The 72,089-nt window shown below is 33.5% G+C and overlaps 4 protein-coding genes across 4 annotated transcripts; 2 read left to right on the top strand and 2 right to left on the bottom strand.

The window, feature by feature from the left end:
- Positions 1-626: 626 nt before the first annotated feature.
- Positions 627-2,924, top strand: LOC133294416 (flavin-containing monooxygenase FMO GS-OX5-like). The gene is made up of 5 exons (XM_061493063.1): positions 627-746; positions 958-1,040; positions 1,202-1,337; positions 1,526-1,699; positions 2,751-2,924. Exons 1-5 carry the CDS (start codon positions 699-701, stop codon positions 2,922-2,924), a joined length of 615 nt encoding a protein of 204 aa, XP_061349047.1. The 5' UTR covers positions 627-698.
- Positions 2,925-2,929: 5 nt separating this feature from the next.
- Positions 2,930-4,752, top strand: LOC133294411 (uncharacterized). The gene is made up of 3 exons (XM_061493059.1): positions 2,930-3,027; positions 3,849-3,937; positions 4,382-4,752. Exons 1-3 carry the CDS (start codon positions 2,930-2,932, stop codon positions 4,750-4,752), a joined length of 558 nt encoding a protein of 185 aa, XP_061349043.1.
- A 19,689-nt stretch (positions 4,753-24,441) lies between these two features.
- LOC133294413 (transcription factor bHLH130-like) lies at positions 24,442-27,674 on the bottom strand. The gene is made up of 8 exons (XM_061493061.1): positions 27,560-27,674; positions 27,293-27,384; positions 26,552-27,181; positions 25,629-25,966; positions 25,370-25,540; positions 25,190-25,255; positions 25,037-25,105; positions 24,442-24,750 (listed from the first exon to the last, which is right to left on the bottom strand). Exons 3-8 carry the CDS (start codon positions 27,162-27,164, stop codon positions 24,679-24,681), a joined length of 1,329 nt encoding a protein of 442 aa, XP_061349045.1. The 5' UTR covers positions 27,165-27,181; positions 27,293-27,384; positions 27,560-27,674; the 3' UTR covers positions 24,442-24,678.
- Positions 27,675-62,031: 34,357 nt separating this feature from the next.
- On the bottom strand, positions 62,032-67,790 carry LOC133294410 (SURP and G-patch domain-containing protein 1-like protein). The gene is made up of 9 exons (XM_061493058.1): positions 67,663-67,790; positions 65,890-67,009; positions 64,354-64,480; positions 64,145-64,251; positions 63,555-63,713; positions 63,174-63,308; positions 62,907-63,086; positions 62,451-62,629; positions 62,032-62,351 (listed from the first exon to the last, which is right to left on the bottom strand). The coding sequence occupies exons 2-9, from the start codon at positions 66,272-66,274 to the stop codon at positions 62,325-62,327; spliced, it is 1,299 nt and encodes a 432-aa protein (XP_061349042.1). The 5' UTR covers positions 66,275-67,009; positions 67,663-67,790; the 3' UTR covers positions 62,032-62,324.
- Positions 67,791-72,089: the final 4,299 nt, after the last annotated feature.

Genomic DNA, 72,089 nt, shown 5'->3' on the forward strand with positions numbered 1-72,089 from the left:
AACGTGCTAGAAGCGGTGAGTTAGTGAGGTGTCACTTACGTGGCTTATTCACAAGCTCCTCCTATAAATAGAGTTTTGATGTAAAGAAACCGATATCAGAAATAATAACCCTTTTTTACTCTTGTTTTAATTCTCAGAGCAACTCTGCTCTATCAATGTGCATGAGTCATGGCCACATATAACAGCTCTTGATTGATCCTGGTGAATGCTTGTTAGATTGTTGGTATGCCATGCCAGCATGTTGGCTAAGAAGAGCAATATTAGAGAAAATAAATATTAATGCAGGGGATTTCACCCCATTGGTGAAAACAACCTTTAATATACTGAGATTGACATATTATTCATATATCATGTTATGTCAAGGGATTTGTATTCTAACCTCTTTAAATTTGTGTCATGCATTCATATATGTATTGTGTCATAATGTGTGTTATCAACCCAAATTTTCAGTCCTAAATAATGGTATCCATGCAACTTGCAAGTAAACAAATACCCTTTCTGGTCACAAGCAAACAGACAACAGCTCAGTTGGTATTAAAAAAATAAGGTGAAAGTATATGTTTCATCCTTATTATTAAAGGAAAGAATTTAAAATCCTAGTCTCCACATCTGTATCGAATAGTTCGTTTGATATCTCAAGACATATTGCAACAGTAGCAAAGGAAGTTCATGTAGCAGCAAAACTGAATCCAGATTTAATGGGTATGAAGTTGAAAAATAATGGCAATATAAGCTTTCATACTATGGTATGTAAAATATTATTATGAACACAGCTTCTTAGTAACTTTTTAATTTATTTTGGTCATTTATTAAATGAATTTTTCAAACTCCAGGTTAAAACATTATTATTTAACCCACTTAATTAATTAAAATAATTTGAGTACTTTACATTATATTTATATACATTACTTTCTTAAGAATATGATATTGGTGATTCTCATTATATCTTTTTGCTAGATAAAATGTGTAGATAAAGATGGCTTGGTTGCCTTTGAAGATGGATTCTCTATACATGCAGATGCCATAATCCACTGCACAGGGTACAATCAGAAAGTTTCATACATTTTGTCACTTTCCACTTTCCAGATATCCTTCCTTGCCATATTTACATTTTTGATTGATATGAAAAATGATTATCTATCTATTAAAATAAAATAAAAATGATTATCTATGTAGTTAATGATTTCATGGAATATGACAGATACAAGTATCACCTTCCATTCCTTGAAACCAATGGAATAGTAACCGTTGATGATAATCGCGTTGGTCCAATATACAAACATGTCTTTCCTCCTGCATTGGCTCCATGGCTCTCTTTCATTGGTTTACCCTATAAGGTTATTATCAGAATTTATTATTTTTTTAATTTTTTTTGGGTGAAGAATTATTTTTTATTAATATAGAATTTTTCAAGCCAAATATTAACGATTTAGAGTGATATATATATATATATATATATATATATATATATATATATATATAATTTATTGAAATAATTAAGGTTAATTATAACTTGCTGGGCCAGGATGCTGTTTTTCATGTATCTGAGTTGCAATCCAAATGGGTTGCAAAGGTTTTATCTGGTAAGGTTCACTTACCTACGGAAGAAGAGATGACGGAATCTGTTAAAGACTACTACAAACTCATGGAGGAAAATGGGTTGCCCAAGCGTTACACTCATTCCCTTCGTCCATTTCAGGTATGTGATAGCAATGGAATAGTTATATCCAATGTTCTCAAAATAGAGTTTCTACCTAAAAATAGAAGGGAGTGATAGAAACGTAAATCGTAAAAATCTCACGAAACGTAAAGTTTTTACGTTTCAAGATACGAAGTTATATATATATATATATATATATATATATATATATATATATATATATATATATATATATAGGCAAGATCCTTTAACACCGGTGTCAAATTTGAAATTTGACATCTCATCTGCGAGCCGTTAGTTCAAAAAAGATCAATGGTGTCACATGCTTACAAATCAGAGTCGTTGATATTTTTTGATCTAACGGCTATTAGATAAGGTGTCAAACTTTAAATTTGACACCGGTGTCAAAAGATCCTACCCCACATATATATATATATATATATATATATATATATATATATACATGTAAAAAAAAAATCATATAAGTCACTACTCAAAATTCAATGAATAACTTCATATTTAAAATATACAAGTTACATAATTATATAAACTATATAAGACATAAGTCCAAAAACACAAAAAAAAGTTTAACAACTCCTATAACCAAGTTCCATAACATCAAAAGAATAAAGTTTAATAACTCTTAAATAGAAATACAACGGCCTCGCGTGAAGATTCTTTTTGCGAGGATTCTTTTTTTTTCAAATAGTTCGAAGAAGTTACTGTGCATTTGATTTGGAGAATGAAAATAGTGTTTATTTTATTTTATTTTATTAAAAATATAAAAATAAAACCAGTCATGGGTTAAAAGTTGATCTGGTTTGATTTTTTTGTTTAAGTTAAAACGTAAAAACTTGTGTTTCAATCGTTTTTACGTTTTTACACGTAGTTTTTACCACTTTTTACTAAGGAGAATTTTTACTTGTGTTTTAAGACGTATCACCTTAGTAAAAATGATAAGTTTATATTTTTACACTAGTTTTTAACAACATCAACAACCATGGTTATACCCAAGTATAAATGTGACATTTTTTAAGGTTAGGGTAGCTTTACTTTTCTGAATTTACTTATTTGAAAATGACTCTGGCAGGTTGACTACAAGTACTGGCTAGTTGAACAAATTGGGATGCCTCCGTTGGTAGATTGGAGTGAGAATATGTTTGCAGAGTGCTTTAAGAATTTTCTCGAAAATAACGAAAAATCCAGAGATGAATGGGATGATGTTTATTGGGATGCCATCATTCAAAGTGCATCAGCTTCCTAAAAGCAATGACATTGCATTTCCCCTGCGAGGTGATGTGTGTTACGTGTAGGAGTTCAAGGAGAACATCTGGGCCCCCTAGCTGGGCAGTGGACTACATTCAACAGTAGCTTAATAGATAAGTAGTGATATTGGATATTGTAATATAATTGAGAGCTGATGTAATTGTATAGCTGCATAAATAGAGTCAATAAGTTGTTAGGAACGTGCTAGAAGCGGTGAGTTAGTGAGGTGTCACTTACGTGGCTTATTCACAAGCTCCTCCTATAAATAGAGTTTTGATGTAAAGAAACCGATATCAGAAATAATAACCCATTTTTACTCTTCTTTTAATTCTCAGAGCAACTCTGCTCTATCAATGTGCATGAGTCATGGCCACATATAACAGCTATTAATTGATCCTGGTGAATGCTTGTTGATTGTTGGTATGCCAGCATGTTGGCAAAGAAGAGCAATATTAGAGAAAATAAATATTAATGCAGGGGATTTCACCCCATTCATAAGAATATAGATGGCTAGATCCCTTGTTCATTTTGGTTAAGCATATTGAGCATATTTATTGAATGATTAAAAAATAAAAGCATTAAGAACTTAGGTACTTTTATGTAAATTACCTCACAGATGTTAAGCATATAGGCAACTTGGATTTGCACAAATCACTTTAGTTATAGTTTTACGGTGAAGAGGTTGTATCAAAGTTGAGTTTGTATTCTAACAATAAACACTCCCAAACTACTCATAATGGTCCCTAACTAAATCTAAAATCTAGCTAGGACTATATTCACAAGGGTAATAGCAGATAGAGCACTTGTATTAAAAAAAAAAAAAATAGAGCACTTAATGCATAGTTAATCCCAAGAAAGCTAATATAAATAATGCATGTATGGGACAAGAGTAACTCATCCTTCAAGCATTTCCCTTTTTCAGATTTGGCCTATTTGTTTTCTTTGCTCCCCTGTTGCTTATTGCCAGCTTCTGTTATGCTCCTTCTGCTATAGCAACAACTGAAGTTTCAGGTTTGTGGCTCATGCTGACACTCAATGAAGAATGGAAAACTATTAATGAATTGTGTATATTTCTTGAGACTTGAGTTTTGAGGAAATAGAGACCATACCACTTAGACATAACACTTCATACACTAAATTCAGTCAGTGAAAATTATGGTTACTTGCTAGTTAGACTTTGACTGTTATTATTGTCATCCAAATTAATTCAAATCAATGATTTATTTTAGCATCAACATGCATGTAAATTGTGGTATATTCTGCTTCTTGACATCTAGTAGTATGGTCACCAAAGTGGTATAATTATTTTGCTATTTTGACTGGCACATAATTTTTTTTTTCTTTTTTGTATTTATATATTCACTCTATATCTATCTACATGAAAGAATTCAAATTTACTATCATAGAACTATATATTATGTATTTAAGTGATGTACTTTTGCATTTCTTACACAGGGAATGAAGTGAACACTGATGGGAAGCTTGTAAATGAGCAACTGACAAAGACAAGCCTAGGAGGACATAATGAAGAAGAAAAATTCAAAGGATTTTTTTTCCCAAAACCAATTCCAATTGTTAAGCCTTTCCCTAAGCCTATTCCAAAGCCAACTCCCATTGTTAAGCCTATTCCAAAACCATTTGCAGTGAAAAAGCCAATTCTTGATGTTGAGCCAGAGTTAATTTTCAAGATTAAGCCTATCAGGATAAAGCCTTTTCCTAAACCGCTACCGCCTTTACCTAAAAGGCCTTTTCCTAAAGTGAAGAAATCAAAATTTCCAAAACATTCACAAGCCAATTCACAAGCCAATTCCAACTCCATAATATGATAAGATCTTCCTCCGCATTCTATTAAACTTACCATGCTTAAAAAGTTTACCTTTCCATTTCTATAGTCTCTATATATATAGCTACGCCTGTATCTCAGACATCAATTGGGTTAGCATAATCCAATTGTATACCAATCTTGTGTATTTTATTGGAATATATGTAATTAATGCCTTCGCTTTAATAAAGTTCTAAGGATTGCTCTTGTAACTCGATTCTATTAATCCATGAGTGGTACTGATTTTTTTTTTTTTGTTTCAATTTAATTTTTAAGGGAAATATTACTCTCACGTTATATCAGAGAATTTTTAAATGAAATATTACTCTCACGTTATATGAGTGGTACTGATTTTTTTTTTGTTTGTTTTAATTGTATTTTTAAGGAAAATATTACTCTCACGTTATATCAGAGAAAAATTCTTTGATGCAGTCACAACCTCTGAAGCACGGACTCGTGCATTTTTTAAAAATGTGCGTGTCGGACACGCTCCGACACACGTCTGACACGCAGTCAATATTTTAGGACACACGATCAACTCTTCGACACTTTCCGACATATTTTTTTGACACGCAGTCAACTTTTTTCGACACGTGGTCAACACTCTGACATGTTTTTTTTATTCTTAATTTTATTTTATTAACTAAAAATTAAAAAATTATTTATAAATCAATTTTTTTCTGTTATGAAATTTGACATAAAAGATTAACAAGGTACAAAAAATTATTTTTGTTTATATTTATGTTATGAAATTTGAATATTTGATTGGTTATATAACTTATTATGGACTGTTATATCTGTTAAATATAAATTATATTATATATATTGAAAATATTATTTAATATTAAAACGTGTCCCAACGTGTCAAAATATGCCATTTTTTAGAATTAACGTGTCGGCGAGTCGTGTCGTGTCCCGTGTCAGTATCCGTGCATCATAGGTCACAACTTAGAGGAGAGAGGAGAGAGATTTTTTTTTTTTTTTTATCTCTTATAACATAAGAATAATATTCCCCTATTTTTAATGGAAAAAATATTTGTCTTTTTAAAAAAACATTAATTTCAGTTCAGATTATTTTATATTTCGTTAAAAAAATTCTCACTTTCTCCGATTATAATATGTTTTTATTACCATAAAATAGTAATTTTGACAAAATGACACAATTTTGAATCATTTCAAAAGGACAAACACCATCCTGTAATTCTTTTTATTATTTGTGTGATTTACATTTTGAGCAAAGCTACTCGTACAACATTAACCATACAAAAAATTATAACACAATGCATATATATATATATGCTAATCTTACACTCAATCTTAAACGTTGATTTTCGTCCATCAAACGATTGTAATTAATTGGATTATTCTCATTAAATAATTATTAATTTTCAATAAATTATAACCGTCAGATATCAAAAATTAACGGTTAAGATTGAGTGTAAGAATTATTATTTTTACATCATCGATGTACGAAGATCTTGCCCCATATATATATATATGCTAAAATTATTTCTGCAGCCGTACAATAACGACAGGTGTATGGTTATGATTCCCCACATTTAATGCTTTCATCATTTGTATGGTCATGATTTCCCGCATTTAATACTTTAAAGTATATATATGGCAAGTATTTGATTGCTGCACGTACAGCAGCTGCAGAAATGTAAACCCCTATATATATATATGTGGTTTAAATTATTTAATATGAGAAATCATAACCATACAAAAAGTAAAAGCATAAAATGTGGAAAATCCTGCTCATACACTTGTCATTGCTGCACGTACAACGTTAGATATTATTTTACCAGTATATATATATATATATATATATATATATATATATTTGACTCCAGAGTAAGACTTAAAAGTCTTACTCCTCATCGCAGCCGTTGATTTACTTTCATCTAATGGTTATCATTTAATAAATTATAACAATTAATTATAAGCGTTAGATGAACGGAAATCAACGGCTGCGATGAAGAGTAAGATTTTTAAGTCTTACTCTTGAGTCAAATGATCCCTCCCCACATATATATATATATAGATATATATGGGCTTATCATTTTTCAAGCTGCTTGAGATAATGTTATCTCCTGCTACTAAATCATAATCGTACAAAGATGGATCAATGGTGATAAAGGAAGAGAGAGAAAATGAGAATCATAACTATTCAAAGGTGAATCAATTAATATAAGGAAATAAATAAACAAAACGACGTAGTTTTAAGGTGGCCGGAGATAAACTTATATCAAGCAACTTGAGAAATATTTTTCCCTATATATATAGTGGCGGACCCAGAAAACTTTATTTATGTATGCATATTAAGTCCGAATATTTAGTGGAGGGGGTTTAAGGGCAGTGGCTCCAAAAAAAAATTTAAACAAAGTTTTAAATGCATTAAAGATAAAAGAATATAAACAAAAAAGGGATTTATATCCCTCATATTAGATGAACCAAATTTTCTGTCATGTTAAGAAAAAGACATGATCAATTCATTGAATAATATGTCATCTCACTTTCTTTAACAGTATATAACTTTTCTTTTTAGTACATGTGCTTGTTTTCCTGGCAAAGCAGCCATTTAAATTTCTCCTTCAGTGACATTGCTAATTAATTAAAAAATGTATGACGAAATGTATGTGTGTACTTGCACACATTGGCAACCAAATAGGTCCGCCAATGTATATATGTGTGTGTGTGTGATAACGCATATTTTGTTACACTTATTTATTACTTTTGGTTAGTATTTTTAGGATTTATTTGAGTTAAATAAAGGTCTTTCAGGTCAAATTAGAAATCTAGATTTTAATTGGGTTTAATTGATTTTTGGCCATATCTCACTATACAGATGTCTGCTTGACTCCGTTCTTGTTGCGTTTTGCAGCTAATAGAAAGGGCTACAATTTCTATTTCAGCCACTGAAGCCCAAGTCAGATGAGAAGATGGTCGAAATCTGAGCCCAAGATGACGTGTTTTGCTGGAATTTTATTTTAACGTTTAGACTTGTAAATTAAATTAGAACCCAATGTGTTTAGGGCCCAAGGCCATGTTTTAATGTTTTATTTTATCTTATTAAGTTTTTATTTTATGTATGGGCCGAAATGGTGGATCCCTAACCCGTTCTGAATGTGGATTATTTAAGGGAAACTTTAGGAAATCCTTCGGCAGTTAGATTTTGGATTAAACGATTGTTTGAAGTTTTTCTTTGAAATTCAAAATTCTGCACTCTTTTCTTTTCATCATCTTCTTCTCTTTTTGTTTTATTTTGAATGATGTTTAACCTCGCGATGCTAGGCTAAACACGTTTAATCAATCTAAGGATTAAGGGTTCGTTAGTTTATTTAAGAATATATGCTTTTACTTTTTAATCAATTTCATTTTTTTCCAATTCAGGTTGAATATCATGCGAGTGTAGGTATTCAAACTGAATAATGCGAATGCATTCTATAAAGGAAAATTGATTATTAGATTTAATGGTCAGATTAATTAACCCGATGAACGTAAGTTGAAAAGGTTAAAACTACTGCGATTGCATAGTTGAAATACTATATTCAACCAAATGCTAGGCGATAGTCTAGAGAGGGTTTCCAATTGAATTTGAGGATTCCGAATTCAATTGGGGTTAATCACAAATTGATAATTTTATTTTTATCCAATGACGAAATAAATTAATGAAACCAAATTCCTTAGGTTGATTGCTTTTAATTTTGATTTTTAAATCCCAATTTCAATTTTGTTTTTATTTAAATTTCAAATCAACAAAATCCCCCTTTCCCTTTTATATTCTATTTTTATAGAGTATTTTTTTATTTTTAGCAGGTTTTTTGGGAGACGATCCAAATTGCCCTATCACTACAAACCTAAAGCTCGGTAATTTGCGTGGGTTCGACAGTCTACGTCAAATTTGGCGTTGTTGCCGGGGAATCTGCACGTCAATAACGTTCTTCCTCTCTCCCTTTTTCTTTCTCTAATTTTTATGTTTTCTGTTTCAGCTTCTTCTTCTTATTTTTTCTTTTAATTTTCATTTTTGTGTTTATGTTAATATATATATATATATATATATTCGTTTTCTGCAGTTTTCATTTTGGGTTATCTGTTTGTTGTTTCTATTTTCTGTTTACTGTTTTGTTTTCGATTTAGAATTTCTGTCTGCATATTGTTTTTGCATCTATTTCGTTTTTCTGTATCTATCTCATCTGTCTGCATTCTGTTTCGTCTTGCTTCCTGTTTCAGGCTTTGCATTCGTGTGCATTTCTGCATGTGTGTTCTGCATATTGTTTTGTGCCCTATTTATTGCTTTTTGATCTACATCTATTATTGCATTCCGATTTGCACCTATTACTGCATCTGTTATTGTATCTTCTCTATCAGTTATTGCATTCTCTGCATTACAGCGTGCGTTTTTGGGCATTTTTGAGCGATTGGTCAGACTTCTGTCTAAGAGATTAGTTTCAGGAGCTCTATTTCCAAAGGAATTCGACCTTCAGAGCATAACTCACTCCCTAAAAGGGAGTGCGATCACCCTTATTTTATCAAATTCTGCCATTTACTAACCCGTTTTGATGTTTCTTTGTCGTTTCATGACGTATAGGGTATTTCTGCACTTGATCGACTTGCTCTGATCGCTTTGAAAATTGGTGACCTGAAGGAGGTGATCATCCCGATCAAAAGTCATAAATGATGAAGGCCCAATTTTAGCCAAATTCCTTTGTTTACTATTTTATTTTATTTTTTGAAAAAAAATTTATTTGACTTTTGAGTTCGTATGGTCAATTAAACTTTAAGAGAGTTGGTCCCATAGTGTTTTGAGGTCGTTTGATATTTTCGTAGATTTATTTTTGCTTCTGTTTGTTGTTTTCAGTAGTTTTTGTGTCATATCGTATGTTTTGTGATCTTACTGCCATATGCCTGTGCCTGTAATGCATGACTAGGAGTACTACCAGTGTTGATGATTTATATTCATATGACCCTGAGATAGAGAGATCAATGCATGCTGTTAGTAGAGTTCGTAGGTTGACTTACAGTAGTGCTATCCCTGAGCATACCTTAGAGTCTGAGTCTATTGAGTCTAAGTCTGTTTGTTCGAGTCCTTAACATAGTGTATATTCAGTTGGTGATTTGTTTAATTATGAAGTTATGGATAACAGAACACTTATGCAATTGGCTGCCCCTGATGTTAACAATGAACAGCCTTTATGTATTCATTATCCTGACCTTGAAGTTGGGCTGATATGTCTAGACTATTCCTCGAAAAGTATTTTCCTTCATCAAGGGCCACTGTAATCAGAAAGGAAATCAACGGAATAAGGCAAGCAAATGGAGAAAATTTGTATTAATACTGGATGCGGCTCAAGAGACTTTGCCCAAGCTGTCCATATCATCAAATTCCTGGCCAGATGCTTATTGTTTACTTCTATCAGGGATTGCTACATATGGATAGTAACCTGATTGATGCTGCCAGTGGAGGAGCTCTTGTTGACAAAACACCTGATGTAGCTAAGGCGTTGATCTCAAATATGGCTGCAAATGCTCAACTCTTTGGAACGAGAGCCAATAGCAGTGCTTTGTACCAGGTGCAAGCGACTCCGGCCTAGGCAATAGTACTGGCATCAAGTACTGACAATCAGAGAATTGAAATTAGACTTGATGAATTAGCAACAATGTGAGACAGTTGGAAGTTACCCAGACAGTCTAGACTTCTGCTCCACAGTCCAACAATCCATGTGCATATGCGGTGACCCTTCTCATCCCACTGATGTTTGTCCTTCTCTCCAAGAGGACACCATTCCTGCAGATCAGTCAGTAGCTGCAGTCTTTCCTAGGAAACCACTATTCCAATAGCAGAATAATCCATTCTCCAACATATACACTCCTGGCTAGAAGAATCATCCCAACTTCAGATGGAACCAGAGTCAGCAAAATGTTCCATATTAGCAGAAGCAACAATTCATCCCACAGCAGAGACAAAACTTCCAGAAGGCTGCTCCCCAACAAATGCTACAACAACCACCAGAGAAGCAGCAAAATACTGGCCATGGTCCTTCCTTGGAGGACTTAATGAAACAGATGGCCACCAACAATCTGGAGTTTAAACAGAGGACAAAATCCATAATCCAAAATTTGCAGACACAGATTGGGCAATTGGCGACATCAATGAACCAGGCTCAACCTTCCAACAGCTCTCTTCCATCACAGACAATTCCAAATCCAAGGTTCTTAGAGGATTCTCTAATCCCCTTAACCCACTTCCTGCATGACAAGTCATATATAAAGCATATATAACAAACATACAACATAAACATAACATCATAACTCATCCTCTGGTTAACTATTCAAGGGCTCTCCCGAAGAATAGCTAACTGAAATGTCCCACATGCCTAGTGTGACTCCTAGGCTCAAGCCATAGGCAGCCTACATACATATTCACGGGCTAGGAACATCATAACATACATCATCAGTGCATCATCAAAACATCAAGAATCATACAATATCTATATGAATGTGAATAAATGCACATATACCACATATCACATACCTTTATACAATTCAACCATAATGCCCTCCATCATAGTGGGGCCACAAGAGAGAGGAGCAACCAAAACCATGAGCTTACCTCAAGGAGCTTAGCACAAGCCCACACTCCAATATAATACGTATGCTCCAAAACAATCCTCAAGTGCAAGGTTCTCTAGGCACACCTAGAGTGGGAACCATTCACATCATTAATTACACGGTAATTAATCAAGTCATATACAAGACTTAACCATTTAATGATTCTATTTTCCATACTTATATGTCAGTAACATGCCCAACACAAGTCTAGACCATTAATTACATAATTACATGTTTTAGTTCATAAGGAATTGTTATCTTACAACAAAATCAACTATGTGATTTAAGCACTTCAATCAACTTAGAGTTACACTCTAAGGAAACTAAGATAACTTGTATTATTTTTAACTCATCCTAGCCATATATATCCTTCATGGTTGTGACATACATAGGGTACATAAGGTGTTCATTTGTTCTCTAAGTCCACAATAACTCATTAGACACTTAGTCCATTAATAAACTCTCTTAGATTAAGGCCTTTTCCACTTAACTTAGAACTAATCAAGACATTTATCGTCAATATATGTCATTTATAACCTTGAACATTAATTATTATAGGTTACTAAGGGGTTCCATAAACCCACTTAGCCTAAATCTCACTTTTACGGTTTTCCTATAACTGAGGGGTTCCCATAAACCCACTTAGCTTAAATATCACTTTTACGGTTTTCCTATAACTGTACATGCTTCTGTTTTCTAGTCATTGTGCGCAAACCACTTGTTATAACATTCTCATCTTTTAATATGTTAATCTAGACTCAATTACCTTTCCAACAAGGTATCACATGCCTCATTTGGAGTTCTCTAGCTCCGGTTATCATCGTTTGAAGTTGGACAAGCAAAACTACTTGCCAACTCCAAACAGAGCCCCAAACATCCTTCACCATTTCTGCGATTCTGGAAAATCTACTAAATCAATTGCTCTAAAATGTTTACATAGAAAACTAGACACCTTTAGCTTTAATTTGATATATCATCAGCCTAATTTGAGTAAGAACTGAGGGAGAAACAATTCGTGGAACATACAGACACGTACAACCCCTGCACATGGCCTCCCTACGCAGTCTCCACTCAATCAGACCTACAGAACGCTACACATCTTCAAATGGTACCAAATTTTGAGAAAATATAGCTGACATCTCAAGCTTCAGAATTATGTATTTCACATCCCTATTGGACCTCTGTGGAGGGAGATATGGTCTCCCAAAGTTAGCCTAAAAATTGGTCAATTAACCAAAGTGTATTTAATTAGCAAATCCTAATTAGGTTTAGTTGGAAACCCTAAGTTACTTTAATTTTAGGGTTTTCCCATTATTAGGTCACTTATGCATTCCCACATAGTCACATTAGGTCTTAGTTCATTAAGTCACTAATTACATAATTAGTGCTTCTAAACCCTAATTAGGTTCATTTTTAGGGATTTATAATTAATAAATCCATTATGCATGGTCCACCTCACTTTAACCCTTGATTAGTATTCTAATTAGATCTTAAAACCAATTTTAACATACTAACCCTAATTTATCCCTAATTGGCCAAATTGTTTAGGTGATAGAAACTAGGTTTTTAATTTGTCAACTTCACCATTTCTTCACTTAATTAGGTCCTACACTTAATTAGTCCACTAATCCATTATTTCATTAAATTTTAGACATGAAATCCTAAGTAAAATCATTAGGGTAGATTTGACATGATAGTGTCATTAGAATTTAAATTCCATCCTAAAGCAAGATTAGAGTTCCTAAGCTTAAAGATTACACTTTTAACATTTTCCTTGGTCCTACTTATGATTCTCCACCCTTTACCACTTCAAGAACCCATTTTTATCAAATTAAAACATCAACCCCATAGTAACATCATGATGGCCGAATCATGTAGGTGGGTGGGGGAGGATTTTGGTCACCATTTCTCCAAGTAATCATGCTTACATTCTTCAAGTTAGCTCCAAGGCTTTAAGCTTCCACTTTTCTCAAGCAAAGATGCATCTTTTCCACAAAGAACACACCTTTAAGAGAAACTCAAAGTTAGAACTCAAGAACACAACTCAAAGGTGAGGGGGTTTTCAAGAAAAGATTCAAGAAACATACACTAAAAGTCAAGGAAACAAGCACCAAATGAGTGTTCTTCCAAGAGAACTCAACATTATCTCCATAGAATGAACATGCTCAAAACTGTGGCTGTATGTGGGGGAAATCTCCACAAAATTCTGGCTTTACTCAACAAAAATGGTATATTCTTGGAGAGGATGATGAGATTTAGATGAGGATTATGCAGAAACTACAAGAGTTTCTGCATTCTATCTGATAAGGGTTCGAATACTTTTCGTGAAGTATTTGAATACTCATTAGTAGGTAGACGAATACTCATCAATGAGTATTGGGATACTTTTCTGGGTAGAAAAGTATTAGGATACCTTGTTGTCTTCAGATATTGTAGAAAAAGTATTCGGATACCTTGTGGTATTCGGATACTTCAGTGAAATTATTCGGATACTTTCTGAAGACATGGAGTATTCGAATACTCATCGAGGAGTATTCGAATACCTCTTGCAGATTAAACCTAAAATCACTTAAAACAAGTTGGAAAGTCTTAAACACTTAGTCAAACCTTGGGCTATAAATAATAATCATTGTTTCTGTTATAAATAGACTGTGAGGGTGCTTTTTGGTGACATTGGACTGGTGTGGACTCTTGATTGGATTGTTAGCTTGAGAGGAAAGCTTTCGTGTCCTCGGTTTTGCCCATTGTTGGTTCCATCATACCTTGTGGAGGGGTGATTTATATGCATGATGTGTTTTTATGAAAATGAATGATGATTCTTGACATGCTATTGAGCTGTTTTATTGACTGCAAGTGACATATGATATGTATGTGGTGCACCACCTAGACGGTAACCCCTGAGTATGTGGCGTCATACAAGATGGTAAATCTGTGGGTGAAGTGCAAGCGGTATTCCTTGTACTATAGGTTGTAAACGTATGTAATTCCTATCTTTTGTTCTCTGGCCAGTAGGATTCTTACACATATGACATGGATATATGCTGCATTGCACAGATTTTGGAAATGATATTATTATACTATTTTGGAACTTATATTGCACATGTAAGAGACCTTGGGGTGGAGAAATCTTTGAGGACCCCTTGCCTTATTGAGATTTCTTTTTAGAGATCTCACCCCGTGTTGGGGCACATTTTTCAGGTACAGGTACCTCAGGGGTAGATACCTCTAGCGGCAGGAGGCCGGAGTTGAGTTGATATGCATGTTGTTGTGCTGATATGTTGGCTTTTGTTATGCTTTTATATTTGTATATGGTTATTTGCTTTGAGAGTCCTCCTCACGCTCACGCATGTCAGTAATTTACCCACTCACACACATTTTGTAATATTATTAAAATACCATTTATATATATAATTTTTTCCCATCAAATTTTAGGGGGGCGGGGGCCCTACCTATCTCCCCTCTAGTTCCGCCACTGTTTGAGACAGTGATTGGGCTATGTTGCCTTATTTGGTGAGCATGGAGGTTGTCCATGCCACATTGACATCAGTTATATCTGATTTTATTTGAGTTGTATAATATATCATGATTATTGTCCGGTCTACGTGTTGTAGTTCCGTGACTAGATACACATTTATATTATGAGATAATTCAGTTAGTTATTTATTGCAATTTACATACAGGCCTTATTTTGAAAAGAGTAAGAAAGTCAACTTGGTTAATATAATATGATCATAATAGAAAAGAAAAAATTAGCTTTCGCATTTAATTAGCTGCGCCATTACCATTGTATGTTTAATACACGGGTGCACACAGGTGTTACAGTAGTGACATAAGATATGTATCAATCTCTACATTACCATCAGAATCAATATTTAGTGCTAGAGGAAGAGTTATTGATGCATATCATACTAGATTGGCTGAAGAAACCATCCAAACTTTTATATACAGTGGAGATTGGCTATGTAATAAGTATGGCTTGAAGAAAAAAAAAAGGTATAAAGATGTTTTTGTTTTTAATCTTAGCAGGCTAATGGGCCAGACCAGGCCTTTTTCATTTTATAAATGGGACATGCTAGGCTAACAGTTAGACTCGTATTATGTTATCGGGCCAGGCCAAATTAAATTTTTTTGGCATAGGCTTGGGCTTTTCGGAATAAAACTCGACCTAACCCAGTCCACCTTCATCCCTAATCACAGTTATACTAGCTGTTTTTGCTACTTTTCAAATGCATTTGTTGATGCTATTTTATTGTTTTAAAGGTCAGAAGTTATGTTATTTTAAGTGAGAGAAAAATACAAGTAATAAAATCATGTGAGAGAAAGTGAATGTTTTTTTTAATTATATTTTAAAAAAAAAATAATATTTTATTTATAAATTAAATTTTAAATAAAAAAATACCATGTTGTGTCTTTCTCTATCTTAAAATGACATAATTATATGTCGTTTAAAAGAATAAATATTTTTTCCTTTAAATAATATTCCTCTTTTTCAAATTGATAGTGGAAATATGTTTGGTTATAATCAACTCGATTATTAGTTAATAGATAATTAAAGAAAATCTGTTTAATGCCATATATTTTATTTTATTTACATAAATCATTGATAATATCTACTTAACAGTTTGTGATTTTAATTGGGTTTGGCCTAGTTCCTTTGATATCTCAAGAGATATTGCAACAATAGCAAAGGAAGTTCATGTAGCAGCAAAACTGAATCCAGATTTAATGGGTATGAAGTTGAAAAATAATGGCAACATAAGCTTCCATACTATAGTATGTAAAAAATTATTATGAATGGTGTCTAACCCCACTTAAACTTTCTGTTTATATATATATATATATATATATATATATATATATATATATATATATATATATATATATATATATATATATATATATATTATGAACACAGTTTCTTAGTAACTTTTAAATTTGATTTCGTCGTTTATTAAATGAATTTTTCAAACTCCAGCCCAAAACATTATTATTTAACCCACTTAATTTAAATAATTTGAGTACTTTACATTTTATACATTACTTTCATAAGAATATGATCATTATGTCTTTTTGTGTTGCGCCTTATTAATTTTGATATTAAATATTATTTTTAATATCAAATAATATTTTTAATATATATAATATAGTTTTTTTTTTTTTTATAGCAGCCCATAATAAGTCATATAGCCAATCAAATATTCATAATATAAATATAAAGAAAAATAATTTTGCATGCCTTATTAATTTTTTATGTTAAATTTTATAATAAAAAATATTATATTTATAAATCGAGTTTTTATGTTTAGTTAAAAAATAAAGTAAATTAAAAATTGACGTTTCCTGCATATCGAAAAATGTTGACCTTGTAACATCCCTTGCTACAGATGTTAATAAGGAATATTACATGATTATATATATATATATATATGTTTTTTTTTTTACTTTATACATCGTCAGAGAAAAATAAGATGGAACGAAGTTAACATTAATAACAATAGTAGAGAAAATTATATAAACATCTACCAACATTACTTTATAGGCAAAGTTAAGTCAGATAGTTACATACGGAAACTATTTTACATAGGTCCTACAGTCTACTAAATATTACATCACTTCAGTTTATTTCTTACATCACATAATTATACAATACAAAAGTCTTATCCTAATCTAGCCTATAGGTGTAGGTCTCCACGCTATCAGCATAGAATATGAAAGCGGCTCCTTGATTTTCTACTACAATATAAAACTCCATGCGGTCCTCATAATAGTAAATATTGATACTCCATCCTTCACCTGCTAAGCTTAGAGTAAGCATTATGATTTTCTGGAAAGGTTAGCACAAAACAAGCACACGTAAGAAAATCTCAGTAATATTGAGGTTTTCTAACTATAACCATTCCCAGCCATAATAACGAAAAAATACCATTCTCTCTGATAATTTAATAAAATGAAATAATATGATAAATAATACATTGTATAATATTTAACTGAAGCTAAATAATTTCCCAACTTTGTGGTCTCCTGCATATGAAAGATTTATTGTGGAGGAGCTCAAACCACGATAAGGCGTCTCTTACCCTCAAATCGTCTAAACCCAAACTTTGTGGTTCAATTCATAGCAGTCTTCATCAGTTAAATTTACATATTCTCTTTGTAATTATTTGGTACCAAATAACGACCCAACTTAGCAATCAGAAACCAAATTTAAAAGAAAATGAAGGAACCGTAGAAGAATGAAATCAAAACTCAGCTACTGTAACAAATAAATTCAAGAATACTAAAAGAGAAGAATTTAACAAAGCCACAGTAGCATAAAAAAATATACATATCGTTTGAAAGTAAGAAGAAGGATGAGAGAATATATAAAGAAAAGAGTTTGGTAAGATGTCAGAGGTATTAAAGTTAAACATCGTTTTCGCAAAATGATTGAAAATAAATACGAGAGAATGTTTTGAACCCTCCCAGTATTACCTTCTGTCTCGTCGCTTTCCTTCTTTTCTTTTCTTTTCTGTTGATCTCTCTTTCTCTCTCGCTCTTTCACTTTTCACTGATCTTTCTTTCTCTCTTTCTTTTTCTTTCTTCTCGCTGCTATCCCTTTCTTAATATGAACAGCAATATATATATATATATATATATATATATATATATATAAAGAGAGTCGCTTACGGTTAAGTTAGATTTCGTTAGATTCGAACGATTTAGTAACTAAGTAATCATTACCATTCAGATAACTAACCACGTAGGTCATCAACGTGTAAGTTTCTAGAAAGATTCTCGTAAACATCTATCAGATAACTCCACGTTTACGTACTAAGTTTTATTTTCTTTCTGTAGTTTATTCATATATATGTTTACTTTTTATCAATTAATATATTATTATTAGTATTATTTATTTTATTATTAATATATTATATATTATATACATTTATCTTAATTTTTAATTACTTATTTCTGTTTATTATTATTATCATCATCATTAATATTATTATTTTACATATACGTAAACATATATTTTTACGTTTACGCGCTTCGCGTAAAATTGACGCGAACAGCGTCTGACACATATCCTCGTCTAATACATATCCACGCCCTTCGCGTAAGAATTAGCGCAACTGGCGCCAATTTTGTTATTCTTGACGCTACTGGCGCCAATTCTGGCGCTACTGGCATCGACCCATTTTTTTCTTCTTCTTTGGATCACAATTGGCGCCATTGGCACCACTGTCCACGCTAATGGCGTCAATTCAACTCCTTCATGGAACTAAAACATAAACACACTTGTAAAAAAAACATACGAAGACTTACACAAAACATAACACACAAACAAACTAACCACTACTTAAATCCTATTTAGCATTCTGCCATGAGAAACCTACGTAGTGTCTATAAAAGAACGAAGTTTACTATTAGTAAAAACTACTCAGAAAATTAAACCAAACTTGACAGCTTTCACATACTAAACTAACCTACGTTCTAACCACACAAGTTCACTAACTAACTAATCAATTTAAACTCTCTCTCTTTTATCCAGCATCTAGTAAAGAAATGAAAGTCTTCTCTTTATCTACATAGTTGCTCCAGTGATGTTTTAACCATCGAATCTTGTTTGGAAATAACTTGATTCTTATCTTGAAAATTAGAACAATCTGCCCTGTATCCAACCAATTGATTATTTTCTTTTGAATCAAATCTTTCAAGAGTGGGTTGGCTGGTTTAGACTCTATACGATTGAAGCTACATTCTCCAAAGTTGGTATTTTTATTATTTAAAAACACATTATCATTAACCAGATGATCCAAAACAGAAATAGCATAACAATTATTAGAATCTTCATCCACGAAATTCATGACTTTCAAGACATTAAAAGTTATCTTTTCCTTATTAACTCCCATGGTTAATTCTCCTATTTTAAATTCAATTATAGCATCCTCTTTAACTAAGAATGGCCTATCTAATATAATAGGCACATCCTTGTCAGCTTCAAAATCAACTATTATGAAATCTGCTGGAAAAATAAACCTATAAATTTTCACTAATTTATTCTCTATTTTTCCATCATGGTATGGAAGTGACTTATCTGCTAATGCACTTGAAATTAAAAAAGAACCTGGATTTTCCAGTTTGGGTGGCAAATTATTGGAGAGACAGTGCTTCTGTTGCTGCTCTTGGAGTCTTTGAGGAGAAGGGATATGTCTTGCCTTTGATATAGGTTGATGAGCTTCAATATTGTGCATAGGCTTGTCTAATTCATTTGATTTCAATGCTGCCCTTAATGGTTCAGCAGTAGTTTCCTCCTCATCATCTAAAGTTGTAAGGCTTTGGTGCAATTGGTGTTAATTTATAAGGCTTTGCACGTCTATGTACTCATTTGAACATTATGTAGGTCTAAAGCAAGTGATCTAATTAAAATGTTAAAGCTCTAAATTATGACTAGTCTGTATAAAACCTTTTTTACACAGGAAATGGATGTTTTGCTAGCTGAGTTTCACAGGGCCTGCCTATACACCGTCCCAAAGCACATGGTTTACACAAAGGTAACTTGATATAACCTGAGAACATTACAAAGCCATTGATTTTTTTTTTTTTGTAGTTTCCTAGCCTCATGTTAAATAGATTGTGTTATAGTTGATTGTGTTATAGTTGAAGGAAGAAACACTTTTGCTACCTAAAATTTCTGGATGTAGGATAATTATTTATTCTGATAATATATGATCATACTGTCAAATCAGAGATTGTGAGTTCATGCTAATTGTGTTTTCTACATTTGGAAATAGCTTACCAGTTCTTATTGTATTTTTATTTTTTGGTTGTGAAGCTCCACTATGACCATCTACAACCTTGAATTATAAGGCAGCTACACGCTTCATAGAACACTTTGTGCCTGACCTCACTCCAGATGGGTAATGAAATATTTTATTCCTTTAGTGGGTCATCTCTGTCTCTTCCATTTTGATCTCATATATGTAAACTAGTGGTTATTTCATGTAGGGCAGAGGCAAAGTATAAGAAAAACTAGAGGAGAGACCAAAGATGGACCATCCTGGGAGCTTTTTGGTAATAATAATAGCAGTATTAAGGGACCAGTACAAATTGACAATTCAGAGGATGATGGAGATGAACCACTTGTGCTTTTATTTGTAATTTTATCGTATCTTGGTATTGTTTCACTGGTAGAGATAACTTAATTTCATTATGACCATTGTGCTTGCTCTTCGGCCTCATTTGAGATTGTAAATTAACAAGTATTATACTGGTAGAGATAACTTTTGAAAGTGCACGAAGTTTCTCCAAAACTATCCTTGTTTCACTTTTGTGGAATAAGGCTAGTTCTTGCTTTTTTTAACGCATTGTTCGACTAACATCAAAGGTACATATAAATTTGATTAACTTAACACACAAGAATTAATTTCCTGTCCTCTGTAAAGTCTCGTTCATATGAAGTGCAAATATATTTCAATCTCTAACTTTTTTTTGAAGTTATTTTTTTAAAGGAATTTATTTTTGCAAAACACATTTTGCATTTGAATATAATGTTTAAGAAGTACTTATACTATAAAGTAACATTGACAATTACCTTTTTTTCATTTATTTAAGAATCCAATTACATCTATACCATCGTAAAGTGATTTAATAAAGATGTTAAAAGACAAATTCGGTTCTGGTAACAAAAATTTGTATATGGTGAAACTAACATTTTATTTAAATAAATAATATGTAACAAAATGGAAATGGTCAGCACAATTAACATCTACGAGCATCTTAAAACAGCCATCAACACACAGTTAACAAATGACTGCTCTAGGGACAATTCCTGGTATCTTGGTAATAATAATACAGCTGATGTTGTATCTTGGTATCAATGTTACAAATGATTAAAGGGTTTCACAGAAAAAAAAAAATCAACTCTTGTCTCATTGGAACTATGAAGACAGTGACTGCTGCAAAGAAAAAAAAAATCAAAGTGTAGTTTGTAAAGCTCCATTTGAAGTATTTGACAAGTGAATGGAATGTTTACTTTCATTGTTTGTTAAATACATATGACTTTTAGGGAGAAAAAAAAATTACTTTCACTGAAATAAAGTGTTATTTGTCTTTATTTACAATGAAAGTAATTGCTTTGACACAATGCCAATATGAGTCAACAATTGAGTTTACTCCATTTGAGCAAGCTCCACAACTAGTTCTTTTCGAGCCACCCCTTTGAAAACACACAGCAACAAAAGCACAGCAAGTCAGAGAGGTATCTCAAGAAGTAAAACAAAACAAAAAAGACTAGTAAGATTGCCATAAAAAACGTGTCATGATTATTAAAGATCTCATCCATGCTATCAGGAAAGATACAAAAAAACTAACACGTCAGAAATTTGAACATTCCAATTAACATTGCCTCAATAATATCCAAATTTTAATTACAAACAGAATACGCTATATTTTATCTGGTACTGTCTAACTATTTCGAGACGGTATTTTATTTACATTGATCTCGTATCATCGTTATGCATTTCAGAATGACAACAAGTATAAAAGTCAGCTGAAAATTTTATTTTCAAACAACAGAAATATAATTGATAGGCATTCCTTTTTTTATTGTGTTTTTATTTTCAAACAAACATAACTAGAAGATTTAGTAATGAGTAGTGAATAGTGACTTAAACTCGAGAAATTTTTTGAATCTACCTTATTGATTATTGCTGTTCATACCTAAATCTTTTAGAACCACCTTCGAAGAAACAGATTTAGGGGTAGGTGAGTTTTATTACGTTCGGCGGGGCATTAACAAGACCAATTTCTCAGAAATTCATTTGGCCCATTTAACTAAAGTTGGCAAATAACCATTTCAAACGAAAGTTGTAGTCTTAGTATATGAGTTCTTATGTTGTACACTAGGAGTGGAAAATAGAACAAATATTTGGTACATTGTTCGTATAGAAAATTCTCTGTAACAGAATGGGATTAAAAAAATTCTAAGTACCGGTCGTGGAGCATAGGCGCACTAGAAAATGGTGGAAGGAGCATTGAACGCCCAAAAAGGAAGAGGGGAAGGGCTACCAGCGATGAAGGAGAACAACCACGAACGCTAAGGAGAAGAACTATGAGGGAAAACGATTCTGGGGAAGAGCAACCACTGACGAAGGAGAAGAACGCAAGTAGCAAAGGAGAAGAGGGAAAACGATAGTAGTTGTTCTGTCGCTGAAGACGTTGAATTCCAGAAAATAAAGTTTTTTATTTTTTTATTTTTTTTATTTTTTAGACCAAAACGATTGACAGCATATGAGAGAAGTGGGAAAGAAGAAGATGCCTCTTCTCTATGTGTGAGAGGGGTATTTAGAGAGGAGAGTTTCTGTTGTATGGGGGCTTGAGCTGGTCAGCCCATGAGCTGTCTCATCAGCTGCCCACTGTGTCAGTGTACTCAGGGGTAGCAGTGCAGGATGAGGAAAGCTCCAGTGGTGAGCCTCTATGGCTTGCCATGGGTACCCTCTGGAAGGTTCTAGATATGGGCTTTAAGTGAGTGGGCCCATCTAGTGGGCCTAAGTAAGTAGTATCGTGAACAAAAACTAAATTATCTCTTAAGATTTGAGAGACCTATTTTATCTAACAAACAAAAATGTAATTATTATTTAGTGTAAATAAGTAAAGGATGATATGATTTTTTTTTCTTTAATCATATTTTTTTCATTTAACCCTTTTATATTCGTAATTAGGAAATCAAGGTAGGTGCAACGTTTTTCATTTCATCAGTCTAATTCATTTTTTAAAACTTTGGTTATAGATGTGCATTAATTTTTGAAAATGTGAAAATCTCATTATTATGGCCTCTTAAAACTACAAATACTAGTCATATTTGTTATTTATAGAAACTAATGCGTCCACTAATATGACTGATATTTTGCGTTTTTTTTAAAACCTAGAGTGAATTTTTTAATTTTTTAAATTAGTGTACTCACAATAAATTTTTTAAAATATGAATTTGAAAGTTTCCTTTAAAATCAATTTGTACTTATTTTCCTCAAGAAATAACCTTTTATTACAAAATAAAAAGAAAGATCCATATCATATCATGTATGATATAAAGTGGAATGTCATTGCTTACCAAAAAAAAAAAAAAAAAGTGGAATGTCATGAACTTATTAATTGATGAACTATTTATTCTTATTCTAAAAATTATTTATCAATTTATCCCATTTTTAAAGTTATTATTAATTTATCCAACTTTGACTAAAGTTAATCACTTTCAATCATGTGGGTCTCACATACATAAAATATGTCAATCATAAAATGATGAAACTTGTCTTACATAATCAATGCTTAGAAAAGGCAAGAGTCACATATTGTTTCAAGACAAATACATTTTCTTGTAATTAATAATAGGGTTCGCTTTTAGAAAACTTATCTATGAGTCCAAAACGACGTTGTTTTGAGGCGAAAATCAAGATATTTTTGTAATTATAATTTATTCAGGATTATAATAGTCTTTTTCATTATAATTTTTTAATTTTTAACCTAAAACGACGTCGTTTTGGGAGCAAATGTAGATAACTTATCTACATTCACTTTAGAAACATTAAAGCCTTAATAATAAGTGAGAAATTTTGTTGCACTTTGAATTTAAAAGTATAAATTTTAAAATTATAGTAGTTAATTGTGATATTTTTGAATTTGAGGAATAACTTGGCCCACTAAAGACCAGCCCACGTATGAAAAGGTTGAATTGAATTGGGCCAACTCATGCCAAAATATTTTTTTACTTCGATATTGGCCCAATCCACAGTCCACCTGTTTCCTCATATTTTTGCAGTCATTCTCATTCCAGTTTAGTCTTTGGCTTAACATAAGTACACTAAGCTAGATCCCTCATGTCTAATATTGTTGGAGTATGCAAAGCTTGGCAAAGTTTAAATGGAAGGGAAAATTTTTGGCAATGTATTCTTAGTTGCATATTTATGTAACACAGATTCAAAGATCTTAACTACTAGTTGCACTGGTAATTTCTTCCTTCCATATAGAATTCAGTCTTCAGCATTGTGTCACAGTTTCTCAGGACACATTTATTTTGTAACACAATTAAACCTCTTATGAGTAAAGTGAACAGTTACAACAACTCTTGCTAAACTTCCTTGTACATTAATGATCACAAAAAAATTAGGGAACATGAAAAACAAAACTGAAAGAGATTCACTCGGACCTAAATTCATACATACTAGGAAAATATCAGCACTATTCTATATAATCACACTGGCCATCAATTATGGTACATTATTGACCAAATGATAAAGAAAAAAAAAACCCTCCTTCCTTTTGTTATCTACATGGATATAAATCAGGCACAAGGTCTAGAGTATTGCTTCTGATTATTTGTACATGTGCACTTTGCCCTAGTATCTGTGAGTACCTGCAAGAATAGAAAAATATGTGGTTAGACAAAATAAATTTCAGAGAGGTAATTTTTTTTTTTTTAAGAATTTATAGATAAGAGGGCGAACCAGAGCAGTGATAAAATTGTTCTATCATGACTGAAAGGTCCTGGGTTCGAATCCAGGAAACTGTCTTTTTGCAATTATGCAAGGATAAGGCTGCGTACAAGTATTACCTCCACCCCAAACTCGCTAGTCGGGTTTAACGGGGAGTGGTTTTTATTTTTTAAAGAATTTATAGGAAGAGTTATTTCTCTATAGTACCTTAACTTGTTTCTGCAGGTCTTTAATGTACTCCACAGCCACATCCAACATATCTGCTGTGCTTGTTTGCTGCCAAGAGTGAAGCATAAAGTCATCAAATTGCATATGAAGCTTCACTCAACAAGATGATGTGCTAGTAAGAGAGTTAATTACCTTGTCTGATTTTGGGAAAAGATCTTGCAATTTCTTGATTCTTGCACTAATTCGTGTTCTTCTTTCCTGAAGTTTGCAAATCCAGATAACAAATGAAACAGTTAACAAGTATGTACTACATTAAATTGCAATACAACTATATGTTTGTAATGTATAGTAGAATACAAATGAGACTTTTACCCTCTCTGCAATGCTTCTTGGGTGAGTGGCAAAGCCTCTTTTGGCTCGAATTTTACATGGAACAGATCCTTGAATGTGAAAAAAATTATCCATGCTAGCCATCTTAGTAGAAGAGCTAGGAAGACTCAAATGGTGGGTCAAACCATGTTTATGATATCCAAAGTCTGCATCCTGGTAACATAAATTTTCATTGATCAACAACTAAAAACAAAAAGGCCAAATTGGGGGGGAAAAAAATTTCACAAATTTCCTGCTATACCTGAGTTTCCAAAGCATTTGAAGTGGAAAATATGATTTCACTATTGTTACTTTCTGTTTTTGGGGCACTGAATGAAGAACCATCCCAGAAGTCACTGGTGAAGCTAGGCATGTAACATTTACTGCTGCCATTATTATTTCCCTGGTTTCTACTTTCAACACAATTTGCTTCCATCCCTTCATTCCCATTTTCAACAATTTGTGGCATTCTTATAGAGCAAGAGGATGGCCTAGATGACATGTTCAAAGTACCATGCAACCCACTAGTTGATGTAGTAGCTTGTCCATTTGAGACATCACAGGCTCTAAAACTTCCTACCTCTCTCAATGCTGCTAAACCTGCAATTAACACAAGTGTTTAGAACACTAAAAAGGAAAAAATAAAAATTATCATTATAAAAAGTTGATACCTTGAAAAAAAAATACATATAATTCATGTATTCCCCTTGTAACCCAAATTTTAGTACTTTTACAGCAAACTGTTCTGCCTTCTTTTTCTCAGATTCTTTTCTGATCTTCCATTCCCCAAAGTGTCCTAGATAATTATTTTTCTTTTGATTCGAAGGTACATAATTTCTTAATAAGAAATGTTTAAATAAAAGTCAACTCTCTCTGCAGAAAAATGTGAACAAACGATCTTATATTCCGGACAAGTAACACCAAATTGCTTTACTATATTAGCAGTACTGCAGAAAAGGGGGATCTGATTTGATTTGAATTAAAGCTATTCACAATCACTAGCAAGCTCTGGTCAATTCTGAAGATAAATGTAACATTTCCATAAATATAAGGACAGATATGATCCACTGACATCTGCTGTTCATATAACTAAAGTAGTATTTTAGAAAAAAAAATTCAAATTTTAAGCCAAATTTCTTTTACATATGAGAGAACACATCATCCAAAAAGAAATAAAAAGCATACCATTATCAACTGAATAATTGGAGAAAAACCCAGCAGGGGAACTCTTTTGCCTAATGAGATTGGAGCAATTATTGGAACCCATTTTAGTTTCTGTGGAATTATCTGAAGCCATGGAACTCACTGCACTGAATGAACCATCAAAGTTATTCCCAGAAGCACCTAAAGAACCATTTGACAAGCCTTGAATTTGGTGAGGTTGGTAAATTAGCTGAGCCTGAGAACCATAAGAGTAACCATTGTGTTGTGGTCCTTGTGAAACTGCGTCCCTTATTTCTTGCTTCACTGGCTTGTCTCCAAACTCATACAAAGGTTCCGAATTGTTCAACCCAATGTTGGATGGAAACAACTTGGCCAACATGGTTTCCATTTCTGAACTTGTAGAAGGATGATAATGGTGAGGATCCTCACTTTTGAAAGCTTCCTCATTAACACATCCAATGCTGGTATCCACAAGGCTATTCAGCAATGAACTTGGAGCAGAACGGTACCGCAATAGTGCAGAATTTTGCTGGTGACAATGTTGTTGTGGATGACCAATATTTGAATCCATTTCTGGGTTTCTTCTTATTTCCCCTTCAGAGTACTTGAGAGAATGACTATACACAACACTCATATTATCTTCACAATTACCTGAAAAAAATCACCCAAAAGAGAAAACAAGAAAAGAAGTTATCTTTTTATGTTTCCTTTATTTTACTAGCCAAGTTTCTTTCAAAGAAAAATTATACATAGTATTATTACCTTGGTGACTATGATAACCTCAAAATTTTATGTCCAAACTTCAAAAGGGAAATGCAAAATTCTATCTTCAACAAAGTTCAAAGCACCAAAACCTGCAAAGGGTCAAAAGAAAAAAGTGTGATTCCAACATAATCAGAAACATTATTTCATCTCCAAATCTTTCTTGAATTCTGTTCCTGCTATAACCAGAGTAGCTTTTGGAATCATATATACAAAAAATAAAAAGAAAAAAAGTTAAGCCAATTGAAAGAAAAAAAAAGGGCATACATGAAACTCAAAATTTGGCACATTCAAGTCCAAGGATAAAGGTCCTTCAGCTTCCAGAGTATGGATCAGAGCTCAAAATCCAGACACAGAATTAAGAGGAAGAGAAGAGTTGTGGGAAAGAAAGCTAAGATTGTTGTCTTGCTCTCACATATTTATGTAGTTTGTTGTTCAGTGATCACCCTTATATTTCCCCATAATAACGATATTACCTTGGATGACATAAAGTCGTCCATGTTAACTTGTTTTTTCTTTTTTATTTTTTTCCGTTGACCAAATAAACCCTTTGAAATGGTTCAGAATATGTGTTTAGGGATCTAACTTCTGTTGGGCACACTTACTAAATAGAGAAAGTGCATTAATTTCACCTTTTTTTTTTTAAGAGTTGTACAATAAATAAATAAGCTTTGGAGTTCATATACAGCAGAAAGAAACAACGATTACAATTGGGCAAGTGATGTTTGGTTTATGGATCAAGGGTTCTTTGCTATTGAGATGTGAGGAATACCAAGCATAAATGTACGGTTCGTGTCCTTTGGTTGCATGAAGGGGCAACCTCCTTTAGCCTTTTTAGGTTCTTCCATAAATGGTTCTATTGTTTACTTTTAAAGGGTTCAATTTTTTTCAATACATAACTTATTTATATTGAGTTCAAAATGATGTTATTTTAAGGCAAAAATTAAGATATTTTTGTAATTATAATTTATTTTATGGTTATAATAATTTTTTTTATTATAATTTTTTAATTTTTCAATCCAAAATAACATCATGTTAAAAGTGAATGTAGATATTTACTGTAGAAATAATAACCATGATTTTTGTTAGAAGTAATTAAGGTTTATCATAGAAAGGCACTTTTTGATTAAAAATATATATATTCGTTTAATATATGAGTTTTTAAGGTGGAAATTCTGAAGTTTTCTTATTTTTCTTATTATATTTTATTTTTCTTTTGTTGGTTTGCTGAAATGACCTAATCTTTCACAAGAGAACGCGCCTTGAACGCGGTGACATGAACAGAATACTTCCCAGAATGGTAAGAAACAAATCAGAAGCTGCAGTTACTTTTATCCATCTATAGGTATTCATTCTCAAGAAAAAAAGTGACCCTATAAAATGTACTTTTTTTTAACTAATATATTATTAATTTCATTTTAAAGAAATAAGTTATCTCATGTCATATAGACAAATTTATGGGCTCCATCATCTAAAAAAATAAAAAGAAAAGAAAAAAGTAGTACATTTATCCAAGAATGAGTAAGAATAAAAACTTATCTCATGTTTTTCCATATATTATTGCTACAATTGCTTGTATTCTGAATGCAGGTGACATTATTCAACTTTATACAGATGTGAACAAAGAAAACAAGACCTGTTCATTCCATCCTGGCACCTTGTAGCATAGAAAACAAAAAAGGATAAAAAATTGATTCTTAGAAATCTGCTTCATCAGAAACTTCTTTTTCTTTCTTTCCTTTACAGTTAAACTATTGTATTCACACTGTATTAAGTGTGGCTAGCATTTATTTATCTAAGTAGGGTCTTTTCCCGATTAAAATAAAGCAAGTCCATGATGCCTGCTAAAGCTTCATATAACAGTTAGGACCATCATTTTCACAACATTAGTTCAATGAAGAGTGGACAAGAAAACAAATAACCGATGAGTCTCGGTCAAGTTTAGGCCAATTAAATGGAGGAGAGGAATTTTTAATTTAAGTAGATACTTTTCTTATTTGAGAATAGTTTAAAGTGGGGGTAGGGGTGTTAACGAACCGAGCCGAGCCGAGCCAAGCTTTGGTCTTAACGGGCCGAGTCTGTGTTCAAATGTGTCAGACTGGCCTTAGCATGTTACCTGTTACGAATATAATATCAGCCTGTGGCCTGGCTCATGTACAAAAAATAAAAGCCTTGTTTAGCCTGTTAGCCTGTTTAAAAAAATAAGACAACAAAAATTTATCCAAACAAAATATACAATCAACAGCACTAGTAATTCCATAAATATTCATAAATTTAATGTATATCCAAATAGCATAATATAAAACAAAATCATTTAAAAAGTCTGTTTAATTAATAAAATGGGATGAAATGAATTGAGAAGAGAGAGAGGGCTATCACAAGTAGTATAAAAAATAAAAAATAAAAAATATATTAGGCAAGCCTGAGAGGCTCTAAGGTTGAGCTTTTGAATTGGAGTATGAGCTTTTTTATTAAACGAGCTTTTATACAAGTTCAAGCCTGGGTCCAACAATCAATTTTAGACATGTAAGCTCAGGCCTTCACGAGCCGAGCCAAAGGCCCCTGGCTCGTTTAGCACCCCCCTAAGTGGGGGGAATAAAATTTGAAATTTTGTTATAACTTTTCAATTATTACTTATTCATTTTTATAAATATTTTAAAATGGATTAGGATCATTTTACGTCAGTATAAGTTACACTCTCAATCTTGATTATTATTTATATTTAACGACTCTGATTTATTAGATATATGAGTAAGCAAATCAATGTCCAAAATTTGGTATAAGACTTCTTATTTTTATACCGATGTAAGAATAATTTGCCCCTTTTAAAATTAACCATTTTTATCCCTTTTAACGGATTTCAAAATATAACTAATGATGAGGTTAAAATAAAAAAAAAAATCATTAATTTAAAATTTAAATGCACACCTTAGCTTTCTTTTGTTATGTACCAAAAACTTTTTTTTATTTACAAATGTATCATAATCATGATAGTTAAAGACTAGTTTTAAAATTGTGCTTTTACGTTTTTACAATTTTTTCATCAAAATTTCAAGCGCTTCTATTTTTTTATAAATTTTTTTCATTACAATTTTATGTTTTACGATATTTTATCCCCTTTTTATTTTTAGATAAAAACTCAATTTTAACTACCTTTATCATAACTATCAATCTTGAATTCGGCATGATTTGTATCATATAATTCATTTATGATTAAATTATTGCAATCAGTGGCGGAGTCACACCAAAATTTTAGGTGGTGCCAAAATTTTTTGACATATTAAATTATTAAAATATTTATTATAATTACACAAACTAATCAAGAAAAAAATTTACTATAAATTCTAACATAGTTATCTAAATTATGTATTAAATAATATCACGTAACATTGAAAATTCAAATGAACAATTATCAATGATTATATATCAAAGCAAACATATAAAAATGCACTAACCTTTTCGATAAGCATTTCAAACATAAGAATTTCACTTTCCTCTCACAACATAATAAGTAGAGGATAGGTTATTTTATCTACCATTTTTTTCGTCTACCTTTGCCTATCACTCTCCAATATCGTTAGATAATAATCTTAATAAGAGAAAGAAATAATAAATGTAATTGAGATTCTGATCCAATGGTATTGAAGAGTGGTAAGCAAAGGTAGGCAGAAAAAATGGTAGGTAGAATAACCTATCCCAATAAGTAATGGACCAAGCATTGTCCTAAGGATATGAAAACACACAAATATAATAAATATATGCTTAATAACATTTAATAAATAATTTAAAATATACTAGAAAAATGCATACCTAAAATTGTAAACAACGCTCTTTTAAACTGACAAAATCTTCAAGGATAGAATCTCGTAATTCTTTAATAAGTTTTTTTTTTGTGTAAATTAATTCTTTAATAAGTTACTTTGTACTTGAAACTAATTGTATATCATTCAAAATATCTTGAGATTTTTGTTGTAATGCTTGAAAAAGAATTTCAGTGATGCTCATTATCTTTTTCATCAAAAATAAATTAAAGATAACTTTAAAGGAAGTGATCATCTTATAAGCTGCAGTAGCATCTCCTCTTTGAGAGTAATTTGAGCCTTCACTACGAATTATTTTAAGTAAGTAGCATCTTCTCTTTGAGAATAATTTGAGCCTTTATTATGATTGCAATTGTAAGTCACAAATTAAGGCTTTGAAAGTAATTTTAATTGATGGGTTAGGTAAAAGGGTTTGGGTATTGGATTTTATTTTTCTGATTGAAAAACATAAATATAATTATATTTATTTAGGTGGTGCCAAATTACAAATTTAACCTTAGTTAATTATAATTAATTATATATTTATATATAAAAAGTAAATTTTTTTAAAACCAAGCCGGTGCCTTGGCACCTGCTGGCATAGGAGTGGCTACGCCACTGACTGCAATGCTTTTCAAAAACTTTATGCTAAGGATATTATAATCTCATCATTTACTTTAAGTTTTTTTGTTTTATTGCTCCAAGAATATCTTCCAACCGACAACTGAAAACTAATTTCCTCGAGACCGAGAGGTCACTAATGTGGGTATAGTCTCTACCAATAAATTTTTTTCCATACACACAACCACGAATCAAACTTCTATCAAGATGCTTAGGACCCAGGTACACTGAATACTCATTCAAGTTTATATTTTAGAAAAGTATCTTTTTCACTCGTGTGAATGATATGCTGCAATCTTTATTTTTAAATCTTTCCAAATGAAAAGTCAATGAATTGCTAAGCCTTCAGCTGCAATAGCCCCTTGATTAATCAAAACCACAAAAGATGAGTGGTCATTGTATTACACCTTTGATCCTCTCATGGAAAAGTCCAAAATTCTACAACTATTCATGGAGAATGATTAATTAGGTAATAGTTAATACTAATTTAAACAATGGTCTTTGCTTGACTGACCCAATTAATGTTTATGTCACTACATGTTTTCCTCGTGTTGCTTGGCACTGTCAAACATTTGATCTTTAAGGGAAATTCAATGTCAACCCTTTGATAAGAAGACAAATAACTTGGTTGAATCGGTAAGGTATCGACCACTCATGTAAGATGTGCAAAGATAAAATTCATTGCAGCCGCCGCAAGCAATGCAGTGTGCCATTGGATAAGAACAGAGTTCAAGAAGCAAGTTGGGTTCTCAAAAGCAGGACGAGTCGACATGTAAAATAAATGATTGGATATGAATGTATTTGTTCGTATTTGAAGTGTGATATATATATATATATATATATATATAGAATAAGTTATTAAATGTATAATTTCCCATAAATTTTATGTATGTTTTACTTATTCTATTCACATAATTAGATTACAATTTCAACCAATTTTTTCTCTCTCCCCGCCTTCATTCTTGATTGAGATTGTGATATAACATGTGAGAAAAAGTATGTAAAGTACCTGTTTGAGAAGTTTTATTTTTAAATCATCTTCTCCAGCAAAAGCTTAATAAACATATTTTTACAAAAACTCTTATTTATAAAAAAAAATTATTATAATGAATAAAAAAAGCAAAAGCTAAAAGCTCCTAAGAGAAGCTTTTTTTAAAGATATATACTAGCTTTTAGATTTCTCATAATTATTTTTTAGTTTCACCCTTATTCTAAATTTACATTTACCAACTTTACTCTTTACCCTAATAATTCACCTTTATAAATTATTTCATCTTTCCTCTTTCAAAACCCTCGTAACAACTTCATACAATCACCAATAGCTTTTACTTTTATTTCTTAAGCTCTTTTTTTAACTTTTAAGTTAAAAGTAGCTTTAAGCTTAAAAAAATATACCAAACAGATTAAAAGTAGACATAAAAAAAGATAAGCATAATATCTTATCCCTATATATACTGGGAGAGAAGAGGTGTTATATTTAGGATTAGGGAGGGACCATTGATATTTATGCATAAAATTGAATTAAAAAAAATCACATGATTATATTAAGGGAAAATAATTTGACATTTTAAAGTACATAACTTTGCATCATTTCAAGTGAAACGACCATGTTTTAGTGCATATTTGTTTTTTTTTTTACATTCTTTCTCCTCCACAATACTCTGTCTTTCTCTTTTCTCCTAATTTTATGGATGAGAAAGAAGGCAAAAGACCAACAAATATATACCAAAACATGGTTGTTTTACTTAAGTTGATATAAAATTGTGTCATTTAAAATGACAAACATTTTTCCCTTATACACTCCTCTTTATCGTTTTTCAAATAATTTTGCATTAATATGAGAGTAATTTTATTTGTGATACTAATGTTACCCCATCCAACAATATAATTTTCTCTCTTAAACCCTTAATATTGTAAAAACCCTTTAATTGTTTCATGCAAGATTGCTTATCACTTGAAACTATTTATATAATGATATTCCACCACTCCCACCCTTTTCACACTTTTTGGGCTGGTGGACACAGAGGCAGACATAAGGGGACTAGGGTTGATTGTCGCCCCACTAAAATTTGAAGAAAAAAATTAGGCAATTAGAAGATTTCTGATACTGATATATGCTTGCTTAGTAAGGAGGGGAGGGAAGTGTGTTGGTATGGGTCTCAGAAGTTCCATTTAAGCAAAATTTCACATTGGTAAGATTTTCACAATGGGTTTGAACTTGGGGTGTGTTGGATCATGTTACACATTTGTTCCCAATATTATGACTTTTGATCTTTTTTACAATCAATCAAGAGAAACACATTTGTTCCCTAGAATGAAGATCATTTAACACAAGTGCACGCATCAAGTAATAAAGGGGAGTGTTTAAGTCCCAGATTATCATTCTCAAGGAGAAAGTATTGCTAACTGATATTTTAAGCTATGTTAAAGACTGAAAAAAATATTGAATTGTTTTGGTTGACGTTCTCAAGTATCCCAAGGATGTCCCCTTATGAAAAATGGTTCAGTTTAACTTTAAATAATTTCTCGCATCATTATATTCTCAAGTCCTTCCTAATACAAGGAGGAATGATAGGTCATAAGAATTAATTATTATGGTGTTGTGTGATTGTGAAACAAAACGAAATGCAGAAAAGTAAAGTGAACTTTAGCAAGGAACGACACTATGATTTGTTCAGACAATTCTGGTATCCGAAATTCTCTTCCTCTCTGAATCTGCTTGCCTTTGTCGAATTGTCCTTTGTGTTTCCAAGAGTTTCTTTTTTATAGGGATGAAATCATGTCTTTTCATTTTCCATAATATCTTCAATGGAATCTTCACTAGAATCTCTAATCATATCTTTCTAATCCTTCAAATCTTTCCCTTTTTATTTAATGGAAAACTTTCTTTAAAAAATATTCAAATGAAGATTTGATAAGATCTTGAATGATTCAGAAATCCAAAGCAACTCTACTTGATCTCTCCGATTTATTTCTTTATTGAGTTGAAATTTACTGCAAAATATAATAGATCTTATGAGAATATTATTGAAAATAAAATAATAATTTAATTATAATTCCCATAACTTTTAATTACTTTTAAATCAATTTCATACTCATATTGACCCTTAATACATAGTAAATTGGAGACTCATCAAACAATTCCCAAATTTAGATATTGTTGTCCTCAGCAATAAACTAGAATAAACATTATGAAGTTGTTTGATGAGTCTCAAATTTACTATGTATTAAGGGTCAATATGAGCATGAAATATATTTAAAAGTAATTAAAAGTTATGAGAATTATAATTAAATTATTATTTTATTTTCAATAATATTCTCATAAGATTTCTTATATTTTGCAGTAAATTTCAGCTCAATAAAGAGATAAATCAGAGAGATCAAGTAGAGTAACTTTGGATTTCTGAATCATTCAAGATCTTATCAAATCTTCATTTGAATATTTTTTAAAGAAAGTTTTACATTAAATAAAAAGGGAAAGATTTGAAGGATTGGATCAAAGATATGATTAGAGATTCTAGTGAAGATTTCATTGAAGACTTTACGGAAAATTAAAAGGTATGGTTTCATCCTTATAAAAAGACAACTCTTGGAAACACAAAGGATAATTCGACAGAGGCAAGCAGATTCAGAGAGGAAGAGAACACTGGATACCAGAGTTGGAGATTTCACAGAGAGAAAGGAGCTTCAAAAACTTGTTGCGATTACGCAAGTATACCGATCGTTTCAAGTAATAAAAGTTTGAGTAGAGTATCGTCCCACGAGGATTAAAGTACCAAGTATTATCCTAACTATTCCCCTTAATTTGGACAATCCAATTTGGTTTAGCAAATAGATTTTAAATTAAAATAAAAATAATTGAAATTAATTGCAATGAAAATCAAGAACATTCAAGAACACAGAAAGATATGAGTAAATGGTTCACATTGGATCCATGACCCTAACTACAAAAGAAAATTAGCCAGACATAACTGGCTTAAACAAAATAAAAAAATAAAAAGAAGAAGAAATCATAAAGAGTAATGTTTTCCAAAAAAAGAGAGTAAAATCTACACATGAAAAGAAGTAGTTCACCAAATGGAGATATCTCAGTTTGCGCATGGGAGCTGAGCAGGTGGGGGTGAGGGCATGTGTTCGAATCTCCCCAGTACCACCTTTGGGAGGGGTTTAAAGCCTTAATCCTGGACCCGCCCCGAATCGGACTAATCGCGAAGCGATGAACCGATGGAATATTTTCAAAAAAGAAGAAGAAGTAGTTCTTGCTTTAGAAGGGAAGAAACAAAGACTATGAAACCTTCAATCTCTCTTTTAACTAAACCATGTTTCCTATTTAAGGTAATCTTACTCAATCATAAAGGCCAAAAATATATTTCCATTGAAACTTTTATTTCTTTGGTGAATGTTCTTGTTTATCATCTTTTTAATTCAATGGGGTATAGAATATAGGTAATAAATACTTAATTTCAAACTCGTGGGGAGGGTTAATAATTTTAACAAAGTTAAATGTAATTAACCATTATTTAATTTCAAAATTATCCTTAGTATCCAAGCATTGCCAACTTCGGGTCGTATAATACTTTACTAAAATTTTGAAATTATTAAGGTCCAATCAAATAAAATCCGCTCATGTTAATCTGTCAGGGCTTCACATGACTATTTTATTAATGAACCCACAAATGGAGCTCGTGAGTTTTAAAATTAAATACTTAATTTAAAACCTTCACCCATTCAATATTTTTTGTTGAGAATTTTCATAAGCTTTGTCAAATGTAAAAATCATTGTTTAATTTTAAAATTATCTTTAATAACTTAGTATTGAATGGGAGGGGCTGCAATAAAATCCAATCATGCTTATCTTGTGGGGCTTCACAAGATTATTTTATTGATAGGCTCACAATGCGCCTGAAAGTTGAATTAATTTCTTAATTTAAATTTTCTCCCATGATTACTTAGGTCCAATCTAATAAAATCCAATCATCTTATTTGATGGGCTTTGCATGATTATTTTATTAATGGTCCTACAATGTCCTTAGAGGTTAAATTAATTTCTTAATTCAAATCTCCTCTCATTCAACATAAGTAATTTTTTAAATTCCAAGAGTTGTTCAATTAAGAGTAACTTTTGTTTGATTTCAAAAACTATGTAAGCAAGTGCGCCGATGAACATACATCGCAGTGTTTATCGAAATTTTGAAATCATTAAGGTCCTAAAATCCAGTTATGATAGGCAGCGTGTGTTTAACACATGACCATTTTAGCAGACCCACAATTCACTCGCAAAATAAACAATTCTCTTAGTAAATTATCAATTATTTATCTAGATTTAAATTCTCCTAAATGATTGACTTAATTATTAAACTAGGTTATAAGAATCATAATAATTGTCATTTATGAGGATAATTTGAAATCAAAATAATTGCCATAACGATCATTAATCAATGAATTCGTTATACACATATTTTGAAAAATCAATGTCATAATGACCACTAATCTAGCCTTACATTCAAATTTCGAAATACGAATTAATTGCCATAATGACTATTAATCTAGTCGTTCAAACATAGTCGTCGTCATGCTCATGTAATTTAACAAGTAATGCAACAATATGGCAACACATATTCTATATTGCATGTTAACACATCAAGCATGTTAACCATATAATTCATCCATTCATAAAAATAAGGCAATTATAATTAGACTTTAATCCATTGTTCTCTTAAAAAATGAAATTACAAAAAGAAACGAAAAGAAACGTTTCCAACCCATCTACTCCTTCCTTTTGTTCTGTACTTCTGTTTCAAGCCCCTTCATAGTAACAATGGGCCCAAAATACCAAACTTTTGCAAGAAATCCTAAGTCAACTTTCAGGAACACTAGCTGTTACGTCCACTGTGTCGTCACCTGAACTCATCTCAACACGAAACTCTAGGGTCAGCACTGAAATAGAGAAACGAAGCTATAGCCACCAGAATCATCTAAAACGGGGCTGGCACGCACCCACACACGCTCAATCTTCACAGGCGCATGACACCCACGAGAAGCCACTTATGACGATGCATGATGGCGCGTGGATGCTCTTCACGGCCGGATCTGTTTTCCCTCTTGGTCATTTTTCTGTTCTCTTTCATCCCATGTGGTTGGTTTCTCAGATTAGTCACCGAAAGGTCACGAATAGATCCAAACAGATCTGGATCTAGAGCTGGCAAAATGGGCTTGGCTCGGTGGGCCAACCCGCCCCACCTGCTAAACAGGATGGACCAGGCTAAGTTTTTCAACCCATTTTGGCGGGTTGATGGTGGGCATAGGCGGGCCGAGGCGGGTGAGTGTAAAATAGCCTCGGGCTAGCGGGCCAACGCGCCCAACCTGCCAAACGGGGTGGTGTGGGCCGCGTTTTTCAACCCACTTTCAAAAGCAGAGCGGGGCGGGCTGACTCATTTTTTGGCAGGGTGAGGCGTGGTGGGCCGCCCACTTTGCCACCTCTATCTTGATCTCCTTTGTTTTTGGCTTCTATTGGATCTTCTTTTTATTATAATTTTGAAATACAACATAAATTGAAATAAAAATCGTGGAATAAACTAATCATATAGGATTAGCCTCCTCGTTACAACCCAGGAAAATACAAAGAAATCTCTACCACAGATTAAAGCCAAAAACCAAATAAAGCATCGATTTTTAATGAAAAGAATTATAAGGATACATATGCAAAATACATACTAATAAACGTAGAACCCTAAGTTCCATATATCATGAAGAAAAACTAATTAAATGAAAAATTGTAAATCAAAAACTAGATCTACATCCAAACATACAATCAAACTCTAATACCAATTGTAGGCACACTTGGATCTGAATAAGCATTTAGACTATTGTTGTTTAGGATGCGGCGGATCATCATCGTCTTTGATTACCTCTTGTTATGCAGATCTATGCAGTATTTCCTTGTGTTTGATTCCTCTTCATGACTGCTCTCCTCTACGCGAATAATCTCCTTAAGGCTGGCTAGTGATAGATCTTCTAGACTATGTCTCAAGGGGTAAGGGGAAGGTGAACTGTGTGGACACTTTTCAGTAGGGCCGGCAAAATGGGCTGAGCCCGCCGGGCTGGCCCGCCCCGCCTGCCAAATGGGGCGGGCTGGGTTGAGTCTTTCAACCCACCAGCCCGCCAAACCCGCCCCGCCAAACCCGCCAGCCCATATGGGTCAGCCCGCCACGGGGCGGGCTAGCCCGCCAAGTCATTTTTTTTTTTTTTTTTTAGGTTACCCAATTGTTATGTAGCTCCGTATCTTAGATTTCTCTGCTTGCAAGTGGCTTTTTTGAATTGTTGTGGACTGCTCATACAACACTTTGTTACTTGTTTTGTTATTCTATTTTATCCTGATATGATTTTATTTTTTTATTATTATTTTTGGATTGAAAGATGCATATTTATATGCAGATTATTAAACACTGATCTTCTTGGTTTCATAAGCACATTAGGATTTTATACAGATTTTTGTATGCTTTTATGCAGATTTTTTTATGTGATTTTATGCAGAATTTAATTTTTTGTATTTTATTTTTATATTTTTTTTATTTTAGGCGGGCTGGCCCGTAGCCCGCCAGCCCACTCATAAAACGGGCCGGGTTACTCAATTCAACCCATTTTATCAAAACGGGCCGGGGCGGGCCAGCCCATTTTGGGCGGGCTAGTGGCGGGCCGGGGCGGGCTGGCCCATATTGCCAGCCCTACTTTTCAGATATGAGCTTACCTCTTCTATTCAATAACCTCTGAGGCTGATGACTTAAGTGGTAGTATTTATATGGGTACCAAGAAACCCTAACCCTAAGCTCTCTCTAGGCTCTAGGCTTCCCAATTGGGCTTAAGTAAAAGAGCACAAACCCAATAATAATTGTTTGTTTGGATATGATAAATAGATACTTGAGAAAATTGCAGCATGTGGTCAAACCACATAGGAAAATAAGTATAAGATTGCTCCTAATCATAAATATATTTTGTGATGGCTTTCTGTTTTGCCTTCTATGCTTTCCTGTATGATACTTTTAAATCATAATTTGTTGCCATCCGCTCTTGTATCATCTCAACTAAAACCAATGGTTTCTTTTTTACCATCTCAATCAAATAAAATTTGATGCATACATCAAAATTCATCAACACATATAGGACACATTATGATAATGCAAGTGTTAAAATAACTACAACAGATACCTAGTATGACTGAACAAATAAAATCAGAATCAAGTTGTCTGTTATTTGAGGAAAGTTATCATTTACTAATCACCCATATGTTTACATTCTTTAGTTTCACTGCTCTTATCCAGTACATAAAACCATCTTAATAATTCTGACATTTCATTACCAACTTAGCAATCATAGTCTCAATCACTATAGCTTCCTTATGGACTTTTATGCAATAATGCTTGATTGTCATTTGCACAACTTTCTTGGACTCAAATTCTTGTACAACAAATAACACATCTTTTATTTTCCATTGACCTTATAACTCCACCTCGATATCAACCCGCTCTTTATTGGGGTGATCCCAATTAATATATGTGTAATATGGAATATTAATCCACAATGGAGTACGGGGTGTTTGATAGAGGGAAAAAAATTTTACTCGGGAATCACGATTCCCAAGAATATAGTGGAAAAGTGAATTTTCTGAGAATGTTACCAAAAAGTCGTTTGGTAGGCCAAAATATTCTCGGAAATGTTGGGTCAATTTTTCTGATGCTATGTTAGGTTTATTGTAAAATATTCTAGGAATGTGGATCGAATTTATGAAATTAACCCTTTAAGTGCCCAAAACTCACCATCAAACCCAGACTTCAGTTTTATTTTATCCTCTCGCCATTTTCACATCACAGACCATATTTTACTTTCATAATGCCGCCAACCATAGCTAGTTCTTGCTACAAAACAAGCCCTAGAAGACATCCATGTGAAGCCATCAAACACAGTTTCTGCAAAAAAAAAAATTATAGAGAAAAGAGGTTTTGTAAACTAAATCCCTTGTGAAGACATCCTTTGGTGGTTCTGTCACACCACCATCGACTTATCCCTTCCTAGACCTCAAATCCCAAAGATTTTCCATGGCATGAAATTTTTGTTGGCACCAAAAAATTTAAAATAAATAAATAATGGTTTTATGGGATCCATTTATTTAATCTAGAAACTTCTGAAATGGTAGGAATCAACATCACACTCTGATGTGAAAATCTAGGTTGGAGTCCCGTAAAACTCTGACATGCAGATTTTGTATTTGGCCATCATGGAAACTGGGAGATTTAGCTCTATTTCGAAATTCTTATCGTGCACCATTTCTTATCATGAATATTCGCCTAGTCAGTAGCCACTCCTTTAAGTGTTGCTCATGTTATGAGGTTTGCTTTTATTGGTCTCATATCTTGTGTTTTTCAATTGCAGTTGAGGCCCTAACAGGGTCTATAGCTAGTGCTATAGCAGCTCAGGCTATTAAGAGTGGTTTTCTTCGAGGAGTTTTGTTGGGTGCCATTGTCGGGGCTATACTCTCAGTGGAGGTGTTGGAACTCTCTTGTGCCTACTGGTGTACGAAGAAAACTGGCTCATGGAGCAAACGAAGAACGAAAGAAGAAAAACGAAGAAGAAGATAAGGTTAATTTAGTCATAAAAATCATGCCAAATATTCCCACCGGATGAGAATCTCAAAATACCACCCCTTAGGTGGTATTTTTACATGGTATTATGCTTCACAAATCAGAGAATTTTATTTTTTCGAAAAAAATATTTGCAATCCTTATGTCAAACGTGGATAAATTAAATTCCCCATCTCAATTTCTAAGGATTCTAAAAAATTTCCTCTTACCAAACACCCCCTAATTATATTACCTGCTGATATACATATCTTTATCAGATCTACAAACAAAGTAATATAACAACAACCATAAATATTTCAATTCGCAAACTATCCTTGCACTTCATGTTGATACTCACTTACACCGTATAATACAACTTGAGGGGCGTTTGACCAAGGGTTACCAACTCCTGTGCAATGGGATCAATATGAAAATCATCATCTCCATCACTATCTCACGAATTAGCATTAACAGTTATATTTCCATCCATCATCAAAGTATCGTTATCTTTATCCTCAACTATGATATAGATGTAAGTCGATGGAGGTGCAATCGATGATACATCCATCAATGACTGAATTTTAATTTCTATTGAGAATTTTTCACTGTTTCCAATGCACAATTTGCTATTGAGATTCACTAACTGAATTGGTAATGACAAATCTTTAGCAGAATCCACGTCCACATATGATCGACAAATGCATTGATCATTATATCCACCTTCTAATCATCTGAAACACCACACCAATGTATTTGTTAAGATATTCAAGTGTGATGAGTCTCACATTAGTTGATAATTGGTTAAGTGAAAATTATATAAGTGGAAGAACCCATAAATCCATTGCCTTAAGGTTTTGGGTTGAGATGTGGTGTCGAACTGACTTGCTACCGTTGGTGCAGATTAGCCCATTGGTGTTGGTCCCTCGTCATGGGCTTCCCTTGGACCCGCCTGACAGTGGTATCAGAGCCGAGTTGGGCTCGAGCTAGCCTGGTGATTAGCTAGGAGGCAAGTTGAGTACTTGAACCCTGGGGTACTCGATTGAGAGGGAACATATCAATATTGGGTTTCACAGTTGAGGGAGAGATTGTTGAGATATTCAAGTGTGATGAGTCCCACAATGGTTGGTAATGGATTAAGTGAAAAGTATATAAGTGGAAGGACCCTTAAACCCAATGCCTTAAGGCTCTGGGTTGAGATGTGGTGTCGGACTCACTTGCTACGGTTGGTGTAGCTTATCCCATTGGTGGTGGTCCCCCGCCACGGGCTTCCCCTGGACCCGCTTGACAGTGGTATCAGAGCCTATATTAGGTGAACTAGAATAAATCACTGTGTCAATCTCTCTTCTCTTTTCTCTTTTTCTGTTTTGTCGATTTTGTGTGATTGTCGATTTCCAACATTTGTTATCAAGAGCTTTGGTTCTGCGACCGGGGTTCCTATGTCAGATTGCGATTTCACGATTTGGGGTTTTTTCTTGGCATAGAGAAAACTGTGAAATTGATCTGGAGAGGATGTCGACTGCCCAATCACGGATCGAGGTTGAAAAGTTTGGAGGAAAAGTGTTCGAGTTATAGAAGCTAAAGATGGAGGCTTTGCTCGTTGACAGGGACTTGTGGTACGTGATCGAATATGAGAAGCCATCGGTATCAACGAAAATTGTCGGTGATGGAACGTCAGGTGAAGGCAAGTCAAAAGAGTTGAAGGCGTGGACCAGAGACGATCATAAAGCGAGAAGCCTGGTCTGGCTATGCCTGACAGATAACGTTCTGGGGAACATAACTTCTGAGAAGACCGCGAAGGATCTCTGGATGAAGCTGGGAGGTCTCTATCAGAGCAAGTAACTCGTGAACAAGCTGTTCTTGCGAAGGAGACTGTATAATCTATGGATGAGCGAAGGTGATTCTTTCTCTGCTCATTTAAATGAATTTAATACTATTTGTGCGTAACTTTCTTCTATAGACATCAACCTAGATAAAGAAGACACAGTTTGCACCTTGATGTGTTCACTGCCCAACTCTTGGGAGCACATCATTGTGTCAATTGGTAATAGTGTTAATAAACTATTGTTTAAGATGATTGTTGCTGCCTTATTGTCTGAGGAGATGAGAAGGGTATGCTCTGAAGGTACCAGCAATGAGGCTCTGGTTGTTAAAGGGAGGAGTGGTGACAAATCAAAGTCTGGAAACAGAGGTAGATCGAGGGGACGGTCAAAGTCCTGTGATAAATCTAAAATAAGGTACTGGAGGTGCAAACAGGTTGGACATCTGAGGAGGAATTGCAGAAGCAAAAACGTAGGTCCTGAGAAGCGGTATGATTCACAACCTTCTGCTTCGGGTGCAAAGAAGGATGATGATGATAGTACAGGGGACCTATACATGGCGTTTGACAGTCATAGTGACTGCAATGAATGGATTATTGACACTGGAGCATCGTTTCATATGACACCTCATAGGAAATGGTTCTGCACCTATGAATCATATTCTGGCGGTACAGTTAGAATGGGAGATGACACGACTCGTGCTATTGTGAGGCGTGGGAAGGTAAAGCTAAAGATAAGTGACGGGACAGTCAAGAATCTGCCAAGCATTATGCATATTTCGGGGCTTACCAGAAATTTGATATCCATTGGTAGTATGGCAGATGCTGGTATTAATTTCAGCTGTGACAAGTATTCTTGCAAGTTGACTCGAGGAGCTTTGGTTATTGCAAGAGGAGAGCGTCATGGTAAATTGTGGAAATTTCTGTGTAGCACAGTATTTAGTGGTGAAAGCTATATTTCAGAACAGGCGGAGGAGGACACTGCTATGTTATGGCATAGGAGCCTGGAGCATATTGGAGGAAAAGGTCTGGAGACTTTGACATCAAAGAAGCTGGTGGATGGAATTCTGAGCTACTCAATGGGGTTTGGATTTTGCGAGCATTGCCTGCAAGGGAAGCAAAATCTGTTATCTTTTGATTCCATAAGATGAAGAACTGAGGGGATTCTGGACTTGATACACAGCAACGTGTTAGGTCCCACACCTGTAGTATCATATGAAAATCAAGGTATTATGTTTCTTTTATTGATGATTTTTCAAGATATGTATGGTTATATTTCTTGCACAGCAAGGATGAAGTGTTCGATAAGTTTCGCGAGTTCAAGGCTTTGGTGGAAAATCAGTTTGATCGAAAAATCAAGGTGCTGAGAACTGACAAATGGAGGGGAGTTATATTAAAAAAAAATTGACCAGTTTTGTGCGAGCAATGGGATTGCAAGGAAGAAGACTATGCCCTACTCACCTCAACAGAATAGGGTGGCAGAGAGGTTGAATCGATCTCTCATAGAGAAAGCACGGAGTATGCTGAGCGGTGTAGGCTTGGCAGCTGAGTTTTGGGCGGAGGCAGTGGCTATTGCTTGTTATCTGAAGAACATATCTCCTACATCGGCCTTGAAGGAGAAAACTCTGTATGAAGCACTATTTGGAAAAAGTTCAGACGTATCTCATGTCAGAGTGTTTGGCTGTGAAGCATATATGCACGTACCCAAGGAGAAAAGAAGCAAGTTTGACAGTAAATCTGAGAAGTGTATCTTTATTGGGTACAAGGATGGCGTCAAAGGTTATAAGTTATGGAATCTGGATACTAGAAGTGTAACATATAGCAGAGACATTGTATTCAGGGAATCTAAGGTGAATCAATTTTTTCCTGAAACTCCTGAAAAGCCACAAATAGTGGAGTTGGATGTGGGTTTGAAAAAGGATACAGTAAAGTCACAGGTTGAATTGGGAAATTTGAATTCTGAAGCTGCTGAATATAACGAGGTAGATGATGAATTTTTAGAAACTAAGGCTGAGATTGAAGCACCAGTGCTAAGGAGATCCACAAGGGAAAGAAGACCATCTGAGAGGTATACACCTGAAAATTATATCATGTGTGCGAGTGATGATGTTTGTGCATTTAGTATTACAGGTATGATCCGAGCACTGTAAAACAAGCTAGGAGCTCGGAGGATGCCAAACAGTCGGAGGAAGCTATGAAAGAAGAGATGAAGTCTATAATGAAGAATCAAACTTGGAGTTTGGCGAATCTACCTGCAGATCGAAAAGTAATTGGTTGCAAGTGGGTGTTCAAGAAGAAGGTTGGTGCCAATGGGGAGATTGAGTGCTATAAGGCTCGGTTGGTTGCAAAGGGATATTCACAGATAGAAGGGTTGATTATGGTGAGGTGTTTTCACCTGTTGCAAAGTTAAACTCCACAAGGCTGGTTTTGTCTGTAGCAGCTGCATATGACCTAGAGGTGGAGCAGCTGGATCTGAAGATGACTTTCTTTCATGGTGATTTGGAGGAGGTTATATTCATGAAGCAACCAGAGGGGTTCATAGTAAGAGGCAAAGAAGAGCTAGTCTGCAAGGTGAATAAATCTCGGTATGGCCTGAAGCAGTCCCCCAGGATGTGGTACATGAAGTTCGACACTTATCTAGTGAAGCTTGGCTTTGACCGTTGTGATGCTGATCACTGTGTTATGTGAAAAGGTTAGAAGGTGACTTTGTTCTTTTAACTTTGTATGTTGACGACATGTTACTCGTTGGAAACAGTTTGAAGATGATCAGCACTGTGAAAGGACTGCTAGCAAAGCAGTTTGAAATGAAAGATCTAGGCGCTGCAAATGTGATCTTGGGTATGCAGATTAAGAGGGAGCGTGACAAAGGAAGATTATGGTTGAGTCAGCGGAAGTATATAGAGGATATTCTGAAGAAATTCAAGATGACTGACTCCAAACCTGTGTTGACTCCCATGTCTACTGGTTCCAAGTTATCGGCTGACCAGTGTCCCAAGACTAAAAAGAGAAAAGGGAAGAGAGATTGATGTTGGGTGGTTTATTGATGGTGGAAAAATATAAGTTCTGATAGGGGACGTTCCTCTGTTCTTGCAGAACACAGATTCATCCCTTAGTTCCAACCCAAGTGCGTAAGTGCACGCATCAAGTAATAAAGAGAGTATTAATGCCCAAATTATCGTTCCCACGAGGATAGAGTGCTAATTATTGTTTTATCACTGTTTATAAAGAGTGAAAATGAGAAAAAAAAGTTAGTAAATGAACTGTCTGGTCAAACGTTCCCTACTGTCTTGACAACGTTCCTCAGGAACAGTAAGTTCAATCTGATGGCAAACAGTTGCTCGTTGTGTTATGTATGTGATCCTTCCTGTTTAGAAGAAGGTGAGATAATAATCATTGGAGTTTTTATAAGTACTAAATAAAATAAAAACTACTAAAACAGAAATAACTATAATCAAGAGACAACAGGGTGGTGGTTAAAACAGTTTAACAAAAGCAACAGATTTAATGTTTCACTCTTAAAGGGGTTGTTTTCTCTGCTCAAGACTTAGCACATTTTGGCTTTGTCCCAGTTTCTTTGCCTGCTAACTCTGATTCCTCAGCTCATGGTCTATATGGCTCACAAGTTTCCATATTCCTATGGCTCCCTTGACTCCAACAGGTACTTAGTTCAGAACCTTAAAATGGACGAGTTGGCCCCTTATTCCTAAGGTGACCAGTAGCGTTTTTGCCATGACATCTACCTTCCCCCAATGGCTAAGCTGTCTGAAATCCCTTCCTTATGGAAGTTCCTTTCTCAATATGTACCCAATTTCTATTGGCGCACAATGAATATAGCTTACTTAGCCAAAGAAATACAAAAAGCTTCGGTCAAGAGTTTTAAAAACAGTTCTTTAAGAGTTTCACAGTTTACCCGTTCCACAAATAGTTCAGCTCATGGCTGATAGTTTAAACATAATTATTCTCAACTGAGATCACATAGACCCGAGATTCAGTCAAGAGATAACGATTGGAACGAAGAGAAAAACACTTATATTAATTTAAAAGACAGTTTACAAAAAGAAACAGAAAATGGAGAAAGATGGGTATTTGCTCGTGAGGAGTCTTGATGGTTGTTTACAGAGAAGAGAAGAGGGGTTGTCACTTAACTACAGTTACAACTTAAAATTAAACTAAGTTACTAACTACTACTAAGTGATCTCTTCCTTTCGGACTGCAAACCCTCCAGGATTCGATGATGTTTTTGTGTGAGAGTGGTCCTATTTATAGCTGGAAGAGGAGTGGCAAGACTGTAATTCCTTTGGAGCTAGTTGCTTGAATGAGGGGACGGGACTGTAGCAGCAGAGTGTGAAGCTTGCGTGAATTGCTAAATGGAACAGGATTTTGTGATGATTAGCCGTTGTTTGCAGACCTTCCCATGTTTTGCTTCTGTTTTCAGCCAATGAGAACTCTTGACTCTCTGCTCTTCACGTTTCCAGCTGCTCAGTTGGTGCACCGCCTTGCTTTTTAGAAGTCTTTAACTCTACGTTACCTGTAAAGCGTATAGAAGCATTAAATGAATGGAGCAGGTGCATTAAATGCGTCTCAGTCCGTTCCCTTTTTAATATATTTTAAAGGAATACGTTACCATCCATTCCCCCACTGTGTTTTTGTCACAAATGTGTAAAACAAGTGATTTTCATGCTAAAGTTGATCATCAGAGATGAGGGAACGTATGGTATTTTGCCATCAAAATGGGCTTAGATGGGAACGAATTTACATCACATCAATTGACACGGTGATTTATCCTAGTTCACCCAATATAAGTTGCGTCCAGCTTGTCTATAGTATAGTATTCACCATTTTTTGTGCAAATTTTAACCGTCAATTGATAAACAAGTTGGTTTTTTTGGAACCCCATTTTTTGTGAAATTTCTCCTTCAGATCATCAATCCTAGTGCAGCGTCAAATATATATTGTTCTTTGCTCGAGTCATAATGTCCTACTATTTAGACCTTGAATTTCTCTATCATTGTGATAGAGAACTTCACAAACTGTTTGCAAATTTGAACTTTTATAAAAGAGTAGAAAAAAGTATCAATTTTTAGAATAATGAAAAATACAAAGGGGGAGATACAGAGGTTAGTTGAGTGATAATTGAGTAAATTCAGAAAAGTTTAGTATGGGAGGTGTTATATAAGGAAGATGGTAGGTGCAATGGATGACCAAAGTTGGATCACGTGGCAACATCTTATAGTGGGTAACAAGTTTTAGTAATAAGTGTCTAGAACGGCTATGCGAGATTGACTATATTAAAATGGTAAAATGTTTCAAATTTGCATCAAATTAGTAGTTTAAAAAAAAAAATTGGCCAGAGAATAAAGAAGATACTAGCTTGGGATTGGAGGATAAGCATCGTCCATATTCATAAGGAGGAAAATAGAGATGCAGATTGGATGGCTTCTTTTGCTTACATGTTTGATTAGCCCTTATAAGAGTTTGTCTCACCTCCTTTAGGCTGTTGTGAAAGGCTAAACAGAGACTCTACTGGAGTTGCTTGGCCGAGGTTTTCCAAGTAGTTTATTTTTTATTGTCTTTCTTTTCCTGTAATTGTTTCAAGAAAAAAAAAAAATTGGCATCAGTACCATCATTTTGTCCATTCCACTTTCCATAAACAGACTAATATTTAATTTTTTATAAATTATGGACTTGATTATTTTCTTACTTATGACTATATTTCGTTACGTAAATAGAATCGAAAATACATTATTTCATTTTATTTCAGTGTTCTAAGTAACTTTTTTTAATGACATAAAAAACCTATATGATTTTACATACAATTTTATTAATAATTAATTCATATCATTGATAGAAAAAAAATATAATTTACCCAAAAAATTGATACTTAATATGATGATTAATAGTAGTATTAGTTTCCTCTTAACGTAATTTCACTATATAATAAACAAATAGAAAATGCATGCAATTGTATTTTAATATTTTATAAAATTTACCATTAAAAAATAGGATGTCGTATCTGGCAAACATAGAGAATTGAGAAATATTATTTTCTTACAACTTATATAATGGGATTGGGGGTGATAGCCACGTCCTTATTAGTGAAGTTTTTTTATCTACTACATTTACAGATAGAAAAGCTATCTTCCATCAAACTGACACAGCAAGAAATCCAATGTTTCACATTTTATAAATTGTATCGTTTTCATACTCATAATGTGTGCCTTTAGATTCGTCCTGATTGTTGGAATATCCATTCAGTGTAACAGCATATTTCGGAAAATTCTTGACTGACTTCGCTTTTAGTTTAGGCCAATTTCTTATAAGTCAAAGATACAATGAAGTCCTACGTTTTTAACCAAGTTGGGGGTCCTCTAAAGAGATTGAAGATCTTCATTTCAATATCATCGAATATTTAAACCATATGTACCCTTAATGGACGAAGAAAACCCAATAATTCAACCCTTAAACTTACTTCGATTCTTTTTCTTTTTTATAAGGCTCAGATAGAACTTCATTGGATTATATGATTTCAGTCTATATTTAAGAATCATTAACTGTGCCAGTTGACATTGGTATCAGCCAATTATTAATGGGATCTCAATAATTAAATATTTCAATGCAAAGATATAGTTGTGTCCATAAAAGAATAACACAGTGTGTACGGATAGTTGAGATACTTCTAAGTCTTAACCCTCAATTGGTCAATGTGCGAAAGCTGCAACCAATTTTGAAGATCACTTGAACCACTTTGAAGGGTCATTGTACTCTACCACTAGGCCTATCAAAAAATCGTTTTCAGTTTTGTCACAAACGGAAGGTTCATGTTTGAAGCTCAATTATTCTAAACAGCAGAAAACAAAAGTTAAACTACCCTTTACGATTGATTTGTAGCTTGTACTTTGCTTTATATCTATTACTATGAAAATTTTCTTTTAAAGAAAAAATAAAAATTACTCAAAAGTTGTTGGTCTAAGATCGACCCAATTATTATATTGTTGGATTTAGAGGTGTAAATAGGTTAGGTCTGTGTAAAAAATATTAGGTCTGACCTGGCATGTTAGCCAGTATATGTCTCAAATTACAAGTCTGGTCTGACCTATAATTAAAAAATAAAAGTCTTAGGCTAGGCATGTTAACCTGTTTAAGCCTATTAAACATTCAACAATTAAAAGAATAACTAAATTAATATTACTTCATTATTTAAAATTATTAAAATAATAATTTTATTTATTTTATTTAAAATAAATAATATGATATAGGTCGGCCTATAGGTTTATAGGTCCGACATGTACAAAATAGCCTATGTCCTGTTTTCTAAATAGATTTTTTTAAAAGTCTAAACCTGTTATATTTTACTATTTGTATTAGGCTAGGTCGTAGGCCCCTGTAGGTCGGTCTAGCCCATTTACATCCTTAGTTGGATTTAACTTGCTCAAAGCATTATGGGTTCGATTTTTGAAAATTATAATTCCTAAAGAGTTTGGAGAGGCTCAAACCCAAAATCGAATTAATCAGGGTCGTTACGGTTTCAAATATCAATTGATATTTACCCAAAATAAAAGTATTCAAAATGTGTGTAGCTATAGTTTTGGTGTGTTTATTATTCATTTTAGGGTGTGCATGACAACCTTCCCAGAATCAGTTTTTTTTTTTTTCAATTTTTGTTCCCTAGAACAGAAATGGATAGAAATAGTTTTGACGAAATTGGTTTATTTTTTTGTTCCCAAGAATGAACCGGTTCAATTTCTATACTAGGGAATAGAAAAAAAAATAAAAACTTTTTTTTTTTTCGGACACAAAATGAGAAACACTATTCTCTCTCAATCACTCTCCACCACTACCATCGTTGTCACCATGCCACCACCACCATCGCCACAACCACTGCCGTCAGCACCACCACCACTACCATCACCACGCCATCGTCGCCACCACTGTCACCATCACCACCACTGTCACCAACCACCACCATCATTGTCGCAATCACTGTCATCTCCACCACCACCATCACTACTATCAGTCTATCACCATGTCACCGCCACCACTAGAGGTGTAAATAGGCTAGGCTAGGCTAAGCTTTGACTTAAATAGGTCAGGCCTGTGCAAAAAAACATTGGATATGGCCTGGCCTATTAGCCTATGTAGGCCCCGAATTACAAGTCTGGTCTGACCTATATTTAAAAAATAAAAGCCTTGGCCTATGTCTTTTAACCTGTTTAAGCCTATTAAACATTCAACAATTAAAAGAATAACTAAAATAATATTATTTTATTATTCAAAATTATTAAAATAATAATTTTATTTATTATATTTTAAATAAATAATATGATATAGACCGGCCTGCAGGCTTATAGGCCCGACATGTACAAAAAAGCATATGGTCTATTTTCTAAATAGATTTTCTTAAAAGCTTAGGCATGTTCTATTTTACTATTTATAATAGGTCAAGTCTGGCCTAATATAGGCTAGGCCATAGGCCCCTGTAGGCCGGCCTAACCCATTTACACCCCTAGTCACCACTACCACCATGCCATCATCATCGCCGCAGTGACTGTCGTCATCACCACCACCACCATGCCACAACTACCACCACCATACCATATGAAAAGGGAACTGATGATTCGAAAAAAAAATTATGCTTAATAGAAATATTTTTTATTCTATTATTTTTTGTGTTATCAAATGTAATTTTCTTTCTCAGAATAAAAATGGACCATATTATCAAACATATTTTTTTTCTTACAAACTGTTCCAGGGCACATAAATTAAAAAGAATTGTTTCTTTTCAGAAATAGTGTCAGTGAACAAAATAATTATCATGCACACCTTTATATCTTCAAAATTGATTCTATTGAAAGAGATTTTCATAAATAAATAAATAAGAGATCAAATTCCGAGAACATGTTACGCCCAAAGAATGGATTGGTGGGACTAAAAAGTCTATAATTCAATTTGTAGGCCAAAGAACTTCGAGCTAATGACAAAAACATTTGTGTATTATGTTAGAAAAGGGATTAGTCTCATCTAAATAATTAAAGATATTTATGCGAAAGACAAAAAATTAAATAAATAAATAAAGAAACCGCCTAGCTAATAGCATGAATTTCTTTTTCTTATTTTTTTCAAATATCTTTGTTCTGCGGATGACAGCCTTTTGAGTTATGATAACACTGTTGGTCCTACTACCTGTAAGGCACAACAAAATCATATATTTAGAAGATACACCGAAAAAGTAAAATCTTTGCCTTTATTTTTCTTCCCTTATTCCAAAAAACACACCACCACCTAAGTGTGATATTTTGCCTCTTCCACTAGACATGTTTTAGCGATTATTTTTCATTTTGTTACTATAATATTAAATAGAATGAAGAATTTATAAGATAAGGTTACGTTGGTAGATGAAAAGTAGCATTTTTGCTGATTGGAAGATTCGAACCTATATCTATCTCTTTCTCTCACAGTCATATTACAGAATCAGATAGATAACTCCATTTTCATAATATTCTAGAGGTTGCATGCGAATCTGCCAGCCTATGAGACCAATGAATTTAATAAAGATATGAACTAATAATATTTCTTTATTCCATAGTCTGAGGTAAGCAGCATAACCACTTTCCCCCACTTATTTTGTTTTCCATAATTAATTTGATTTTATCCTTAACAAGAGACATGCCCAAATCCACTAAGATTTCTACAATTTTCATTCTCTTTTGTTGATGCAATAGGGGTCATTATCTTAGAATGGACTCAAACTTGATTATATTTTTGAAATCGGCCTTTTGAGCAAGATTCATATTTTGTCATGAGCTCTTCTTGCATTTTAATTTTTAGGCTTTCAGGACCTTTTTTTTTAAGTTTTTTATTTTTTTATTTTATCTTATTATTTCCATATTGATAATTTCGTAATTTCTGTTAATTTTTCTTTTCATTTCCTATTTAATTATTTTTTATTGAATAAGAATATTATTAAAATATATGGTTAATATGAATCCTTATTTGTTCTATGCAGCCAATCTCGCATATGCTTTTGCATTAGCTATACTCCTAGTGCGAAAAAACACTAAAAAATAATAATTGGCCAAACAGAATAAATAATGATTAAGAGACAAAGCCACATTAACTAATGGAGTAATAGTAGGCATAAAAAGTCTCTGATCTTAATTAATAATATCCAAGAGTAAACTATCATAAACAAAATAAGTGTATATTTTAATTGTTTGCTAATAACAACCGACACGAGACACTTGAATTTGGGACAGTTCTCTTTCTCAATATAATATATTTTAATGTCACAGAGTACAAATCTTTTTCCAAAATGCTACGACACTATATAGTTGCTGAGATATTTAACTATTATGGACGGGACACGTGTCACATTTCCAGTGATTAGAAAAATAGCTAAGTACCTCATCGACTAATGTGCAACAGGCTTCCAAGGCTTTTTCAATCACTGGAAACGCGACACGTGTCCCATTTATAATAGCTAAGTACCTCAGCCGTGAGAGTTTGGAAAAAAAATTATATTCCGTAACATTCAAGTATATTATACAAAGAAAGAGAGCAGTACGATCAATCTCCGCTCGAATTTGAACCACAAATTGCAAGAAAAAGAATGTCCTTGGCATTTCAGAGAACATGTTGCAGTGGAGCTCAGGCTTAGCAATATTGGATGCTGAGATTGTACGGCAAACGGCATCCACTCAATTATTGACAGAGATCCCATTCCAAATTTTGGGGTATGGATTTTATGTGATTTGATTTGAAACATCATATGTGATTGCTATGCTGGTGATAAGACATCACTCGTTATTGCATTTGGAATTTGGGTATTGTTTGTCCCGTTAGTGGAAGAATAAGAATTGTGGAATGATAAGAATCTGAAACACGAACACTGAAAAAAGAAGAAAAAAAAAAGATGTTTACCTTTTCAGTTAAGCAACAACTTTTGTTAATGTTTACATAATTTTCGTTAACTTTAGATCATGTTATGATTCTTGTTGTGCAAGTGGGTTAATACCAAAGCTTATTTATGTATGACTTATTATTAAACCCGTTGCCTAACCCAATATCCATGCAAAATACTGATCCATATTGATGCATAACTGTCTCCCAATACTGAAACTGAAAGCATCAAAGCTAGGGAGTTTTTGCTTAACTGTCTCCATGCATAACTGTCTCCATGCAAAAGTTAGGGAGTTTTTTTAGTTATGTTTTTTTATGTAATGACCTCTGAATATTATTGGTCGTTTTTAGCTACTTGTATAAATAAATTTTCTTTCTGGATTTGTTTGTGTTTGGGCAGAACTACTTGCGGATTTGTATATAATTTTGTAGTGACCAGGAAATGCTTTTTTTTATTAGGCTATGGTTGTCTTGCTAACAGTTATGCAAGTAAGCGCGCAAGTATACGCGACAACAAGTAATATAGGACTTTTGTGAGTTCCAGTTATCGTTCCCACAAAGATCTTTGGCGTTTTTGACTTTGAATAAAAATTGTAATTGCTAATCAGAACAAAAACAAAATCAAATCAAATCAAATCAAATTAAATGCTACTGCTATTCTAACTCGTACTGAAAATATTTTTTTGTGAAGATTTTCTTTATAAAATAGTGATTTTAGTTGGTGAAAGAATCTTTAACTACTGACTGAAAAAATAATTAACTAAAAGACTTGTAAATTTTTTATATGATTTTCTCTTAAGTTTTAAAATAGAAAATTAAATTCTGATTTGGACGAAAATACAAAAGAACAACAAAGATTGGTTTTGAAAACAAAGTTTGGAAGCAAGTTGGGTATCAATTTCCCCTTCCCTCATTTGCCATTAGGTTGCTTTGACAGAAAATAGATGTTGCTTCCAGCGTAACGAAAATACTAAAATAACCATTGTTTCCCAACAACAGTTTTCTTCCAATAACAACAGATGACATATCCCTATGTCACTGTTATCACAAGACCTTGAACCACCATTTCCTTAAGGTGGTGTTTGGTTGGGAGCTTTTCAGCGGATATCTATGTTTCTCAAGTATGGCTTTTAGAAACACCATGTTTGTTTCAACGTATTTCACCAAAAACTCATCTATCTAATTTGTATGGATTTATGAGAAACATAGATATCTGCACTGTTTAGAAACCCAATTTGAAGGTGGGATTTTTCGGAAAACCGGTTATCTGGCTTTTAATGCACTATTGATTTCATAAAGTTATCTAATTTTCTCAGTAAAGTTTTTCCCCACCAAACAACTTTTTTTTACATTTTTCTACCTATCTCACTTTATCTATCTTTCCAATCATTTCTCTATCTATTATATTTCCCTACTATTCCAAAAAAATTTCCTCAACCAAACGCCCCCTAAGTTACATGGGGGTAACTTTATCCCTGAAGCCATACCCATTGAGAGAGATCTGTCTCAACTTTCCATGTGCTTACAGTGGGGTCTAATGTGGATTATTTCTCAATAATTCCACACCACTAGGAGTAGCCTATGTGTGGCCATCACATAATAAACTCAGCATAACAAACTGGAAATCAACTCTTTAAACTTTAAAACATCAACTAATAACAAATGAGTTCCGGGTACTCTTTCACCCCAACTCTAAGAAAATTAGCTCATCACCAAAGGCTGATGAACATACAAACAGCAAGGGTCCATAACAAGACAGAAAATAAAAACGTACTAATAGGAAAATTAAACGGCAGAAGCTATCTTCAGCAGAATAGCTCTGAAACAGTGCTTACAAAATTACTAAATTAAAAAAAAAAAACTAAAATAGAACAAGACTGAAAATAAAAATCAGAGAGAGGAAGAGCCGAAGATAGAGAGTCCTACAATGCTTTTTCTCCTCCTTTATAGCTGATCCTAGGTCACACCTCAACCCGTATGTATGCTTCACGCTCCACTCGATTGTGTGTCTCCCTTGCACGAGTAGCAAACGCACCCAAAGGAATCTCCAGCCAGCACTACTAACAACCTCCAGCTCACCAAGTCGATTGAGGAACTTGTTTGGATTTTTCTGTATCGCACAAAAATCGGTTAGGGTTAGTGTTTTGGTTGGTTTGATCACAAAATAAACTGTGTGAGGCTAAGGTTTGGTGGTTTCGACCGAAATCGAAGGACGGTCTGGATTGGTGAAGGGATTTAGAAGGATCAGTTGAGATGAGGGTCTGGATGGAGGTGGGTTCGCTTGAACGGTTTGCTGTGCTAAGGTTTTTTTCTTATTCCAGCTTTTCACGCTACTGAGTTCTTTTGCTTCCCATTTCTTTCCTTTCCTTCTTTTCTTTCTTTTCTGATTTGGGCTTCTCCCAATTTGCTTTGTCTCATCTGGCCCATTTCTTTTTTCCTTTCCTTGGCTTCTTCTTTTCTCTAAGTTGGGCTTCTGATCAGCAAGGATCAGCCCATTCTTTTCTTTTTGCTTTTTCTGACTTGTATTGTAAACTCCAATTCTTTCTTTGCTTTGCTTGTGGAACTAACAACAATTGGGCCTGAAAACTACAAACATCAGCCCATTAGTAATTAAAATCAGAATCATTCATTTTTTTTGCAATTTGGGGTTTATATTACACACAAGATATCCTTTTCATTTCCATTTTAACATCAAACCATATGTTCTAAGTCACAAATCATGGACTTATCAGCTATTATCCATGGTTCACTTCCCAACAAACTTTTTGATTTTGGTGGGACTTGTTCCTTTTAGAGTATATTATGCCGAGGGAACATAATGGTGCATATTATACTGTTTCGTATGAAGCCAATTAATTAACTTATTTGCTAAGATTGTTATACCACTTTTTAGGTAATAAAACAAGAAGAAAAAAACACTACTTAATATAGATATGAGAAAAATGTAACGAAATGATGTGCAAAAATCTTTTCCGACCAGGTAACAAACTTGAATTCAACAGTGACAAGGTTTCTTTTAAAGTGAACAGGGTGGAATCATATGTTCCATTAATGCCTAGATATGTTTGTACGTTTCTCATTGGAGAGAGAAAAAATGTTAAGCTTATTTGCCACTTCTTTTTTTTCAAGCTAGAAATATTTTTAAAATAAAGCTAAAAAAAAAATTAAAAATAAAGTTACAAATTATTTGATGATTATATAAAATTGTTAGCTTAAAATCTGTTCATTTAAAAAATAAACATTTTAAGAAAATTGATACAATTTAAAAGAAGCTCTTCTTAAGAGTTTTTGGCTTTATCCTTATTTCTTTATTATAGAAAAGTTTTCTTTATTATAGAAAAGTTTTTTTTATTATAAGAGGCTTTGTGAAAACCTGTCTGACCTAATTTTTATTTATAAGGAGAACAGAAACTTAAAAAAAAAAATACTCTTAAACAAGCACTGAAAGTAGAGGTTAACTATTGCCGTTGCATTTTTCGCTTTTTTTCTACTTAATTACGTAGATCGTACATCTTATTTTGAGATCCTCACCATTTCGTAGTATACAACAATTGTAAATTAAAATATGAGATAACAAACTAAACAATTTCATTTTTTTAGAGCTGTTAAGATATATAGTCCCACATTGGTGGTGTGGGAAACTAATCTTGGACACTCCCCACCCTTTGAGCTAGCTTTTGGAGTGGTGTATTCCAAGGTTCTTTACATGGTATCAGAGCCTGTAAACCAAAAATTGGGCCTGTGCAATTTTCACGCTTCTAGCCAAAAGGACTCTTGCGTGAGGGGACGTGTTGAGATATATAGTCTCACATTGGTTGTGCGGGCAACTAATGTGACTTTTATAAGGTCTTGGACACTCTCTACCCTTTAAGCTAGCTTTTGGGATAGTGTATCACAAGATTCTTTACAACAGCAAACAACTAACGTTTTAAAGAAAGCATTGCTTGGCAACAAATATAATCAATATTAATTAATTCAAGTGATAAGTAGCTTGTTCCTTTTCAAAAGTTTCAATTTTGAGATTTAAGAATGAAAAAATGATATTTCCAAAACTGTCCCTTAGATGAATCTGCTAATGTTCGAATTAGATTAATTTGGTTTTAATAAATCAATTAAAAAAAAGAAAAAAGCAACACAGAGAAAAGACACGAGACTTAAAAATTGGAAACCAATGTACTAAAAAATGAAAACCAAGGATCTGTTTGATCATGTTCTTTTTTTTTTTTCTTAAACAATTTTGTAAAGTAGTTGATGAAATAAGTGTTTTTGTATTATTTTTTGTGTTTTTAAAATTAAAAGTCAAAACACAAAATAAAAACAATTCAGGTATGTTCTCTAAATTTGATTCTAAAAATAAAAAAAACAGTTATAATTTTTACAAAAACAGACCTTATGAAATAAATTTTTCATTTCTTTTTCTAAAAATTAAAAAACTATTTTTAAAAACAAAATTCAAACAAGCTCCAAACAAACATAATAGTAATTATTGCTTTGGCGATCTTAAGAAGAGGAGCGCATGTGTGCCAACTGCCAAGGCCCACAGCCTGAATCAAGCAACTGGGTCACATTGTGGAATCGGTTTTTTTCCTAACGCCCAACTAAACAATTTAGACTTTAATTTACAACTTTTATTAATACAAATTTTAGAAACCAAGTTGAAATATAGGGTACAGCTATGAGTATTGAGTAGTACTTGGTTCCGGTTACAAAAATATCTTAATACCATATTTTATTTTGGGAAAAAGGTGCGTGATTTTAAAAGACACATCTTACATCCTTTCACTCTCCTAAAGAGATGGGATTCACGTTTTCAAAACTTTTTCCCTCCACTCTCTCTCCCGTGTTTTATCTCTTTCTCTCACTTAAAATGACATAACTTTATATGCTTTAAAATGATACACACTTTTTCCTTTTACTTTTGTATGACAATAATAACTTCTTTTTTATAGTTACAATCACTAACTTAGGCTTGCTTGGGAGTTGATTTTATGAGGAGAAAGAAAGGAAAAAGAGGGTTTTAGTAAACCCTATTTTGTTTGTGAGTTTAAAAAAATGAGGAGAAGAAATTGAGAATTTTTACTAAACCCTCCAAAATTCTTCTTCTTCCTACAATTAAAGTTCCCCCAATTTGGGGGGTTTGAGAAAGAAAATATTAAAAATTACTTATCTACCCTTAGCAATAAAGTGTGAAAACTACATAAATGTGAATCATTTTTCAACACGACATTAATAGAAAAGTCTCAAATACTGACAGAATTTATCGACGAAAAATATTTCGTCAAAATTTTTGATGAAAATTAAAAAATTTATGTCAAAACTAAAGACGAAATTAGAGACAGAGCCAGATTTTGTCATAATCACTAACATAAATTTTTTACGAAAAAAAAACAATCAAAATTATTGATAGAATTTAAATTCCGTCAAAACTTTTAACGGAAATATTTCCATCCAAAATTTTAACGAAACACATTTCCATCGAAAAGTTTCGACGTAAAACAATTACGTCAAAATCTTTTACAAAAAAAAATTTCATCAAAAAATTTAGCAAAAATTTTCGACGAAAAAAATATTTCCATCAAAATTTATGACTACAAATATTTCAAGAAATTTGGCGAAAATTTTTTTTTTGTCAAAATACTTTACGGAATCTAAATTTCGTCAAAATATTTCACAAAAAAATATATTTATCAAAAATTTTGACGAAAAGTATTTCCATCAAAATTTTCAACGAAACACATTTTCATTGAACAATTTTTACAGAAAAGAATTCATCAAAATTCTTTATAGTTCATCGAAAGTTTTCAACGAAAATATTTTTGTTAAACTTTTTTATATTAAAAAATTTTCGTCGAAATTTTTAACGAAACACGTTTTCGTCGAAAATTTTCGACGGAAAATATTTTCGTCAATTTTTTTGATAAAAAAATGTTTCCATCAAAATTTTAAACAGAACACATTTCTGTTAAAAAATTTCGAGAGAAAATATTTTCGTAAAAATTTTAGACGAAAAATATTTCGATAAAAAATTTTGACGAAAAAAATATTCTGTCAAAATTCTTTACAGAATCTAAATTTCGTTGTCATTTTCAAATGAAATATTTGCCTCAAAATTTTTGACAAAACAATTTCTGTCAAAAAATTTGTCATAACAAATTTCCATCGAAATTTTAAACGAAAAACACTCCGTCAAAATTTTTTACGGAATTCTTTTTTCGTTTAAAACATTTGATGGAGGGAATCATTTTTGTCAAAACTTTTGATTACAACTAAATTTCGTCGAAAATTTCGATAGAAAAATTACTTTTGTAAAAAATCACACCGGAGAAAAAATTCTGTCACTTTTCGACGTAATGCCTTCCGCCGAAAAAATAATTTTGTGATGAAATTTTCATCGTTTGCAATTAGGGGTGCTAAACGAGCCAGGGGCCTTTGGCTCGGCTCGTGAAGCCCTGAGCTTTCATGTCTAAAATTGATTATTGGACCCAGGCTTGGACTTGTATAAAAGCTCGTTTAATAAAAAGGCATCAGGCTCCAATTCAAAAACTCGGCCTTAGAGCCTCTCAGGCTTGCCTAATACATTATTTTATTTTTATTTTTTTATACTACTTGTGATAGCCCTCTCTCTCTTCTCAATTCATTTCATCACATTTTATTAATTAAACAGACTTTTTAAATGATTTTGTTTTATATTATGCTATTTGGATATACATTAAATTTATGAATATTTATGGAATTACTAGTGCTGTTGATTGTATATTTTGTTTGGATAAATTTTTGTTGTCTTATTATTTTTAAACAGGCTAAATAAGACTTTTATTTTTGTAAATGAGCCAGGCCACAGGCTGATATTATATTCGTAACAGGTAACAAGCTAAGGTCAGTCTGACACATTTGAACACAGGCTCAGCCCGTTAAGACCACAGCTCGGCTCGGCTCGTTAACACCCCTATTTGCAACGTAGAAATTTCGTCAAAAATATAATCTTTTTTAGTATTGTAAAAAATATATAAATAATTTTATTAGAAATTTTAAATTTTACTTAATTTATAAAATATTAATTATATTAATTTTACAAACAGGATAAAATTATAAAAATATCTCATTGACCCTCTATTTTTCTCCCTTATCAACTTTTTTAACTCCTAAACAAGGAAAGAAAATGTCCTTCAATTTTCTTCCCTTCCTTCCCCTCCCTCTCCCTTGGATCCCCTTCCTTTCCTTCCACTTCAAACTCTCAAACTATGCCTAAATGTCCATGTGAATAGCTTACAATAACTTGTTTTTAATAAATAATTCTTTTTTAACTTTCTAACAGTTTTTTAAAAATAATAATTAGTTTTTACGAATTAAACTGAACCAAACATGTTATTCATTCGGCTTTCCTTTCTCCCATGACTAACCACCTTAATCATTGACAATACAACTTATTTAAAATTTCATAATGAAATTATAAATGCTAAAGCAATGGATCCAGAGAGGGAGGGAGGGGGGGGGGGGGGGGGGGGGGGTTCAGATATTTTTTCTTTTTGTGAGTTAAGATGATTTTTTCATAACCAAAACCTGGCATGATATTTTAACAAAGCTGATTTTATGAACCCAAACCCAATCCTAACATGTCTTCTGACAAATGACCAAACTAAGACAAGAACAACCCGATATTTTGATAAAACATAAATTTAACATTAAAAATATCAAAGTCATAATTTTACGGGTAAAGAATTTAAACTAAAAAATGTTTTACAATATTTATCAATATAAATATAACATTATATATAAAACAATTTAATTTAGATAGGAAATTATTATTTTTCACTAATAATCAAAATAGTTATAAGTTTTAAAATATAAAGTCACATGGGGCTAAATTGATAAAACCCAACGCATAACCCAACATCATTTTTAACTTTTACAATCCAATCCATCTCCGGCTGCAACGGGTTCTTGAGACAAGACACAAGACCCATAATAAATGCCAAGTACAAGTCTAACAAGTAGCTGAGAATTAATAATCCTTCATGTGCTGCAGGACTAGCAATCAATGACATGTTCCACAAGTTCAAACAGTTAAAACATTATTCTTTGCGCGCTAAAAATGTGATCGTAATAAACAATACCAACAACACCCCCTTCCCCCACATAAAGACAAGAAAAATCTGATGTTCCAAAAACGCACAAAAACCAGATATAAGTGTCCACAAAATCCTACGACCACTACACAAGTTCAACTAACATTTAGAAGGTTACTCTTTCCCATAAATATAGACTTAAGGCTTCCTCCGTGATGTTCAGTAATAAGCCTTGCGAGGATTGTTCTGTGAAAACAAACACAACCACAACAACAAAAAAACAGGTTATAGGAACTACTCAAGACATCACCACTCCAAAAGGGTTGAAAACAAAGGTCTATTTACCAGAGGATTGGGTCTATGACGGTAGCCAAGCATCATCCGCTTTTTATACTGCTCATATATGTCATCGTCAGCAGTCACCTCCCCAGGTTGGACAGCACCAACCCCCAAGTTATCTTTCTTAACATTGCCTGCCATGATAGGATCTGAAATACCCTTCCTGGAGCTGCCTAGGCCCTCACCTGGAAATAAGATAATCATGATTGTCAGCACGAGAGAAATGACAAGTATATAAATATCATATAAATGTAATTACCCCACTAGATTTTAAAAAATATACAAGAAAAAAATTATAATAATAAGACAAGACATAAACCGGCATAAATTCTAAAGTAATTGACAGTTACATTCCAAATCAGCAGATAACAGCTAGAGCTAAGTCAAGTTTTCTTGAACATATTTCCATAAAATGCATTCATGCACTTGAAAAGGAAGAGGACTCGGAAAAATATAAAGCACCTTCTTTCCAACCCATTTTTGATAAGAGCTTGTGGCCCACATTATCAGCCTGGATTTTAGCCCTCTCTGCACTCTCCTTTGCATGTTTCAGAGCTGCTGCGTCATTACAGCTAGCCATAAACTTTTCAAGTTCTTCCAGGGGAATATAATCACCCATGTGATGGCCTTTTTTCCCAGAAGCTGTTCCAAAAGGAAGCAATCAAAAGATTATTCCATTTGATGAAAGACCAAGAAACACCCAGTAATAATCACAAACATAATATGAACCTTGAAGAGAAGCAGGAGGAGGCATCTCATCTTTTGAGTGCTTAGGTTGCCTGAACTTTTCTTCCTGTGCAGCTTTCTTCATGTAGAACTCCATTAACGCTAAAGAATCAGCATTTGACAATCCACTGGGCTCATCTGCAACAGATATATACAATGCATGCATCAATAAAAAGTTGCGCACAAGATTTTTGAAAACTAAAAAGAGTCCTCCATGTTGTTCAGATCTTATTCTTTTGGGGGAGTAAATGCAATGCAACTAAACAAAAATGATTTCCACCCACTATAACTTGAACCTCATCAAATTGACAGATAAATAGAGATCCCAACAGGTGCAAATAGTGAACATAATCAAAACTACTTTGCTTCATTAATATCCCATACCAGTGCTTCCAACTGATAATGCTTGAACTGAAGATCCAGAAGCCCTTGGTACTTCAGCACTATCATATAAAGCAGAAGCAGGGATTTGGTAAGTTGAATTCTGCTGAGATGATCTCTGAGGGCCATTTGTTGGTCTGGAAGATGAAATGCTTGTACCCCCTGAGGATTAAATTGTTCACCATTATATACCAAATTAAAATAAACCAAGTGAAGCGAAAAGAGGAAGCATATTCCACAGATCAGAGAGAAACGCAACACTGCCTAACAAAGCCACAACCATAACAACACTTCTAATATCTACATGCTGGTTACTGATTCAAGCATCAATATCATACATATAAAACCTTTGCAGTGACGACAAAAAACTCTTAAAAAATGTAAAATTATAATTTTCTCCAATATGAGATATAACTGACTAGGAATCCCAACAAGTGTCCTGCATATTAGCTGTTCAACCTCTGACCGCATTGTAAAATAATTCTGAAAACATGGTTACCTTATCTATCATATTATTTAAATCTTATATGTGGCAATAACTGATTTCTAGCCCCAGAAAGTGAGAAAATCAAAAATTCATGACAAACACCAACCATTATGATAAGCCTGTGGTTCCCTGGACTGCGCAAGGGCCTTTTCCTCTTGAGCAAGCCGATGTTCATAATATTTGTAGTCAGCACATCTCTCATCAAATAAAAACCTTAACGTTAAAACAAACACCACACATTTATATAGAGTTAGAAATTAGGAATCAAAAGCAAAAGATCAATGCAATATGGTTATGAGTCCACTGCAAACTCACTTGAAAGGTGTATCCCCAGGATTTTTTTGGCGGGTAACATCCTCAAATTGCCTTCCATTTTTAGCCACAAAACTTGCTAGCTTGTCAGCAACTTTCTTCACCATAGGATCACTTGGGGAAGGAGGTGCTGCATATCACTTATAAAACTGATTAATACCGTGAGCATGAACAAGGGAATGCAAATTACTCTTGTAGCAGCGTGCCAATACACCATTCTTGATAGGAACTTGAGGAATAAGCTGCATTCATGACACAAAATATTCAAGATGGTTTCTCCTCTTTGCTGAATGCCACTTCAATTAGCAAAGAAGGAATATACCGAGATTACCTCTCCAATAATGAAACTGAGCTTAACGCAGAGGACGATTCTATTTTTTTATGAGAAGAAAAAAGAAAGCAAAAAATAGTATTAACGCAACTGTATGCCTACGGGCTGAGGCAACAGACTTTGATCTTCCTTCACTAAATACTTTGAGTGGTAGTTATGAACATGCTTCACAAATCACCCAGATGAAACTCATTTCACTCTTTCCTCAACTTTGTATGACTCAAAGCATAAGTGCGAATGAAATGACAGGCTTCTATTAGATTGCACACACTTACGTCCTCCTTCCTTCCATCCTCAAGTGAAAATCATTTTGGGTTGAAAAGATAAAAATTTGGTAAAGAGGAGACCCGCATTCAAGGCAACAACAAATTTTTAAAGATGCAAAAAATAGTAACAGGTAACTCATTCTCATTCAAGGTAATGAAAAAATAGTTTTACATAAACTGACATGGAAGACAGCAACAGGAAAAAAATGACAGATATATTCCAAGGGCAAATCAAAAAGAAACAAGGAGGAGGAAACAGAATCACAAAGTAGATAGCAACTAAAGACATATTCAGAGCCTGTTTGGCACCTGTCTTTTTTAAGCTAAAAGTTACTTTTAAGCTAAAGCCAAAAAATAAAGCTAAACTCTGTTTGGTGAATATATAAAGTTGTTATGATGGTTTTAAAGGAGGAGAGATAAAATAATTTATTATTAGAATGAATTATTAAGGTCAATGATAAAATTTATAAATACAAGTTTAGAATAAGGATAAAACTGTAACATAAATGAGGAGTCAAAAAAAGATGACATACATCTTAAGAAAAAAGCTTCTCTTAAGAGCTTTTACCTTTTACCTTTTTTGTTTATAACGAGCTTTTATAAAAACCTCTTTGGCCTAACATTTGTTTATAAAGAGAAGAGAAGCTAAAAAAAAGATATTCCAAACAGGCACTCAATAGATAAAAACCCACAATCATTTGAAAAGGACATAAAAGTTAGAAAAACAGTTTATTGCATACATTAACATAAAAAAAAGAAAATTAATTAATAAATAGCAAGGATTTTAAACCAAAAATTCGCTTGGCATACCAAATCACATTCAGAATATAGAACCACTATTTTATTTACGTTACTTGACATTTCCTACCAAAATCCTGCATTTGGCGGGAATACCAACCACAAGCCAACTATCTGCAGAAAGTATATGTGAGAAGTAATTACCAACATCAAGTTGTCTTGATGATTGCTCAATGCCATCCTCCTCACCCAATTTTTGCCGTTTTGGTGGTGCATCATTTGAAACATCTCCAGCATCCATTTCTTCTTCATCTTCATCAGCCAACTTAACAGGAGGCGGCACTAGCTTTGACTTTTGTTTTAAACTGAAAGCAAGTTTGCCACTGGAACCAGCCTGGAAAGTTTTGCGCGCATCATTAGCCTTACTAATGTTGGGACTAGGAGTCAGCGGCCCTGAAACAACTTTAATTGGTTTAGAATCCTCTAATTTGGCATTCTTCCCCTTCTCCTGCTCTTGTTGAAGCTGTTTGAACCTCTCCATGAACGAACCGTCATTAACAAAAAGGCTAGGTGGAGGTCCCTTATCCATTAGCTAAGAGCCAAAAGGAATAATGTAGCTTACAGCAACTCACTGTTTGACAAGCAAGCTTCAAAGCTCTTTAGATGATGCAGTTAAATTTAAAGTCAGACTTTGTTTCTTTCGAATATACAGCGTCATTTGAAACTTCAAAAAGAAAATAGTGTTGTACATTAATGTATTAATAAAGATTATAAGTCACAAACAAAGTGAACAAGAACAATAAACATGAATACCAAACCAGAAGTCATCAAGAAAACAATAAACATCACCATAAATCATTCATAAATGATGAGGATATAAAATATGACAGAAAAGCCACAGTATTATGAAATCTGTAATAATAATAGAAGTGTAAACATGAACAATTGACAACAGATTCACTGAATGTGAAATCATGATACCAATTCTTCCAACGGACTAACATATACTACAAAGAGTGTAACCTTCAAATTCAAAAACCATTATTGACAAGAGGCAAGCCTTCAAAAAAATGAAAAAACGTCAACCCAAATTAAAATTTCCACTTTGTTCAAGACAATATAGATTTTCACTTGTTTATTGATCTGAACTGATAGATCCATGACAGACATTCTACACTTCTGCCATGTCAATAAGCTGGCATGAAGCATCCAAAACAGAGCCAAAATATGAGCTGACACACAAAATAAGATTTTAAAAAAGGACACTGTAGAAGAATAGTCTAGGAACATCCCCTTCCTATTGCTCTCATTTAAAGTTTAATACCTGCCAAATAACAACAAAATCCTACTTAGAATCGAAATTCATGGGAAAATTTTTAAAATGCCAATGCTCCAAAGTTTTAATTTATCTACAACCACTTTACTAACCCATTATTGATAATTACATTCAAAACCACCACCGGAGTATGCATAACAGCCGCACCAATTAAAACTACCCAACGTTCAGCCTATATTCTGGCTACTTAATGATAAAAATACCAAATTTTTTCTCTGACTTTGGCATCAACGATGATATCTAAAGTAACAGTAGCATACCATGACATGACCTAAGTTTCCCAGAAGGACCTCGCTAAAAACAATCTTCGACACTATTCCAATACCCTTTTAAGTACGATGCATGTAAATTTGTAAAACCAATAAAAACCCAGATCCTGCACACCGAGAAAATCATATAACAAAACAAAGGCTATGGCTACCAGCTCAAAACTAAGGGATAAAAAATGCCACAACGACGCACTCATGTGATAATTGAGTGAAAATTTACAAGCAGTGAAATTAACTTAAGCAAAATCCCAATCAATTTAAACAATAAGATCCCAACGTACAAACCCTAATAGGGTCCAATTCCACACCCAAAGAAAAACACAAATCAAAAAATAAAAAACAACGCTGGTAGGAGAAGTACAAGAGACTAACCTAATCGGTGATGAAAGGAATGAAGATTTGTCTTTGAAGAGCAACGACACCAAAGAGGGTATCGATGAATCGCTCACCGTTTTGTGTAATAAAGAGAGCACAGAAAAATAGAATAGACGTCGAAACCAAACGACCTGCTTGGGGCAAAAATTGCTTTATATAGGTAGTTTCCCTTTTTTCTTTCTGTGTTTGTTTGTGGTTTTTTTTTTTTTTTTCTTAAGGTAGTGTTTGTTTGCGGAGAAATTTTTTAATACTAGGGAAATGTAAATACTAAGTATCTGGAGGAAAAATGAGTTAGATAGAAAAGTTGTAAAAAAGTTGTTTGGTTGGGCAAAATTTTACCAGGAAAATTGAATTAAATTTCTGAATATGTATTTGGTTGAAGATAAAATATTGATGGTAAAATTTAATGAAATTTACAAAAATATCCTCAAAAAAACCAGCAAGGTTTTCCATCGCACAAACCTGGGTTTACAGAATGAAATTAAGATTAACAAAACAGAATGAAATTTACAGAATCACTCTGTTTTGCTCTCTTCATATTGGGTTCTTCGTTCTCATTCTCTACCACTCTCATTTCACTCGCATAAACCAGCATTCAAGATTAACAAATCTACATGGAAAGTGAAAAACCTACAAGAATTGAAACTCAGTATTTTCTCAAATCAAAATGAAAGTAGAAATAAAATACCTTGAGTAGCTCCAAACGCAGTAAATGCCCTCTAGAACCTATTTTTTTTCTTACGCAGTAAACTGAAGCAGGGGTAAACTTGACCAACATTTCATCACCTTTTTCATTTATCCGATTTTGAACAACAATTCAACATCTTCAAACGGTTTCTGAACAGTGCGTTTCTCCAGTTTTTGGTCCTCTTTCTCGTTTCCTAGCCAAGTGAGTTAGATGGGAAAATCTACTGAAAATCCCCGACCAAACGTGGTGAAGACAGAGTATTTTTCAATTAAACAATGTTTAATTTTTTACTTCTCTTCAACCAAACACCACCTAAGTATTTTTCAATTAAAAAATGTTTAATTTTTTAATAACAGTTAATTAATTTTTTTTAAATCATAAAAAAATTGATTTTAGTGTTTTTTATAAGCTTAGAATATCAACTTTTGAAAAAGAAATTAAAAATATTATATCATAATTTTTTTTGAAAAATTAATTTTCAGTTAATAAATCGGACAAGGGCTAGTGGGATTTGTGAAATCCCTTTCATGCTATATATAACACTTCTTATATGGGAAATGAGCAATATTAAAAATATTTTTATGAAATCATTTACGATAGAATATTATGTCATTGATGAAATGCGTTTGTAGCGTACGAATGTGCCATTACAATCTTACAGACTGTAATACAAAAAATGTAACATGTGAGCTTTATGTAAATGCTACGTATAATTCTTGAGGAATTTGTAAAAATCTATTTCGTGTTATGCAGCACTTCTTTCATAGGAAATTTTAATGGTTTTTTTTTTTACTATTGTGCCCCTTAATTAATAAAAAATTACCACTTCGACCCATGCCAAAATATTTCACACATCTATCCCTATTTGGTCGTTGATCCAACAATATACTCAAGTATCATATAGGAAAAATGCTATGCTCGAGCACACATATGGGCTACCCAAGTATTGCTCATAATATGAGGAATTCTTTGAATTAGTTACTCGAGTATCAGCGGGGATACTCGAGTATCAGCGGGGATACTCGAGTATAACGCGTTGAATGGGTTTTTTAAAAACCCTCATTTCACATTCCTTCTCTCACACACTATACTCGGGTATCGCATTCCTTCCCTCACATTCTTTCTCACCTTCATCGTCTCCATCCACATGCGTTTGCATTTTATTCCTCCACCACCGTTGCAATCCATATAACTTAGGTATGCCCTGGCAATTGGTTTGGGTGTTCTTTTCTTTTCATTTTTTTGTGTTTTTGGTCTTGTGAATCAAGCTTGGTCTGGTTACTGCAATGTTTTGACCATTTAATTCAGTTTTTATTTCATTTGTAGACAAATTATATGAGAGAATGTTTGACTAGTGCTTTCATAGAGAAACAAATGCTAGTTAGGCAAAAGACATAACCTGATTTGTTAAATTTTAGTCTCTAATTTGTTGCCTTTACAATATTACACATTTCATAACATCTCTATGTTGATGAACTAAATTGAAAGCGTGAAGATGTCAAAGCTACTTTTTGAGTCCAATAGATTTGTGCCTAACTCATACATTGACTTAGAAGGACGGTTGATCGTTATATAAGAGTTGTAGACTTGAGTTGTGTCTTTAGTGCAGAATTTATTTGGGATTATCAAAGTATCATCTGTTGTGGATCTTTTGCATGTGTCTATAGTGCTTTCGGTTTAACTTTTTTGGATGAACCCTAACCCAAAAATGGGATGAAACATACAATATAAAGTCCCAGATATATTTAGAAAATTATTTACAATCAACTTCTAAATTATCTAATATAGCAAAAGTGTAAGAGATGATTTTCCTACATGATTTTCCTAACCTTTAAGGCGTATCAACCTCCAACATATTGCTTTTTAAAGTATAAAAATTAATCATTATGTTCAAGTCATACAATTTACAATACTTCAATTGATTTTGTTTCAGGTGCCTCTGAAACATATTATCATCCTTTTGGTAGCCTCCAACTATATTCTCAATTGGTTGTTTGTCTTTTTTTTTGCATGTTTTGTGTTTTTTGATAGAACCTTTGAGTTTTTTCAGGTTGAAATTATGAAAAATGACTGACAAGCGTGGCTTGAAGAAAGTCGTGCCCACCGAGTGAAAGACAATGCGCTGCCATGACGGGTCCTTAACCTCTCAACCTTAGCCAGCTGTTGAGTAGGCTCCTGACATGCCATTTGGATATTTATTTGTGGATGTCATCACAGCACACAATCAGTTCGTGAAGTCCTTCATGAGCCATGCCATTTGTGAGTAGAAATCACTAGATTCGACGTTCTTTACCTTGGAGGGGTTCAACATTGTGACACTATTGGGACAAACACATCTCTTGGTGCTTGCTGAGATGGAATGCCCGTATTTGGAGGTTATGGTGAGGGCATTCTACCAGAACCTCCACTACTCACAAGGCGAGCTTACATGTCGCATCTACGGGGTTGATATTATCATGACTTCCCCTGCCTGGACAGAGCTTCTGGGTTATGACTTTGATGTTGTACCATATGCAATCCAGTACGAAGCAGACTCCCATTATGTTTTTCATGGTTTTAATCGGGTGGCGATTATTGAGGAGACCCGAAGGGCTGATGCAGAGCCTGGCCAGTTTGCTCAATATCCTGTGAGAAAGCTATTTGTGACTGCCCATATATTACATTTTGTCATCACACACATTGTTTTCCACGGCTCGCATAATCACTCGAAGGTGCCGGAGGGTGATTTTGTTCTTATATGGTCCATCCTTCACCACATTAGGGTGAACTGAAAGCACTATATATGCATTCTGAGCATAAGGCTACAAAATCCTGAAAGGCTGAACTTCCCTATGTATACCTGGTGTATAAGATATTGCATAGATTTGATGCGCCTATGCATATTGAGACCTTGAGGACTCAGACGGGCTGGAATGCCAGGTTCGACGAGCGTCTATTCAAACAGTGTGGTATTAAGAAGATGGCCGAGGGTGTGTGGCAGTGGAAGACTGCACCATTGCCATCTGAAGTCAACCTTCACCATGATGCTAAGATGGTGGATGCACTTGTAGGTGATGATGATCATGTTTAATATTTAATTTGTCAAAATGTTAATATTTAATATTCTTGTTCCTCATATAATTGATAATGTTGTTGTTCCTACTCCTAAAGGGCTAGTGCACGAGCACTTCTCCCTCACCATCAGATCCTCTAGCTCCTGAGGGTGGATGGAAAATTAATCATGTCATGTCATCCATTCATAAGTTGACATGGGGACTAGAGACCTTGACACATGAGTTTAGGGGATTTAGACAAGACTAGGATGGGTGGCAGTCTCATATGGAATCTGAGTGGGACGCTTAAAGGTAGGGTACATACAGGGTCCACGCACTATGGAGGAGCCTGCTGCTGCTAAGGAGTCTGCTTCTGAGAAGGAAGGGGATGATGATGATGAGGCGATGTACTCATATACCAGTGCGCAATATAACAACCCTCACAATTAAGATTTGCTAAATAAGAAATTAAGTACATGTTTAAGAGTTAATTTTCAGTTCAGTGAGAATTATGACATTTAAATCATGAAATTATCATAATTATGAATATGAGGATACAATTCGTGCCTAACAAGTCTATTAGGACCTAAAAGAAGTATAATTTATGTTGGAAGGCATGGATGCCAATTTGGTAAAGACAAGGTTATTTTGGTAATTTGACTAAATTAGGTTTGAACTGAATTCTATCAGTCTAGTTAAATTGT

This window comes from Gastrolobium bilobum, unplaced genomic scaffold (assembly GCF_033153095.1).
Source record: "Gastrolobium bilobum isolate Gb01-03AN ecotype WA unplaced genomic scaffold, APGP_CSIRO_Gbil_v1 utg73964, whole genome shotgun sequence".
NCBI lineage: Eukaryota > Viridiplantae > Streptophyta > Magnoliopsida > Fabales > Fabaceae > Gastrolobium > Gastrolobium bilobum.

What these genes read in the sequence shown, in the direction of transcription:
- LOC133294416 (XM_061493063.1), top strand. Translation starts at nt 699, where the DNA reads ATGGGTATGAAGTTGAAAAATAATGGCAATATAAGCTTTCATACTATG. An exon ending in ATATAAGCTTTCATACTATG is followed by an intron (nt 747 to 957) that starts GTATGTAAAATA and finishes TCTTTTTGCTAG; the next exon opens with ATAAAATGTGTAGATAAAGA. An exon ending in ATTCCCTTCGTCCATTTCAG is followed by an intron (nt 1,700 to 2,750) that starts GTATGTGATAGC and finishes TGACTCTGGCAG; the next exon opens with GTTGACTACAAGTACTGGCT.
- LOC133294411 (XM_061493059.1), top strand. Translation starts at nt 2,930, where the DNA reads ATGACATTGCATTTCCCCTGCGAGGTGATGTGTGTTACGTGTAGGAGT. An exon ending in GCAGTGGACTACATTCAACA is followed by an intron (nt 3,028 to 3,848) that starts GTAGCTTAATAG and finishes TCCCTTTTTCAG; the next exon opens with ATTTGGCCTATTTGTTTTCT. An exon ending in AGCAACAACTGAAGTTTCAG is followed by an intron (nt 3,938 to 4,381) that starts GTTTGTGGCTCA and finishes TTTCTTACACAG; the next exon opens with GGAATGAAGTGAACACTGAT.
- LOC133294413 (XM_061493061.1), bottom strand. Translation starts at nt 27,164, where the DNA reads ATGAGTGTTGTGTATAGTCATTCTCTCAAGTACTCTGAAGGGGAAATA. An exon ending in CAAATGCTTTGGAAACTCAG is followed by an intron (nt 25,541 to 25,628) that starts GTATAGCAGGAA and finishes TTATGTTACCAG; the next exon opens with GATGCAGACTTTGGATATCA. An exon ending in CAAGAAGCATTGCAGAGAGG is followed by an intron (nt 25,256 to 25,369) that starts GTAAAAGTCTCA and finishes TGCAAACTTCAG; the next exon opens with GAAAGAAGAACACGAATTAG.
- LOC133294410 (XM_061493058.1), bottom strand. Translation starts at nt 66,274, where the DNA reads ATGGATAAGGGACCTCCACCTAGCCTTTTTGTTAATGACGGTTCGTTC. An exon ending in ATTATCAGTTGGAAGCACTG is followed by an intron (nt 63,309 to 63,554) that starts GTATGGGATATT and finishes TATCTGTTGCAG; the next exon opens with ATGAGCCCAGTGGATTGTCA. An exon ending in TCCTCCTGCTTCTCTTCAAG is followed by an intron (nt 63,087 to 63,173) that starts GTTCATATTATG and finishes CTTTTGGAACAG; the next exon opens with CTTCTGGGAAAAAAGGCCAT.